This window comes from Macaca nemestrina, chromosome 13 (genome assembly GCF_043159975.1).
Source record: "Macaca nemestrina isolate mMacNem1 chromosome 13, mMacNem.hap1, whole genome shotgun sequence".
Lineage (NCBI taxonomy): Eukaryota > Metazoa > Chordata > Mammalia > Primates > Cercopithecidae > Macaca > Macaca nemestrina.
In genome coordinates, this window is record NC_092137.1 from 12,393,996 (window position 1) to 12,466,084 (window position 72,089).

Sequence of the window (72,089 nt, forward strand, 5' to 3'; positions counted from 1 at the left end):
AAATCAGAAAGGGATTTTAGTTCTGTGGGCCTTTATGCTGGTAACTAATGAAACCACTTAGCATATTTTCTGTTAGTGTTCCTAGAAAAGTGAGAGTTTCGAGAGGGCTGAGAAATATTCTCATCTAGAATGTACTCCCCAAAAATGTAATCCACTGAACATCAATAGGTTTGCTGAGCCTTTAACACAAAAAAGGTACAGGGTGAATCTTAAGGAAGAGAACGTAGTTTTAAGACTTACTTAATCATGGGACACTTTTCAAAAACAAAACTTACGTGTTATAAAATTTTTAGATGTGCTAGTGTAATTTGCTACCTCATATTTCAGAGGACAATAAGGTCTAGAGAGGTTAAGTAACGTTTCCAACTCCACCCAGTACACCAAAGATATGCTTCACTTCATCAATGAGTCTTTCTACTAATTTATTTTACAAGTAATTTATAATAAAGAGAAAATGTTTTTTATTCTAGGGAAAAATAATTTACTTGAGTTAAAAATTTGCCCCCAGCCCCAGTCTGAAAAATGGAGAGCAAGTTTTGTTTTTTGTTTTTTTTTTTTTGTTTTTTTTAATACTTTAAGTACTGGAGTACACATGTAGAATGTGCAGGTTTGTTACATAGGTATACACATGCCATGGTGGTTTGCTGCATCCTTCAACCTGTCATCTACATTAGGTATTTCTCCTAATGCTATCCCTCCCCTAGACCCCCACCCAGTTTTGATTGCCTTGATATAAACATGCCCTCATTGCTCAGTGACTGTAAAGGCATGGCAATGCTATGACTTCCCTCTCTGCGTAGACAGAACATGAAAGAGAGCTGAGATGTGCTACTGACAAGCTGTCATCCCTATTAGTGGGAATGGTGACATGTGGAGATGGGGCTTGTACAAAATCCTTGTGATAAACCAAATTGATCTGGTTGAAATTTCAAGACTTGAATGAAAATGTAAACTACGAGTCTAAGAGTTGACTCGTTCACTGTAATTTTTTCCCTATTTTCGTTATCTTTATTTTTTTAAATATTAATAGTCCTGTGTTCTTAGTGCATTACTTACCTGTTTAGAGACACTGTTTAAAAACAACTATTGCCACTGGTTGTTTTTTTTTTTGACACTTTAGAGGTAAGTCTTTTTTCTCAGAGCAATCCTTGAGTCAGGTCAAATGAAGGCAAGTCCTGAAAATTGAGCTGTTCAAGCATATGTGGATAGGACAAATAGTGACAATTCTCTGGCGCATGAGGCTTTTGGAGCATTTCAAACCAGTTGTGCTCATTCTAGTCACTGCTAGCCTGCTGATTTCCGTAGCTAACCCAGTTGTGAAGCTATTGGCTTTCAAGACTACTGAAAAGCATTGGAGAAGGGGATGGAAATAGGGATAGTTAAAATGTCAAAATCAGTCTTCTTTACTGAGATCCAGCCTTTTTTCTTTTTTTTCCTGAAATACTCTGCAGGATTGCTGCAAACCTTTGAGTTATCTTCAGAGTTCTGAAAATGTTAATTTTAATGGAAGAAAAAACCACGCTGATTTTTGCCAGTGTTCACATTGATTTTATGGAGGTCCACAGACCACCATTGCTGCTGACATGCTATAGGCTTATTCTGGCACATTGCACACTGTATTATTAATCTAATCATTTGTTTACCAATCTTTCTTTCCACCTGACATTTAACCCAAGGTTAGTGTGTGTGTATATAATGCTTTTCACATTATAGGTGTTTAGAAAACATTTTTCAAATTAACCTGAGCAGTTAACTATAAATCTAAATGAAGAGGTAGAAAATTATTGATCATAGCAGTGAAGTCAGGCACACATATTATTTGAGGTCCAACCAAGCCCTTAGATATTATCCAGTGAAGTTTAACTCTCCTGTTATTACAGACAAAGATAATAAAACCGAAACTGGAAAAGCGACTAGCCTAGTTTCTTATGCGAGGTAGGTCTTTGAGAACAGAGAGATTTATTTTATCTCAATGGCCTAGGCAAATGTAATCCCTAAGAGATTAAAGAACACAATAGTAAACTTCAGCAGGTTCTTTTGGATAAGATTTAGGATTGGCAACTTTTCCATGTAAAATCCTCATGGGAAAAATAATTTAGTCCTCAAAAGGGACATAGGTGATCCTTTTATTTTCTATTTCATTTATTTCTGCTGTTATAGATCTTATCTACTTTCTTTTAATATTTTGTGCTTAATTTAGCTATAAATTTCCCTCTAATAATACCTTTACCAGTCTCTCACAGTAAATAATATGTTGTACATTTGTTATCAGTCAGTTAAAAATAGTTCTCAGTTTCTGTTGTGATTTTCATTTTGACTCATGTATTATTTAGTAGTGTCTTGTTTAATTTCCAAATATTTGGAGGTTTTTAATCATTATCTTTTTTTGTTGTATCTGGCTTAATTTTACTGTTGTAGAGAACATACTCTATATGATTTTTAATCTTTTGAAACTGGCTTATTCTTGCTGTATGGCCCAGCATATGGCAAATTTTGTTAATGTTCTATGTATATGGTTTGAAATTTTTGGAATTTTGGGGTGTATTGTTCTATATATGTCAATTAGGTGAGTTATTAAAATCATATATTGAAATTTGCTGTATCCATTTTGTCTGATTTATTTTTGCTTCGTTTATTATTTCTAAGAGAGGTATATGAAAATCTTTCTTTATGGTTGTGGATTTTTCCATTTTTTCTTTTAAGTTTCTTCATTTTTTTATGGTTATAGTTTTGGTTAATTTAAAATAAAATTATGTATTACTAGTGGGGTCACCCTATTGTAACTACATCTCTGGTATTCTTTTTATCTTATGCTTTGACATCAGCTTGGGCTCAGCTAGAGTTTGTATGGTGTTGATCTTATCCTTTTATTGCCAGTGTTTCTTTACTCTTTTATTATAGATATGCTTCTTATTAGCAAGGTATAGTTTATTTTAATATAACCTGGCATTTGTCTTTTAGTTGCTAAATGCATATTTAATGTGAGTACTGATATATTTAGATTTATAGCCCCCATTTAGTATTTGTTTTCTATTTTTCACATCTCTTCTATTTTCTTCTGTGTCCTTTCTTTCTATTTGTTGGATTAATGAAGTATTTTAAAATAATTCCCCCTAAAGCACACTCCCAAGCTCGTTAGTTGCACATGCTTCCATCATTCTTTTGATGGTTACCCAATGGTTACATAATCCCTTTTTCACACACTGAAGTTAAACATGTTGAGTGCATCATAATCCAGGGGACTAAGGATAGTTTGATATGTTTTGTCCCTTCTCATATTTTGTATTTTTAATTGTCATCTTTTTCTGCAGTCATAATTGCCTATATTTATCTATTTATTAATCTTTTTCGAGTATTCATCACACCACCTTACATCTCTGAATTTTCATTGGGGATTATTTTTCTTCTTCCAACATAATCCCCTCTAGTATTTCCTTAAGTGAGTTTCTGCTAGTGACAAATTAACTCAGCTTTGTTTATCTAAATGATCATTTGTCCTAGTATGTATCTTCATTTTCATTTTTTGAAGACTTTTTATTGTTTTAGAATTCTAGATTGGCAGTTACTTTTTAGTAACATCCTTCTGGTCTTCTGTCTTCCCTACTGCTCTTACTGTTGTTGTATTAAAAGCAACATGCATTTTTTTCTCTCTGGCAGATTTTAGGAATTTTTTTTGTGTTTCTGAAGTCCAACTACAATGGGCTTACATGGAATTTTATTTGTGTTTTTTCTTTCTTGGGATATATTTTATTGGTTTGGAAAATTGGCATACATTGTGTCTTCGGATATTGATTTTTGCCCCTTTTGTTCCTTTCTGGAATTTCAATTACTTGCATGTTAGTTTTTTTTTTTCTTTTTCTGCCATGTCTCATATATTCTTTTTTCTTTTTTGTTATTTTCCATCAATTTCTCTCTGGATTTCATCCTGGATTATCTGTTATAGATTTAGCTTCAAGTTCACCAATTCTCTAAAGCTGTGTGCAAACTTCTCTGAAACACACCCACTAATGGTTTATGTCAGTTGTTTCATTTTAGTTCTATAATTTGCTTATGATTATTTTTATGGTTTCTATTCATTAAAGAAAATGTCTTGTTTTCTGTTTTCTTAAATATATTAGTAAAAGTATTTAAAATTCTGAGGTGAGATGTAGAGCATGAAACTACGATATAAGATGGTATGTATTTTGACATGTCTACGCAGTGTTGGCATAACAGGTGGAAGACATTCCAGGAGAGGGGTCATCTGAGTTGATTCTTACAGGACAAGCATAGTGGCCTTGTCTGGAAAAGGGAGAAAAGCTATTTTAGCTTGGGCTGATGGCAATATAAGGACCCAGAAGTGGTGCATTAAGATGTGGTGTGAAAATCTGTGTGTGTGTGTGTTGGGGGGGTGGGCAGTGGAGGGTGGCTGGGGTGGGAGCTATAAGCAACTTCTTAGAGTTCCTTCTCATGTTGGATCCTCTCCTATACTTTGTGAGAGTCCACTGACAGCAAAAGAAGAGTGACGCTATCAGGTTGGTGGATTAGAAAGTCAGCTCTGGTGAGTGTGAGAAAGTTGGATAAGCAAGGGCAAGAATGGAGGAAAAGAGATCAAGCTGGGGCATCAGATAAGGCTGATCCCACTGGAATCAGAGTATTTCAAATTCTCTAATCCCCTTCTTTTTCACCATTTTGGCTTCTTGGGATGAGTTCTGGCTGTTTTCCTTGCACGTGAATAATGATACTTTCTTTTCTCATATCCAAGACCTTATTCTCTTTAACCCTCATGTGACCCCTCTTTTGTGGATTATTTAGAGTTTGCTATGGTTTGAATGTATGTGTCCTCCTAAATTTATAGTTGGAACTTAAGACCCGATGTAATAGTATTAAGAGGTGGAGCATTTCAGAGTTGATTAAGTCATGTGGGCTCGACCCTCATGAGTGAGATTAATGTCCTTATAAAAGGGCTCCAGGTACTATCTAGGCCCCTTCTGCCCTTCCATCCCTTCTGCCATGTAAAGACACAGCAAGAGGTGTCATCCTGAATGTAGAGAACAGCCCTCACCAGACACCGAATCTGCTGTCACCTTGATCTTGGACTTCCAGCCTCCAGAACTGTGAGAAATAAATCTCTGTTCTTTAGAAATTGACCAGTTTCAGGTATAACAAAACTACATCAGATCACAGGGCATTAATTAAAGAACTTGTGTGTGAGTCTCAGAATAAATAGCAAATTGCATAAAACTGAGCACTGTTTTCCAAACACAGTATTTGCTGTGTTGTGTGTTTTAATGCTTAGGGCAAGTGTTGTGGAGCCTACTCATCATCTCTAAGTCCACAAAAGACATCAAGATTGGAAAAATTATGCCTGATTACACTGCATTTTAAATTGAGGTCTTACCACCAAGACACTATCTCTAAAATTGGTCCCATATGGTCCCGGCTATATGGTACAAGGACAAAAAAATGAGATTTGAGATCAGCTTGTCTTGAGCATTTTTTTTACTTCTTTGCTCTTTATCCTTAGGCAATTTATTTAGCCTCTTATGCCTGTGAAGAGCTTGGCTTAGAGTGGAAGCTCGGGAAGTGGTAATTTCCTTCCAGTTTATCTGACAGTCTTTTCTACAGGGATGATGCACATAGTGACCTGACGGTTCCCATCGGTATCCCACCATATCTCCTCCATTCCTTGCAAAAGGGCAGCTACACCTTGAGTCCTTTTCTGAATGAGGGACTGATGTGAACTGCCCATCTTACTCACCAATAAAGTCTGCAAGAAATAGACTTCCTTGCCTATGTAGACTAAAAGTAAACCGAGGAAAATGGGCAGAAAAGAAATCGCTTGACGTTTATTTGAAATCAACCCACTTGGGTGACCACAGTAATGAACTACTTCTCCCACACATACTGGTTCCTAGTTTCACTGGATTGGCAGCTTTGATCCGGAAATCCCAGGTGTCTGAGTGACGACTGAGCTATGAAAATTCAAACAGGATGACATTTTCCAAGGAGAGTTGGATTAGTGCAGGGGAAAATGCTGCCAAGCTGAAAACGTTTCGGTATGGAGGAACGAGAAACTGCATAAGGAACATCATACCTGCAACATGGTGAAGAGCTGGTGACCTTTGTGTGAAGGAAACTTGGGCTCCGCAGCCGACGTTTTCCTGTGTCTAATGCTAATGTTCCCCTTCTAATGCAAAACCAGCTGCAAAACCCATCTGCACCCTTCTAATGCTTTTCTTCTCTTTCCTGCTCTGGTTATTTTTTTTTCTGGGCACACTTCTTACACTGTCAGAACTTAATATTATTTTACAACCCTGAGCCAAACCTTGGGAGCTTGAAGAATAGCTGAGAGGCAGACACACAAGCATGACCTGACCCCCTTTTAACACACACATGGCTCTTAAGATAGGGGAAAAAGAAACTAGGACTCTGCTGGTGTTGTGGGAAATGGTTTGTCCGTATCTGAACTCAGTTTGTGTTGGTTGGGGGCTTCTTAAGGAACTCCCTTTGCTGAGTCACTCTCTCAAGGACATTCTGAGGGTGATAAACTCAGATCATGTGAGATACAGGATTACAGCAGGGAAAAAAAAGGACTCTGCTAAGGCCATGAAGCCCAGGAACTTTCTCCACATTCTCTAATCTTTACACAATCCTAAAGGGTAAGTAGCATTAATCCCATTTGTATAGATGAGAAAGTGGGTTCAGAAAGTTTTACTGCCCTAGTGTCACAGAATTAGTAATGATAAAGTCCAGGATTTGCATCTAGATTTACTTACCTTCAATATCACGATGGCAACAATGGCCATTTACTGAGCATTGAACATGTCCCACACACTCTAAGGACTTCATGTTTATCACTCTCATTATTCCTTACAATTCTATCATACCCATTTTAAGGTTAAAAAAAATCCTTAGTCGTGGTGAAACCCCGTCGCCACTAAAAATACAAAAAAATGAGCCGGGCATGGTGGCAGGCACCTGTAGTCCCAGCCACTTGGGAGGCTGAGGCAGGAGAATGGTGTGAACCTGGGAGGCGGAGCTTGCAGTGAGCCGAGATCGTGCCACTGCACTCCAGCCTGGGCAACAGAATGAGACTCTGTCTTAAAAAAACAAAAAGTCCTTAGTAAGGTTTTATTACTTGTTCATGTCTATCAGGGATGATACTTTATATGATAAAATAAAAGCACAAAGCAAATGAGAGCTAAATGTTCCTCTTGCCAATGCCCCAGGTGTTCTGATAGCACAATCTTCAATTATTAGCTTTGATCTTGAAGAATTTCATAATAAGATCCTAATAATTAGGATGCAATTGAGGTGCAATTCTAAGCGCTTTCAGATCATCAGCAATCCTTCTGCCAACAAAAGATTGTGGCGTGGGGCTAACGGACACTTTATAGTTATCAAAGGATCACACCCAAGACAGATGGACTTTTCTAATTGTAATTTTCCCTCGTGTCACACCTCACTCACCCAGCTTCAAGGAATGAATGCATGAAAGCTGCTGAGAAGGTGAATATTTACTCCAGGGGACATGTATGCAGTTTCAGTACGTTTGAGTTCAGTTCACATTTATTGAGAGTGAATCACCAAATTACTGGACCATGGGCATTGTGTTTGAATGTTTCCAAAAATAATTATTTTATTTAGTATTCACAGTTATTTATGGTAGGTATTATTGTCCCCCTCTTTTCTGACAAGAAAACCTACTTCAGTGAGGTATAGGCCATAAAAAGATTAAGTGACAGAAGAATTTGAATTTAGGCTCTGATTCTTTTCTTTCTTTTTTTTTTTGAGCTGGAGTTTCGCTCTGTCACCCAGGCTGGAGTGCAGTGGCGTGATCTCAGCTCACTGCAGCCTCCGCCTCCTGGGCTCAAGCAATTCTCCTGCCTCAGCCTCCCGAGTAGCTGGGATTTTGGGCTCCCACCACCATGCCCAGATAATTTTTGTATTTTAGTAGAGACAGGGTTTCACCATGTTGACCAGGTTGGTCTTGAACTCCTGACCTCAGGTGATCTGCCCGCCTTGGCCTCCCAAAGTGCTGGGATTACAGGTGTGAGCCACCACACCCGGTCTAGGCTCTGATTCTACACCGTATGTGATATGGTTTGGCTGTGTCCCTGCCCAAATCTCATCTTGAATTGTAGCTCCCATAATTCCCATGTGTTGTGGGAGGGACCCAGTGGGAGATAATTGAATCTTGGGAGCAATTTCTCCCTATTGTTCTCATGGTAGTGAATGAGTCTCATGAGATCTGATGATTTTATAAGGGGAAACCCCTTTCGCTTGTCTCTGATTCTGTCTTGCCTGCTGCCATTTAAGACGTGCCTTTCGACTTCCACCATGATTGTGAAGCCTCCCCAGCCACATGGAACTGTGAGTCCATTAACCTCTTTTTCTTTAAAATTTACCTGGGTATGCTTTTATTAGCAGTGTGAACGTGGACTAATACAGTATGACTTTATGACAACACCACTATACAAACTCATGTCTTTCTAATTCTCATACTTCGGTTATGACTTGGTTTACTGAGTGTCCGGTTGTGCCCAGGCCTGTGCTCAATCAACCCGTCTATACCTTAGGAAGCTGGAGTCCTTAGACACATAGAATAATTTGATTTGCCTCACCTCCTACATGAACTGGAAGAAAAACAGCCTTTTTAAGCCCGAATTTCAGTTTTCATAGCACTCTGGTGGGGAATGAAGGGGATGAAAAGGATCACACCAACGGGCTTCCCAGGCTTCCAGCTGTGTCCATGAGGTAGTGGGCTGAAAGGAAATCTAGAGAGCTATTATGGTATAATTTTAACAAGAAAAACACCTTTTAAAAGTTCATTTCTGCTGCCCGAAAGCAGTGCTGAGGTTCCTGGAGCCCCATTTGTGATAGGAGCCATTTGGGATCACTTCATTACAGGCATTCATCTCCCCTCTAGTGTGTTTTTATCTTCTCTCAGGATTGCCCATAGAACTTGGACTGAAAATTCATTAGGCAGGGACTGGGGCTGCTCTAAGTCAACATAAAATTCTGTCATATTGTCAGTGCTCATTACGTCTTCTATAAGATATTGTACTTAGGGTCTTTGGGTTTTCAAATATATTACCACGCTATCTTCCAGCAGGCGAACCTGGCAGATATATTCTCCATTGGTCTACAGATAATGCTATTTTCCATTATCTGCCTTGGAAAACGTTGACTCTTCAATAGCCAACATTTGTGAACTAATCGATTACAAATGACTATGAGGTCAATGTTTTCCTGATTCAAAGAGCTATTAGCATTTTATTTGATATAACTTCAAAAAGAGAATCATTTTAGGAGTACCTGTATGTACTACATTGTATGAGAATTGTCTGTTACACACCCTGATTTCCATGAGGATGAGACCAGAGAGGTACTTTTCCCCTACAGTGGTTACAGGAGGTTGAACCACATGAAAATGTTTTAAATGATCTAATGTCAACAATTTCATATGGTTCGATCTAATACCACATGTGGAACATAGCAAGTAATAAATAAATATTTGTTGGTTGGATGAATAGATGGAATATAGACGTCTAGGTATGCCTTTAGCCAATTAAAACTTAAAATGGGGGGTGAAACTATTTACTCAGCAGCAGAAAATCACTCTCTTTATATCGGCATCCGGTGGGCTCTTGTCTTTGGAGACAAAAACAAATCAATGTATTTTTGCTGCTTGAATTCATGCACTTGTTCATTCATTGACCCTTTCAGTAATTATTTAGCATCTTATGTGACAACACTATGCCAGCTGAGAAAATGCAGAGAGCCCACTGACAAATGTTGGAGATGGGGCAGTGTTGGCAGCACACAGAGGAAGTACATGCCATGGTAGAATTAAGTACAGGAACCATGAGAATCTAGAGAACAGGCTCCCCAAACTGCCTGGTGTGAAGGTGACACATAAGCTGAATTCTGAGAGATCAGTTAGGAGGTATCTGTCAAGGAAGTTAGGGAAAATAGAAACCCTCCAGAAAGAAGAAACCGCTTCTTCAAACACCTAGAGGTGCCACTTCCTCAGGATAGGAAGGTGAGCCCAGACTGAAGAAGGAGGCAGGAGCCAGGCCAGGAAACTCTTTTAAGGAGTTTGTATTTTTTCTTGAGGGAAATGGGGAGGCAGTAAAAGGTATTAAACAAGGCAGTGACCTATTCATCTTTATGTATTAGAACAGTTGATCTGAAAAATGATTTGAGGACGTTTTTCGACTAAAAAGTGAACTAGTGGGAGTTTTTGCTGGTATGGAATCAAATTTGTAGCTGATTTTGGTAAGTAGCAATTCTTTGCATCTTTATTATATTGGTCTTTTCATTATGTCAATTATGTCTCTCATCATTTTGGAATGGCTTTGTGTTTCTAAGGATTCTTTCTAATTTGCAGGTTGTCCTGGGTGGAGGAGTTCATTCAAATCACCTATACCAGCATTGCTGAAAATAGACATTCCCTTCACCAGGACTTCAGCAATAGAAGTACGTAATTTTTGTGAAAATTCTTTGTTGTATCTTGTTGTCCTTATGAACCAGACATGAGCACAGGAGCTAGGAAGATGTCATCTTGAGTTGCTTACATATTTGAACTGAAAATTAAAAAAATCTTCCCTTCCCTCCAACAAGAACCCGTTGCCTGAACAATGCTTTAGGAGAGCTATTTTCCAGCACACACCCGTGTCTCTTCTCCAACACTCAAAGATTAAAGTTAAAACAGTCTCTGAAAAGCTTTTAAACTGAAAGACAGAAAATAATACTTTCATTGTATTATTTTAAGCATTTATTTTTTTCTTGTCATATCATTTAATTTTTAATGATCTTTGTTTTTTATGGAAATATTTACATCTGTCTCATTATAAAACTGCAACTGAATTAAATTAGCATATATTTAGTGAATACCTACTAGGTAGACAGAATAATGCAGACATGTTGACAGGATGGCCTGGAGTAGAGAAGTTGGAAGGAAATTTATACATTTTGACTGACTTCAATGACTTACAATAAAATCAGTGTAGTAAGCAGGAAAACAATTCCTTCACTAAGAATTAGCAGATGGGTGGTCAACCATTACTTGCAGGTAAGTAACTACACCGTCTTGTGAATTTATTCTTTCATTTGTTGAACAAGTAATTACTGATCATTTGCCATGTGCAAGGTATTGTGCCATGTGCTGTGGGGGTTAGAAAAGAATCAGAAATGAATACTGATTTCTTTGAGTTAATGGCCTAGTATTATAGATAAATCATACACATAAATGTCTCTGGCAATAGTCTCTAAAGCCTTTTGATCACTCAACACTATTAGGAAAAATATTTGAACATACAGCCCAATATACCATTTATTATAAGTAAGTTTAATTCATTTTGTAAGTATACTTTTAAAAAGTAAGATACATAACAGTAAAATGATTTATTTTTTCAACTCAATAGAATATTTTGATTAACTTTTTAAATTAATACAATTTTTATTGAGAACAATATGATTGACTACGCTTATTTACCAAGCATTATTTTAACTATTTTCACTTAGTAATTGAGAATCTGATTTTAATTTCATGTTATTTAATAGTTTTTTAAAAAAAATATTATAGCTGAAAAGTTTTCTTTATAGGAACACATAAATCTAAATGGAAGAAATGCATCCTTGACTTTTCTTTAAATATTGATATACATATTTTAGTCCCAATTATCAATTACGTAAAATTTTCTTTTTCCATTTTTTGCTTTTGAATTCAGCTCATAAATGTCAGCCTTTCTTGATGTCAATCGTTACTGCAAACTCATCTGAAGATGTAGCATTTTTTATCTATTTTAACAAAGGAGTTTGAAATCCACTAAAACTCTTCATTAGGAAGTACTGCCTAGTCCTGCTAGTCAGTATTATACTGATAGTCCTAGCCAGAAAAATTAGGCAAGAAACAGAAAAAGAAATACAAATAATCCAATTTGGAAAGGAAGTAAAATGATCTCTATTTGCAGATGACATGTTCTCTACATAGAAAATCCCGAAGTACACACACACACACACACACACACACACACACACACACACACACCCTACTAGAACTAATAAGTTTAGCAAAGTTTCAGGATGCAAGGTCAACACACCAAAATCATTTGCATTTCTATATGCCAACAATGAACAATTCAAAAAGGAAATTAAGAAAATAAAATCATTTACACTAATATTGAAAGAATAAAATACCCAGAAATAAATTTTAGAGAAGTGAAAGACTTGTACACTGAAAACTATAAAACATTTCTGAAATAAATTAAAGAGTAAACAAGTAAAAAGATAATCTATATTTATGAATTAGAGTACTTAATGCTGTAAAGAAACTACTCCCTAAAAAGATCTGCAGAATCAATGTAATCCCCATCAATGGCCCTTTTTCCCCTGAAATGACAAAGCAAATTCTCAGATTCATATGGAACTTCAAGGTGCTCCAAATAGCTGAAACAATATTTAAACAAAATACAAACAAAATTGGAGGCTTCACAAATTTTCAGTTTCAAAGCTTACCACAAAGCTGTGATAATCAACACAGCAGAGCACGGACATAAGAATAGGCATATAGGCCAATGTAACAGAATGAGAGTCCAGAAACAAACCCAAACATCTATGGCCAATTTATTTTCAGCAATGTTGCCAAGACCCTTCAACAAGGAAAGAATAGACTCTTAAATAACTGGTGCTAGGACAATTTAAAAAACCATATGCAAAAGAATAAAGTTTTACTCCTTTTTTCACTCCATATACAAAAATTAACTCAAAATTAATCAATGACCTAAGTATAAGAGCTGAAACAACAAAGCTAGTACAAATAACACAGGGGTAAATGTTCATGGCTTTTTCTTTGGCAATGGATTCTTAGATTTGGCATCAAAAGCTTAAGCAACAAAAGAAAACTAGACAAACTGGATTAATAAAAATTAAAAATATTTGTGCATCAAAGTACATTATCAAGAAAGTGAAAAGACATTCTACAGAATCGTGGAAAATGTCTGCAAATCATATATCTGATATAAAGGCCTAGTATCCAGATTATATAAAGAATTCTTATAATTTAACAATAAAAAGTAAAACAATCTCCCACATGGACAAAGACTGGAGTAGATATTTCTCCCAAGAAAATATGCACACGTCCAACCAGTACACGAAAAGAGATTCAACAGCACCAGCCAAAACCACGAGAACCATTTCACGTCCACTAGCATGAGTATTAAAAAAAAAGAAAGAAAGGAAAATCACAAGTATTGGCAGGGATGTGGAGAAATTGGAATCCTTGTACTTTGCTGGTGGGAATGTAAAACGGTGCAGTTACTGTGGAAAACAGTTTGGTGGTTCTTCGAAATTTAAACTTAGAATTATTGTATGATCAGCCATTCTACCCCTAATTATATACCCCAGAGACTTGATAACAGGTATTTAAACAATATCAAAAAACTTTTCCACAGATACTTACAACGGCTGTATTCACAAGGTAGAAACAACCCAAATGTCCATCAATGAATAAAAGCAGAAATAAAATTGTGGTATCTACATACAACTAATCAATCCTAAAAAGGTATGGAGTGCCGATTCATGCTACAACTTGGATAAACCTTGAAAACATTATGCTAAGTGAAAGAAACCAGACCACAAAATGTTACACATTGTATGATTCCTTTTATATGGGTTATCCGGAATAGGAAACTTGATAAAGAAAGCAGATTGATGGTTTCCAAGTTAGAATAGCAGGGAATGAAGAATGATTGCTTAATGGTTATGGAGTGTTTTTCTGTGGTGATCAAAGGTTTTGAAACTAGAGAGAGGTAGTTGTTTTACGACATGGTGAATGCGCCGAATACCACTGAATTGTATAATGTCAAATGATTAATTGTAGGGGATGTGAATTTTACCTCAGTAAAAAAAAAATGTACACATGGACATTGTAATAAAAACATGTAAGACAGCTATTAAAATTCTTCAGAGTTTAGAATCTATGCTTTTGAAAATTGCTTAACATAGCAAAGCAAATACCTACCGGTCTAGAAATAGAGATTAAATTTAAAGATTACTATATTTACCTGAAAAAAACACTATTTTCAAATAAAGCTTCCAATGAACCAGGAACTGATGAGGAAGACAATTTTAAAATTAATTTTCATTGTAATTGGAGCTACAGTGATAGAATGCATGGACAGATATTTTGAATCACCTACAAATCATAAAGTCACTTTAAGTTTCTTGTATGATGACCACAAGTTGTAGGAAGTACCACTGCAAGACCTTATATTTTAAGTTAATTTCAGACTTTCCTGAAACTGATTGTATGAAGAGTTAAATCTTTTTGGAAAAAATGTTCTCTAGGAACCATCAACTCCAGATGTACAATTTATATTTTCAAAAAATGTATCAGAATTGTCACAACCTAAGCATACTCTTAACAGCTTCAAGAACAGTTCCATCAGTAGAAAGATTATTCTGAAAATTAAAAATTATCAAAAATTATTTATCTTGCGTTTTCAAGAGTGACTGATGTTACTTTTAATTATACAGATTGAAAATGAAGTTACAAAAAGTATAAATTCTGATGTCCTAATTTGCAGAAAAGCAAGACATAAAAATGTTATGATCAAGAAAGACATCAAATTAATAAAGTATTTATTGTATTAAATAAAATTGTGACACTGAAATATTATTTTTTGTAATTTTTAAGTTTATATCATTAGTCATGTACTTCTTTTACCCCTATCATGTTTTATAATTAATAAAATATTTCTTAGAGAAAAAAGTTTTGTATTTTATTACCTTTGCCTGATCTTCTTTTATCTTGCTTTTTAAACTGAGGAACCTGTGATAACATTTTACTCTGGGCATCACAAATTATATATTTGGCCCCAAGCATAATGTATGAATTGCAGCTTTTACCACCTCCTTTAGGAGACCCATGCTTCGAGATATATATATTTTTTTCCCTAAGGAAAAATGTTAAGAGGGATGCCCACCTTCCCTGGTTCAGGCTGTTTGTTCTGCATAGGACCAGTCAAAACTCTTTCAGCAAACAGTATTTACCTAGGATTACCTGGACTACTATCTGTACACCAGGTTGACAATCTAAAATATTGAAGATACAGTCTTTGAAAAAGTTAAATCACATCAGTAGCTAACTGTGAAACTGTGCTCTGGACTTGAAGCTGTATCTGATTCAGGGGTCAAAGACAAAGAGAGGGATTTTGTGGCAACCGATTCTTTACATAATAAACATTCGTTACAGTTGTTTTTTCCCGTCTGTTATTGAAGCGCTGTCTTTGTCTGGGGTAAGTAACAGAGGTTCGTTGTCTCACACTAAGAAAATCAAGGATATGGACACACAAGTAGTGAGTTTAAGAGTGGAGGTTTAACAGACAAAAGAAAGAGAACAGAGAGTAGCTCTCTCTCCTGCAGAGAAAGAGGGGAGCCCAAATGGGTCTTCCGTTCTGTGGTGAAGTGCAGGAGGTTTTATAGGCTGGCCTGAGGAGGTGGCGTCTGATTTACATAGGGCCCAAAGATTGGTCGGACCAATTGTGATATTTACATAGTTTACGAAGAAGCTGGCTACCCCGCCCTCATCTTTTATTGTGCCGATGGGTTTTCTATGTGGCCTGCCCCATGTTGTCTGCTCCTCACTGCACAGAGGGCTGACAAACAAAAGGGAAGATGAAGCTGCCGTGTTGAACACACCTAAGCCCCAGGTAGCCTTTTCCTATTGGCACAGCTGCTGGCATTCACCCACGCAAGCTTCCAACTTACTTATCTATGTCTTTAGCTCCATTTTACAGGCTGCTTTGTGTTAGGAAAAAAGAATGATTTTAGGGCTGCTTTTTATTAAAAGGAAAACCTCACTGAGGACTCCCTTATTCTCACTATCTGCATAAATAATTTCTCTTAACTCCTATATCATTATTTTATTTCCTATAGCACAACAATCATATAAGACTATTGTCCCAATATTAAGTTAGAAAATTGATGCTCCAAGACATCAAACTGGACCCTTGACGCAGTCAAATGTTCATGCCGATGCCAGCAATGGGTATGTAGGTGCAGGTCATCAATCCAGAAGGAGTAGGACTTTCCCTTTAAATCACTTGCCAAGTCTGCTAAGTACACCTTAATACATTTGCTCTTTGCCCTTTAAGAAAACTGTTTTCTTGAAACAAGACTATTTATTTTAGCTTTCATAACCCAAAATGAAAGGAAGCACTATGATAAAGTTTTCTATGATAAAGATCTTTCCTGAGATACTCCCTTTTTAAGTACTGAACCTTACCTTCCAGCATTTCCTGTTACTCATCTGTTATACGTCTCTGCCAATTACAGGTTTTTATTCTTTATTCCCTTTTCTTCACTTTTCGCTGTTTATTCCCCATTTGTAAACCATCAAAAGTTTGTTGTGCTTGAAGCCATTCAGCTTTCTTTAACTTTTGACATGATTCAGTTCTATAGCCAATTTCCATGTCATTCCTCATAGAAAACAAACAAACTGAGCCCAGGACATAAATTTCAGAGTCATTCAGCTGGGGTAGAGGATCGGGAAGGTGTCTGGCTCGCAGCTCCAGGCTGGCAAGGCAAGCACCGGCTGCTCCACACCCTCACACCCCTGGGAGAGGAGTCTTTTCAAAACCCAGGAAGCCACTAACCTACCCAAATGGGAATTTGTTTTTGGGTAATCACCAACACTTGACATAAAGAGCATAGACAGCCCTGAATTAGGTAACCCTGAGTTTGAGTCTTGACCTTGAGAAAGTTGTGGGCTTTTGCTTTATTAGCTATAAAATGCACATAACAATAGTCTTGACCTAGTGAAAGGCTGTTGTAAAGATTAAATGAAGAAATGATTAAATGAGATAATGCCTGGCTTGAGTAAAGTACACGTTTGGTAAATGTTACCTGTTTCTATTTGTGAAATGCTTCTATAAGAAATCAATTCTCTATTCTCTTTCAAGTCAATTGACAATTGACTATACTTTAGCCCTCGGGATAAAGCTTACCAAGTCTGAATCAGATAAATTGAACAATGGGTTGCTGGAGATAATTAATGAATCCAGAAAGTGTTTCTGGGGCAGAAGCTTAACAAAGAGCCTCTTCTCACATGGCCATAGACTGGGGGAGTATGCTTATCTGCTGAAGGTGACCTCATCTCAGGCCTCCAAGAACACATTCTCATCCTTTCTCATCTCTGGTGGCAGCACCCACTACAAATGTCTTGAGACCATAGATTGTCTTTCCTCTACCCCATCAACTATGAACAGACAAAGATCCTAAACTTAAACTTCTGAGAAAGTTTAAAGGGTGGCTCCCCTCCCCAGTTCCATGCCTTGAATAGAAGCTCTGTGTCAGGACAATAAACTTCTTATCCTGTTTACATCGGCCTTTCAAGGTTAATGTTGGAGGGAAGGAGGGCTTACTTGAATACCCTCCTGGAATCAGAGCATGTGTATTTGCTTATAAATTAACCAGGCTAGGCAGAATTCATATCAGTAGCAAACAAGACTTTGGGGGACAATAACAGTTAATGGATATTTGTCCAGTGCTTGATACATTCAGATCATTTTCTGAACATGCTTCATTTTGTTTCCCAGCATCATTTTAGGGCATCTTGATGCAGGAGCGGGACCAAGACTTGGCTTCAGAAGTTCAGGTTCATACGTCAGCTCTGTTTAAGCCCCTCTCTGTGCAAGCTCAGGAAAATGGCTTCCTAAATGAAGTCTCAGTTCCTAACCTGGAAAATAGAGGATTTTTGAAAACGTCCTACTTCACAGGGCTTTTAAGAGATTGGATGGAACAGTCATTGATGACCTGTCTTTCCCCAGAAATCTTCAGTTCAGAAAGTTCAGGCATATTAAAAGACGGAGTTGAGACAGAATGGGGTCTTCTGACTGAAGGGTCTTCCAGGGTCCTTGTTCCTGAAACATTAGCCATGCCCCTGGAACTTGGGCACCACCAAGGACTCTCGGTCTGAAAAGAGGTCTCTGGGCACAGAGCTGACAAATTTTGAATCTTGCTAACATAGCTGGTCAGCACAGCCCCATTTTGCCTCCCAGGAGATAATAAGAGAAACCATAACTGCTGACATCTGCATGGGACGGCAAAGAACGACACTTCTGCTGCGAAGAAATGAACCATTGAATGTATTTCAAGACAGCGTGAGGCCAACTGTAATAGTGGTAAAACCTGAGGCCTCACACTAAGATGTCAGTGAAGCAGAACAGATCACCATGAACACAGAGCTTTAGGTGATGAGAATGTTTCTCTCTTTCAGTGAAACATACTTGGCAGAAAACTTGCAGAATTCAGACTCAGTCTTGGCAACTTCAGGGGCCTCCCTAGTTTGGGCTTAATCTAACTTTCTCTTTTTCTTATGTTAAAAGATACATTGTATACATAGAACTATTCATAGAACTTTGTGTTTTGTGTGAGAGACTCTTCTTGAGAATATATCTCTATATTTTAAAAATAGATCTTAATAATTTTTGTATTTCATATTATCACTATAATAAGCTTTATTTCATAGTCTGTTTTTGTCTACACTCTATTTGTCTTGATTTTGAATAACATTTTTTCTTACCTTTTTTGAATAGATTATTTCTTATTTCATTTCAACTTAAGAAATTTGAAAATTAAGCAATCTATATTAATTAGCCTATAAATTATAATAATTAAATTGGCACATTATAAAGTTAATTCATAGCTTTACCTTCCTCCTAAACAATATTAGGCTCTTTATTCCCATCATTTCCCTTCTGAATATAATTATCAAGATTATGTTAGTTTCTCCTCTTTTTTAACCCCATGAATCAGATATTTTTACTATGATTATTGTTTTTGTCATCCATATCTGTTTAGATTTACCCATGTCACTGGTTTTTGTTGTTGTTGTTTTTTTTCTTGAGACAGAGTCTTGCTTTGTCACCCAGGCTGGAGTGCAGTGGCACAATCCTGGGTTTAAGCAATTCTCCTGCCTCAGCCTCCCAAGTGTCTGGGACTACAGGTGCGTGTCACCACTCCTAGAACATTTTTGTATTTTTAATAGAGACGGGATTTCAACATGTTGGCCAGTCTGGTCTCAAACTCCTGACCTCAGATGATCTGACCACCTCAGGCTCCCAAAGTGCTGGGATTACACACATGAGCCACCACACCCGGCCCCCATATCATTGTTTTTGATCACTATTTCTTCTTCCAAGACCTTGCTGCTTGGGTTATTTTCTTTCTTTCGGAAGACTGTATTTTTGAATTTGTTTTCTATGTATCTGTGGATAGTAAACATTATTCGGCTTGCTTATATTAGGTCTTAAAATTTTGCTCTTATTCTTGAAAGATATTTTGCTGACAGTTATTGTCTCTTAACTGTTTGAAGATAGTACTTCCTTGTCTTCTCGTTTCCATTGCTGATGTAGTGAGTTACTATCGGTACAATTATCTTTCCTTAGTAGCGAATCTGCACTTTCCTTCTGATGCTTTTAAGTTCTTTTTGTCTTCAGTGGCTTTTGGTTTCTTGAGACTGTGTCTAGATAATTTAAATGTATTCTATTTGAGGTATGTTGACTTGGGCTGCCTGAATTCAGAAGACTCCATTTTTTATCAGTCTTGAAACATTGGTCACTGTGACTTCAAACTTTGCCTTGTCCCCTTTTCTCAATGCAAACCTCCCCAAACTCTGATTTGCTTTATGTTGCACTTCCCTCATTCTCTGTCTCTTGCTATTTATTTAATAGTTTGCAGCAGTTTGTTTTTCTGTGCTGCATCATAAATACTCAACCTTCAGCTTATTTATATCCAGTGGTCAACTCACTTTGAATGTTTTAGTGTTGATTCTTAGAAAAACTATTAAGTTGTTTTTCAAATCTGCCTGGTCATTTTTTTTTATAATCTCTTAATCCTAAGAGATTCCCTGTTTTATTCTAGCGTATATGTGAATATTTATACTCCTCCTATGAATTTTAGTGTCTGAATACTTCACAGTATTTAATACATTGTTTGCCGCTTTGGCTGGCTGTCATCGTGGTGCCCATTTCCTTGTGCATGTCTGTGTTTTGTTTTTGTAGCTTTAGTGTTCTCTGAAACCCACCATGGACCTGCGTTAGATCCCATTGCTTAATGGGAATGGTTGTTACGAGTGGAATAAGTAAAAAAAAAAAAAACCAAAAAAACCAAAAAACGGCAACATAAAATAGTAGAAAGGCATTCTGTTCTGGGATATGAGCAATATAGTTATGCGTTCTTCTTCTGATTCCAGTTCTCTGTATGATATAATTCTCACTTTGAAAGTAGACTGCCCTTCGAACTGGATTGATGTGAAAGATGCTGGAGAAAGAGACCAAGATGAATTTTAGGTTTCTGGCTTGGCTATTGGACAGGTAGTGGTTCCATTCCCTGAGAAGAGATGGAGATAATGACTAAGATTGGGATATGACAGATATGACTGTGAAATCTACAGGTAGAAATGACTGGTAGATCTAGAGCTCTGTAGTGTGCTCTGGCTGTGAGATTTAAAAATAGAAGGGAGTAAGTTCAAATTTGCTTAACCCATTTTCTTTATGATCCAGGCAACTTCATTCATTATTTTTCAACTTTCAAATAAAACACCCAAAATATTTTTCTATGACCCAATCTGAAGTATATACCCATCACACCTAAATTGTCTGTATCATTTTTACTTTTCTTCTTTGGACAAAAGACATGAGAACAGCCTGGGAAACATGGCAAAATCCCATCTCTCCAAAAAATGCAAAAATTAGACAGCGTGGTGGCATGCACCTGTAATCCCAGCCAACTTCTAAGCCTGAGATGGGAGGATCGATTGAGCCTGGGAGGTTGAGGCTGCAGTGAGCTATGATCATGCCACTGCACTCCAGCCTGAGTGACAGAACAAGACCCTGTCTCAATAAAACAAAACAACAACAACAACAACAACAAAAACCATGAGAAACGACATGAGTTTGCCTCTCTCCATATGGGGCTTCCCCTACCAGCATCACTGTCCCATCTGGGCCATGATATTGCCTGTCTCTGAGCATTAGACTCCTTCATCAGTAAAAGAAGAGATTGGAAAAAATAATCTCTCAGGTACCATTTTCCTGTAAATTTTTCTGATTCTCAGTTTGGTTTGAAGAATTAGGATTGAAACTAGAAGTAGAAATTTTTCTAGAATTCCCCAGCTTTCTTTGTCTCTTGTTTCCTTCTGAAAGTAAAAGAGCTGTCAGCACTGCCCAGCCGTGAGAGCAACTCTTCACTGGCCCAGATCACTAGATCCTAAAAGAGAACCAGCAAATAAAGAATGCAATCCCACCAACAGTGTTGGATTGCATTATTTATTTGCTGGTCTCTTTTAAACTGTTGGTGGGAGTGTAAATTAGTTCAACCTTTATGGAAGACAGTGTGGTGATTCCTCAAGGATCTAGAACTAGAATACCATTTGACCCAGCAATCCCATTATTGGATGTATACCCAAAGGATGATAAATCATTCTACTATAAATACATATGCACACGTATGTTTATTGTGGCACCGTTCGCAATAGCAAAGACTTGCAACCAACCCAAATGCCTATCAGTCAATTTTTTGTTGCCTTATTTTTCCTTTTGTATAATAAATGAACAGCAATAACAATAAAGTCCTCATAGGTTTAAACAAAATGAAATAATTTAATTTGAATGTTCGTAAGACTGGATAAAGAAAATGTGGCATGTATACATCATGGAATACTATGCAGCCATAAAAAAGGGTGAGTTCATGTCCTTTGCAGGGACATGGATGAAGCTGGAAACTATCATTCTCAGCAAACTAACACAAGAGCCGAAAACCAAACACCTCATGTTCTCACTCATAAGTGGGAGTAGGACAATGAGAACATATGAACACAGGGAGGGTAATGTCACACATTGGCGCCTGTCAGGGGGTGGGGGGCTAGGGTAGGGATAGCATTAGGATAAATACCTAATGTAGATGACGGGCCGTTGGGTGCAGCAAACCACCATGGCACATGTATACCTATGTAACAAACCTGCACATTCTGCCCATGTACCCCAGAACTTAAAGTATGACAATAAAAAAAAAAGAAAAGAATAAAAGAAAAATAGAATGCAATCCACAGGTGGGATTCTAGGCCAATTTTTTGTTGCCTTATTTTTCCTTTTGTATAATAAATGAACAGCAATAACAATAAAGTCCTCATAGGTTTAAACAAAATGACTGAAATAATTTAATTTGAATGTTCGTAAGCAAAGTTTCCCTTAGAATGTTTCAGGATCATCAGTTTATGCAATAATTATGTACAAGCAAATAGGTTTCTAGATTATATTAATAGATGTATGTATTGATTTTCTGAGACAACTGTGCTCATCTCATTTTAATGTAGTTTTTTTGTTTGTTTGCTTTTGTTTAAGCCTCTTTCCTCTAGTGGATGCCTCAAGGCCAAGGCCTGAGTCTCACGTTTGTTTTTACCTTTAATTTCTATAACAATACCTAATGCATGTTTGACACTCAGTAGATGTTTGTCAAATGAATAAAGGACAGTCATTATTATATTGCAGTTGTTTTGCAGAAAATATTTTAACTGCAAATGGCTTTAAAAGAAGAAAGAAACATTGAAAAGTCAACTTCTACTGCTTATTACTGAATACATTGTTGGCTGCTTTGGCTGGCTGTCAAGTCATGGGTCTAAATTCCAGGGTAAATCCCTTAAAAGCTACTGTAGTACAGAATGGGTCCTTTGGATCAGAGACCAATAATATTTACAAGCAGATTCAGAAAAATCTTAAATATAGGAGAAGAAAGTTAGTTACCCATATGGTTTCCACATCAGAGCTTTTGGGAAGTAAAGGGCGTCGATTTATTGTCTACAAAACCACCATGCTTTCATGAAATGCACTGTAAACGGAAAGGTTGAGAAAGAGGGTCTTGAACCAAGGAAGAGCTAAAGAGTTGAGAGAAATGATGCAAATATATGCAGTTGAGGCCTAGTTGAAATGTGAGTTAACCAAGAAGCGTGTTTTCTGCTTTGAATCTCTAAATTCAAAATGAAACTTGGGGTAAACATGAGTCATTGTGTGAAAAGAACTCATGTGGTTCCCACAGCTTTTAGGATCCTGAAATTAGGAGATATCTTGATCTGCTGAACCCTGACTTCACAGATAATCTAGGTACAGAATGAGCTGTAAGATCTTGATGGTGTGCAGCGAATATGTGCTCAATTTCCATGTTCATTCATTTATTCCAGGAATGCATCGCTGTAGACGCTGTTTCATGCACTGGACTTCTAACTATGAATGAAATCCACTCTCTGCATATGAAGCTTGGGGAAAAGGCAAGAGGAATAAATGGATCATTAAAAAAGAGTGTGCTAAATAGTAGGTATAAGCATAAGCTGCTATGAGAACACAGAAGAAGAGTACGTAACTGACTCTTGGGGATGGAGAGGACTAAGAATTTTTCCCTGATTAAGTAAGACCTAATGTGGTGGCAGAGTGACTGGAGGTGAGTGGGAAGGTGGCCAGGGTTGACATGGCTCCCAAAGAGCATGACCACCCCTCCCAGACTGCCCTGACTGTCCCATCAATGGAAGCAAGAATGCTTCATTGGACCTCTCTTCTTTTTCTTTCCTAATCAGTTAGTCACTAATACAGTCTCTCCTCCCATGCCTGGTTTTACACCATTGCTACTCCCATGCACAATTAAGAGAAGGGAATCTATCAATTGAAAGTGTGGGTCTGATAACATAGCAGGTTCCTGGTCCTGGGTTTTAATCTTTGCTCTCCGTATGAGCCGTGCTATTTTGATCAGATTTCTTAATTACTCTGGAACTCAGTTTCTTCGTTTGTAAATTGAGGATAATAATACAGAATGCACAGATTTGTTGAGCAAATGACATGAGGAACTATATGAGGAAACACCTGGCATGGTACTTGGGTGAGATCATCTAGTCTGCCTTACCATTTTGGGGAGAAATTTAGGGAAATTAAGGCCCAGAGAAGAGAGCTGACTTGCCCTCACTTCATTCAAAATTTCCAGTGCAGACTTTGAGTTGTGAATGAGAACTTTTATTTGCTTTTTACAGATGAGAAACAGATGTAGGAAGGCTGCATGCCCAAGGTGACACAGGTGATTAGTTGGAGTGCCAGAGCTGGGCACAGGTCTTTCTATTCCAATATCCAGGTTCATGTTTAACATCAGAAGTCTAGGACAAAAGTGGAAACTACCATGCCTTCTCTCTCTCTCTCTATCCTCCCCATACTATGCCAGTTTCTCTAGACCAAAAACAAAAGGCAAGTTGACTTGTAAGTACTTATAAGAATTACCCCCCAGAATCTGGCTTGACATCAGGGTCAAGCTAGAACAAAACTACCTCCCAGGTTATATGTGGCTCCACAAGAAGCTGGTTCGAAGGATCGCTGCCCCATCTGCCTCTCCAAGACAAGCATATGGTGCACTGTCTCCTCCCTCCTCTACTCTGTTGACCTTCTGTGACAAAGCCATGCAGAACTGGTTTAAGATCAAGCTCTACTGCCACATTTGTGACCTTGTATTTGCCTATAACTCCTCTAAGCCTCAATTTCCTTAGCTCCATGTAGTAAACAACTGTGCATTCTAATTCTGTTTCAGAGAGTTGGAGTAAGGTTAAAATGGGAAAATATGTACGTGTGCTACCAACCATCATATAGAAGGTAAATCTGTAATATTATCCTTGAAAAAGGATTATTTTTCTAAATTTCGAAAGTAGGCTTTAAAAAGTCTTTATATTGTTATTGCTTCTGTTGATTTGAGAGAATTTGTGGGCCAGGTTGCTGTCTTTTGACCTTTACGTCTCTGACATCCTTTGTAAACGTCACTTGCAATAGCTTGAAATTCTTCTGCTCCTTCATCTATAAAATGGAGATTAAAATGCCTGCCTTGCGAGTTTGTTGAAAGCCCCAGATGAAATAATAATCCTGGAACTAAATCTCAAAAACAAGTATCTGTATCTGCCCTTCTGTCTTCATTTCCTGGTGCTTAAGAAGACCTGAGCAAAGGAAGCAAGTAAGGTCTTAAAACAAACAAGCCAAAGGCATCATTTTCTACCAAGAAAATGTAAAAGCACCTGGAGCAGCTGAACTACAAAGCTCCTAACTCTGAGTCTGTAGTTAGGATTGACAGAGCTCATTGTCCTCTAGAAAAATTGGTGTCTAAATGTGAGCAAAAGCAGGCAGAGGGATGGAGGAGACCACTGAGAGATTGAGAGCTGGGAATGATCAAGGGTGAGGAATCACCAGAGGCTACAAGCACAGGGACTGCCCTCTCGCGCTGCTGTAGGAAACAGGCCACCTAACTTCAGCTGCCCTGCAGGGTGTGGGACAAAGGCAGCAAGTTCCAGCAGGGACAAGTGAGACAAGTGTAGGTTCCTGTGGTGCCTGCTCACCATCATCCCACAGTCAGAAACCATCACTGAGGCCGATGCCTTCAAGCCCATGAGGTCAATGTGGGCTCCAGACAGATTAGAAGAAATTGAGGCTAGTGTCACCCACGGTGACAACTGGTGTTCACCACATGGAGCTCAGAAGGCCACAGAGGCTGGCTTTGTTCCCGGAGAAAGCCTCATCAAGGCAGGCAGAGAAGCCTAGCAATGCCTCAGCAGACTGTGAACATTAGCATGCAGAAAGAGGAGCTCGGGCAGGGCTGCTTCAGGTGTCTCCAGCTCAGTTTTAGTCTCAGGTCTTGTGTTTGCTGATAACATCCTAGATCACCTCTCTTCTTAGCTCTAAGAATTTTACAAGATGAACCCTTTTCTAATGGTAGCTTCAAGAAAGTACTAATAAGCTAAGTGGCCAACTCCTGTTTTTCTTTCTAAATATAAACTGAAACCTTCCTTAGTTGTAGGAATGTTGTGGGGAAGAAAGAACCATGTGAGAAAAACAGTGGGCTTTATGTATTTGCTTAGCAATTATTTCTACTGCCTATGTGTGCCAAGAATCTGGAGATATAATGAGCACTGTCTTCATGAACATAATCATCTATTGGAAGATTCAGACATCAGTCAAATAGTCATACTTAATGAGCATGTAGTTACACACTGAGATAAGCACTAGGAAGGAGAGGTATCCAGTTTTATGAGAATGTGTAAGAAGGGGACCTGGCTTGGACTGGAGTCAAGTATGATGTCATTCAACTTGACTTGGGTCAAGGAGAAAAGGAGTGGATTGTGGAACAGTTACAGGTGGAGGGACAAGTGCGTGTGGATGGTACTATGGTGGGAGGAGAGGAGCACACCTGAGGAACCTCAAAGATGGCCATGCTGGCGCTTTCCCCACCATTACCAGAGTGCAGAGGATGTGAGGGAGTGAATACTAGAGAGTGGGATGAGTTGAGGCTGAAGGTATGGAGAACAGCCAGACAGCACGAGGTCATGTGCATCTTGTTGAGAACTTGGTGTTGACCCTAAGAGCAATGGAAAGTTTAATCCCTTTACTTATTGGCTTTGTTACCTTATAAATAAATCATTAACACCTTAATGCTATGCTTTCCCATTTGTTAAATGAAGATGGTCATATTAAGCTCACAGGGGATGCAAATATGAATTTGAGAGACATAGCAAATGAAATAATAAAGACGATGATGATAATTGTATCTATAGCTAACCTTTACAGAGCATGTTTTGTATTCTTGGCTCTATTATAAGCAGTTTATCAGCACCTAGCTTTTCAAATGGAGCTTTACAAAGGTAAGGCATCCACTAATAGATAATGAAATAGTTCTGATGAAACTAACGAAATAGTTTTTTAAGGTGGTAGGATATTTTCTTTCAATAAACTCTTAACCAGAATTTCAAATTATAAGGAAAATAAAGAAAATACAAATAGAGATGTTTAGGTCAGTGCTTAGGTCTGTCCAATAATACAGTGTCTTTGAGTTTCAGAATCCTTTTCTCCTTCTATGGGGCCATTAATTACAACTTGAGGACCACAGGACTGGACAGTGATAATTCTCTCTTTCTGAAGTTCCAAAGGGAAAAAGGAAATTTCTCTCAATCTAATATGAATAAAGGATTCAACTTAGAGTATTGGTACATTAACTAGAAAGACCACCAATCTTGGGAAAGTTAGTGAGCTTCTCTATGTTTCAGATTTTATCCAACTCATAGGATTATTTTAAGGTGAAAATGAGGTACTAGTTAGACATTCATAAATCATAGAAGTTTCTGAGCACATAGAGAGTAATCATTAAATGTTAGCTCTTGTTATTAGTTGTTGTTTCTGAATCAGACATCAGTTGTATGTCAGTGCTTATAGCCTACCCTGCATTATTTGGAAGTTTTTCACAAAGTGTCAAGAGTCTCATCAGCCCCCACAAACCTCATGGTTTTCTTGAAGGATGGTCTCTGTGTTTCTTATTCTAGCAATTCACTACTACATATGTGCTCATATGCTCTTTATCTTTGCAGTTAACATAAATTTGCAAACTTCCATGGCAAAAATCATTAGACATTTTCTATTTAAATAGTAATTTCACTATTCCAGCATAGTTTCCCAGCTAGAACAGTGTGTGATCTGCTTTTAAGTCCTGATCATCCACTTCTATGGACTCTAGAGTGATGTTTTTGTTGGACCTATTTTTATATAATAATTAAAACCAGATTGTTCTTAATTTATTCATTTCCTTTTACTGAATTACAAATTAGGTCACATAAAGGACTAGGCCTCTGGAGGGTTAAAAATAATACAAATCCTAGTCTTTGAGGATTCAGGGTCTGTTAGGAAAAATAAGATATGTGCATAGATGAGCATAATCTAAGGCAGAAAGTGATCGTTATCATAAAAGGGTTTCAAATAAGTTCCCTTGAGGAGTCAAAGAGAAGGCTGAGGGAATGCTTTGTAGAAAAAATGGCAACTGTAGTATATGATGAATGGTATTCCTAGTTAAGGAAACAGGGACAAAATGTACAGAAACTAGAGTGAGAATGGTTTGATGGAAAGGGGGTATGAAAATTGGTGGTGGGGAATGAGCCTGACTGACACGATTGAGGACACATATGGAAGAGTCTTGGTGAAGTCAAGAAATGTGGGTTAACTAGGCAAAAGGAAGGCTGGAGTAGTTTTGAGTGGGAGGTCACTGTAATCATAACTGTGCTTAAGTGAAGTATAATCTGTTCGTGACTTTGAGGATGAGCAGTGTCTAGAGCACATAGTGTCAGGGAGATGGCATCCCTGACAAAAGCTATAGTGCTCATTTCCTTTTTTTTGCCCCAGTGGTCTCCATGGCAGCAATGCCAACTTGCAGACCCATCTTCCACATTGCTGCTTTTTAAGCCTGGAGATGATCATGTGTCTGTCCCACTCGAAAACATTCAATGGCTCCCTATTTCCTATTGGATAAAATAATATCTCAGAAGCAGACATCCTAACATTTGCTATAATCAGATGTTCTGCTCTTGCTTCTGCAGAAACTAGGTTGCTCAGTGATTCAGTGCCCATGGTTCAGCTGAAAGGCCTGAGGGTGATGTAGAGTGAACTAGGGTAGTATAACGGAGATGGGGAAGAGAGATGTCTCAGTCTGTTTTGTGTTCCTATAAAAGAATATCTGAGGCTGGCTAATTTATAACAAAAAGAGGTTTATTTGGCTCACAGTTCTGCAGACTACAAGAAGCATGGCACCAGCATCTGCATCTGATGAGGGCCACAGACTGTTTCTATTCATGGTGGAAGAAGGGTAACCAGTATGTACAGACATCACAAAGCAAGAGAAGAGGTCAGACAGAGAGAGAGGCAGGGAGAGAGAGAGAGAGAGAGAGAGAGAGAGAGAGAGGAGGTTCTATGTTTTGTTTATTTTTTTTTAACAACCAGCTCTTGTGGGCATGAATAGAGTAAGCACTCACTCATGACTCCCACCAGGAAGGGCATTAATCTATTAATAAGGGATCCACTCCCATGACCCAAACACCTCCCATTAGGCCTCCTCCAACACTGGGGATCAAGTTTCAACCTGAGAATTGTAGGGGGTCAAACATCCAAACTATGGCAAGGAGATGCAAGAGATATTGCAGATGTTTAATCAATAGATATTTGCAACTGGTTATCAATAGTTAAGAAGTGGGAATGATCAGAGGCTGCTGTGATATTACCTACCTGGATGGCTGGAAGGTTCTTATACGATTCACAGGCAGGTTTGTGCCTACCTCTTCCTAGAGCGTTGATTGCCAGGGAGTCACAATGGATGCTTTGAGCAGTTGCAGAAGAGTACCTGATGTTCATTTCATGTGTACGCCTTCCTTTCTGTTTTCCTCCCCATTTTTTCCCTCAGTCCCCAGGTGTGGTGCATTGGCTGGTCTCCCTGCGTCTGGGTTCTGCTATTATGGGCTACCCTTCACTCTTCATTGCTTGTATACATTTGACCAATGAAGAGCGTTCTTCTGAAATGATTCTTAGGTGTGCTGACTGCCGTCTCTTTCTTACTAAAACACTCAACATTCTTTCAAGTCCTCCATGACAATGTTTACAAAATTTAAAACATTCGTTGAGCATTGACTATTTGCCAAACATTGTTCTGGGTGCTAAAAATAGAGCAGTGAGTAAGTATAATATGCTTCTGCCTTCTTGGAGCATGCATTCTGGTGAGGAATAATATTCCTCCTCAATGTTCCTTCCTCTCCCGCTATACCTCTTCAGCCTTAGTTTAATTCGCCTTCATTTCTTGTTTTGCCTCAGTGGTCTCCTTGGCACCGGTGCCAACTTGCAGACCCATCTTCTACATGGCTGTTTCCTAAATACGGAGATGGTCATGTGCCTGTCCCAGTGAAAAACCTTCAATGGCTCCCTATTTCCTATTGGATACAATTATACCTCAGAAAAGATATTCTAACATTTGTTATAATCAGATGGCCTGCTCTTGCTTCTGGAGAAGCTATATGGCTCAGTGATCAAGGGGGAAACAATAGGTTCAAAATTTTAAACAAAGAAGCTTTAATTCATAAAATTCCAGAACTTTGAAAAATCAGTAGTTCAGCATCTCTCCCATTCATTACCACTTGTTTATATTCACACACACAAAAGCTTTGCCACTGTGGAGATGCCGGGGGAGTTGTGGAGCTGGGGGTGGAGGAAGGTCTTAAAGTTTCCTCTGGACGAGAAATAGTGAAACTTTCCAACTTTACTTATACATGAATGAAGGTGGTTTAATGGGCCAAGTGCTGGCTTTGGAGTTACAAAGGCTTGGATTTAAATCCAGCTGTGGGACTTCTGCAAGTTCCCAACTCACTGTGAACTTTAGCTTCTCAATTGTCATATGAGGGTGACTCTGCCTATTTTACAGTATTAGGAGGCAGACAGCTCAGATGCTGGCCTTGCTGAGGTCAGGCAGGGCTAGGTTGCCCTAGTTGAATGGCAGAATTATCACCTACATCTGGAGGGAAGAACTTGTAGAGGTTTTCCAAAAAGAGGGGATTGAGAGAGTAGGCCAGCAGTGCCAAACAGTGGGCATTCATTCTGGGGTGAAAGAGAGGTGAAGTCACGGCTGGGAATACATAAGGCACTTGGCTAACAGAGTTGATGCTCCCAGCCTCCCATGGGGAGTGGGAGAGCTTGAGTCATGCCCAATATCACTGGCAATCTCTTCCCAGCTGCAATCCCTTAATTCATTTCCTCCCCTAGAGCATATATTTGGATCCCTACTATGAGCTAGCTGCCTGGCTGTAAGATGCCCGGCCTCACAGTGGAGGGACATCTAGGGATGTGAGTGGCTGAGCAGAGTGCCCAATAAAAGGGTGGGAGCAGACAGGCCAGAGAGGTATGACCAAGTCATAGAGGTCCCCATGGACTTACAAAGGACTTTGTTTTTTATTCCAAGTGGAATAGGAATTCTAACAGCCGGGTATGAATGAAGGACACAAGAGTGAAAATTCAGATAATCCAACCCTTGACTTATCAAAGCTATAACATAGATGTTAAATAAACTAAAAAACTCACAATATACAAATGAAGAAGGGACAGCATGTGCCTGTGCATGCATACTTCCTGGGCCTGCCATGTATCAAAGAGTGTAGGACTTTCTGTCTGAGGAACTGTGGACAGTCATATGTGAGCAGAGCATTAAGGTCTGCACTCACCAGGCTTCCCAGGCTTCCACGTGTATGGAGATGCATAGGTCTAGAGTAGGCTGAGTACTCCAGGGTAAGCTTCCAAGGGCACAGGTGTGATTACAGTCATCAAGACACCCCCGCTCCAATGAGTAACTATCATGTATTGATACCTGATAGAGATTTGTGAGATGAATGATGCCACCAGACTGCAAACTCTGACAACCAAACTAAAAGCAATAGATCTGTTTAAAAAAATGGTTAAATTAACCAGTGACAGCAGGACTGTCTTATACAGTCTGGCAGGAAGTTCTCTGCACAAATCCAAGGGAAGCTGTGCACATAAACAACCCACATAGCACGTCACAGGCCTGAGAGTTCGAGGAGTGCACTAAGTTCCGGTGGGTGTGGGCTGTGTCTGGACCTGTGAGCTTCTCAGCCCTCCATCTCTAGCATGAGCTTTTCACAGGGGACTGCCAAGGTCAGGTAGCATGACTGCTGCCCTCTTCTCCATATGTGTGAGGCTTGGGACAGCATGCCTGTGTTCTATTCGTGTCCTGTCACAAACCTGGCATCCTACTGGATGAAATGCTGGGTTCCCTGATCTAAAACTTTTTAACTATAAGATTGTTAATTATCCTATGAATAATAGAACCAAGGTGTTCTCCCTTCTCCATCCTCTTAGCCAACTCCTTTCACCCATTCAGACGTAATTAAGACCCCATGTCTTTTGAAAGGCCTTTGGACACATATCCCTTCTCAAAGCACTGAGATGTGCTGGGTTACTTCTGCCATAGCTCCTACTGTCTCAGTCATTTCTGCTCCCTGAGGCCAGGGGCTGTATTTATTTATTTATATTCCCAAGTCATGCTCTAATAGATGCTCACCTAATAGATGTGCTGGGTTACCTCTGTCATAACTCCTGTCTGTCATTTCTGCTCCCTGAGGCCAGGGGCTGTATGTATGTATGTATGTATGTATGTATGTATGTATGTATTTATTTATATTCCCAGGGACTGCACCTAATAGATGCTCAGTCAACTTTTATCAAAGGAGAGAAAAGTTTTGTATCTTAGGTTCTAATTATGATTTGAATATATATGCATTCAAGAACTCCCATTGACTGCATGCTGACCAGAGTTGTGAAAAACAACCCAATGTAAATTCAGTTGTTCAAACATTTCTTTCCTTATAATAACAGATGCCATCCTGGTGGGGACAGGGCAGCAGGCATATTTGAAATGCTCATATGTATAAGATGAAAATGCAGAGAGATTTTCAAGGTTTCTTCAAGGACTGGTGAGGCATGACCAGCCCAGCAGTTTCTCGTGGCAGAATCTCTGATGAAATCAGAACTTCGAGGTCTTGACCTAACGTTCCATAAATTAGGCGATGCTGAAACCAGAGAACTTTGAAGGGGGGTATTTTTCTTGGGGCAATATCGGGAAACCATGTGTGCCTATGACTAATTCCCCTCCTGCGAACTGTTGGTATTATCTTTGAGGGTTTTCAAGATAAATAAATTGGAGCTGTTGTCAAGTTTTACCAGACAAAAGCAAACAATCCCAGGGTCTTTCATGTGTCTGTACTGCCACAGCATCACCCCCTACTGCCTTCTTGCTTTGTGGTTTGTGGGGAGAGGAGGGAAGCATGCAGAGCAGGGGCATGCACCCTGCAGAAGAGAGGAGACCACAGCCACGACCACGGTCGCCCACAAGGTCGCCCCCGGATTCCCGCAGTCATGTGCAGTTCCATCCGTGCAACAGACAAGTGCCTACTCTGTGCCCAGCCCTGCACCAGGGACTGAGGACACACATACAAACAGGCACTGTGCTTGCATTTGCCCTTGAAAAGTTACTTGTCTTAAAAATATGCAGAACAAAGTTTACCGATTGCACTGCGGCCACATCAAAAAATTACCCACCAACAGAATGCCTGCTCTACCAGGGATTAGAATTGCAAACCAAAAATAAAATTCCAAGCCCTCCAACTGACTGAATGAATCTTCCTCTTGGCCAACGGGACCCAACTAAACCTGAAAAATTAGTTCAGACCATAATGAGAAGGGGAGGAGTGGACCTGTCTCATTATACTCACCTGTCTTTGGAATTCAGGCACAATTGGCCAGGATTAATATTAAAATAGAGATCCCAAGACTGACAGACTCTTTGTAGCAATAAGATACTAAATTCCAACCTGACCCCTAGGATAGCATCACATCCCAGATGGCAGAGCTCTGAAAGAAACCAAAGTATTTTACACCAAAATATATTTGTTTGACATAGTTTGAAATTGTCCCATAAAACTGTCTCCTGTGGGGAATATTTACCTTCTGTAGAGAGCCCTCTTCCCTTTCCAGGTCTTTTTTCTGATGCTGAAGAAATGGACTGAGAGTCTAACACCTTTTAAGGGTCTGAAAAGGAAATATTTGCCATCTTTTGCCTCTGGCCGCCTATGTGGCTTCATCTACTTAATAAGAACCTTGTTCTTCACAACCCCTTATCTTAACCCAAACACTCCTTTCTATTGATCCCAGGTTTTTTGATAATAACTAACTCAACTAATTGCCAATTAGAAAATCTTTGAATCCACCTGTGACCTGTAGGCCTCCCTGCTTCCCACACTTCAACTTGTCTTGCATTTCTGGAGCAAACCAATGTATGCCTCATATGCATTGATTGATGTCTTATGTCTCTTTAAAACAAAAAACCAACCTGTAACTCAACTGCCTTGGACACATGTCCAGGACCTCCCAAGGTTGTGTCACAGGTTATGATCCATAAGCTTGGGAAAATAAACTTCTAAATTGAGATCTGTCTCAGATACTGTTTTTGGTTTGCAGAAGTGACAGCAATGGCCAAGTTTCTTTTCTCTTTGGGCTCCAATTTCCTCACCTACGAAAAGGGACCTCTTAGTCCTTTTGAGCTGGACTCTTGAAGTCTTTCCAGTGTAGCTAATTAGACTTTCAAAGAAGCTAGAGATTGTTGAATAGAAAGAATTTATCTGGTATAGAGAACTGGGAGCCTGTGCTTCTGTCTTCAGGTAATTATGTCATTACATAAGGAAATGAAAATAATTTAAGGTTGCTTTTTATCTTTTAGTATTGGCATGGCTTTGACTCTAACACTGAGGTAAATTTGTGGTCAGTGCCAGATGCAATGTCTCCTTCATGGGTTGTGTCACAAAATCAAAACAGCTGCTTGGAACTAAAAGCGACTTTCACTGAGTGCCAGATGTTGTGCTAGATGGCCTCTACTGAGCTACCTGATTCAGCCCTCCCGGGAATACACAGGCATTTCAAATACTAGAGTGAGTGATCCAAGGAGGTGACCACGCACCTGCCCCTTCAAATATTTCTGCAGTGTTCATATAATATGTTCCTGATATTTTTCCTTTATCTTTTTGTCTTTGAAAATGTAGTCTTATGTAGAGTGTTCTAATGACAGTTATAGACTCTGCTGAGAGCAAACAACTACCCCCACTAAAAGTGACCTCTTGATTGTCAACCCACAGCAGCTGTTTCTTTCCCACCTTTACCCAGCATTCCTGGGAACCCTTTGAATTGGCTGTGGGTTGAGATGGAACCTCAATATCATGCAATTGTTCCATGTAACAAACCTGCATATACACCCCATGTATCTAACATAAAATTAAAAAAAAAAAAAAAAAAGAAAATCATGCATCAGGAAAAGGCAAGACATGATGCTCGGGTGTTTCAGGGTTTAAACCTCTATACTTGCATGTTGTATTTGATTTAGGAATCATCATCCATGACCCACAATACAGGGTGGAGTAAGGAATATGACCACAGTCAGTGGTGGGCTGACCCATCCCAGCTTTCCTGCTGGGAGAGGGGCATTATTACAGTGAACAAATGGTTACACCCACCAGTATCAGGTAGTGAAGCTATCCTCCCATGTCTGGAGTGAGAAACCTGAAAATAGGTGAGCCATTTCTTTCTTCTTTCATCCTCCCCTATCAAGGCTTGCTGGTGTGGACTAGTCTTACACAGAGGCAGGGGACGAATAAGATGACCCTTTAGAAAGCTGAAAGATGGCTAATAAATTCATGTGGGAGCTTTCCCTTTATATTTGTGCATAACAAAAAGTAAACAAGTTTTATCATTCTGGCATATTAGCAAAAAATTAAATCCTTAAGGCTGAGCAGGGTTCATACATTGCTATTAGGAGTAGACATTGGTAGAACTGAAATAAAAATAGTTTAAGTATGGATCAATGATACTGAGAATTTTTTCATATGATTGTTGGCTGTTTGTATGTCTTCTTTTGAAAAATGTCTGTTTTCAAAACCACAGTGAGATACCATCTCACACCAGTCCGAATAGTTAATATTAGAAAGTCAAAAAACAACAGATGATGGCAAGGCTGCAGAGAAAAGGGAACACTTACACATTGTTGGTGGGAGTGTAACTTAGTCCAGCCAACATGGAAAGCAGTTTGGAGATTTCTCCAAGAACTTCAGACAGAGCTACCATTTGACCCAGCAATCCCATTACTGGGTATATGCCCAAAAGGAAAATAGATCATTTTACCAAAAAGAATCACACACACATATGTTCATCACAGCACAATTTGCAATAGCAAAAACATGGAATGCACCCAGGTGCCCATCAATGGTGGATTGGATAAAGAAAATGTGGTACATAATATGACACAGCTATAAAAAAGAATGAGCTCATGTCCTTTGCAGCAACATAGGTGGAGTTGGAGGTCATAATCCTACACAAATTAACACAGAAGCAGAAAACCAAATACTGCATGTTCTCACTTCTAAGTGGGAGCTAAACATTGAACACACATAGACATTAACACGGGAACCACAGACACTGTGGATTACTGGAGGGGGACAGGAGAGATGGGGCATGGTTTGAAAAGCCGCCTATTAGGTACTATGCTCACTAGCTGGGTGACAGGATCTGTACCCCAAACCTCAATATCACACAATTGTTCCATGTAACAAACCTGCATATACACCCCCTATATCTAACATAAAATTAATTAAAAAAAAAAAGAAAATCATGCATCAGGAAAAGGCAAGACACACCAATGGATGTTAGTGTAACAGAATACAGAATATTCATTGGTACAGTTTCAGATTCCATAGTTCAATTTGCCTTTAAGAAAGTGCCACTTGTTTTGGTGCAGTATCAAAAAAGAATGACCCCAATTATTTGAAAAAGGCTACTAAAATACTCTTCCCTTTCCAACTACATATGTATGTAGCTAAATTTTCTTCTTTGTATAACCCAAATAAAATAATAATGCAACTTATTTTATGCAAAAGTGGATACAAAAATAATTGTCTTGTATTAAACGAGGAATTTAACAGACTCGCAAAAATGTAAAATGCTACTTTCCTCAATGAGGTTTTTGGTGTTGAAAAATATAGTTATTCTTTATAAAAAATACGTTATCACACAGTGGGTTTATTATTATGTCTTTAATGAGTTAATAAATCTGCCTTTAGAAAGTATGAATCAAGAGCATCCGAAATGTTAGACATAATTAAACTTTAATGGATTCAAAGTTCACAGCCACTTCTTTCGCTGGATGTGTTATTTACATGTGAATCACTATGTTTGTTTTCTTGAAAAGTAAGATTGCGCCACTGGGTGAGATACAGCTTAAAATAGATTTTTCAAAAAGAATGAATTGTTAAAATTTTTCTTTTATCCTTATGTACCTGAGAATATGACTGAATATAGAATTCTAGGGTCACAAATCATTTTATTCCAAAGTCCACCAGCAATTGTTTTATTATTTTCTATTACCTAATGCTATTGTGGTAGATTCTGAGTCCATTCATTTTCTTTCGGTTTTGTAGGGGAACATTTTTCTAGACACATGTTGGTATATTTCTTCTTCCCCAGGGTTCAGCAGTTTTTGTTAAATATGGCACAGGAGTGGGGCGTGCCCAAGATGGCCAAATAGGAACAACTCCAGCCTCCAGCTCCCAGCATGAGTGACACAGAAGACGGATGATTTCTGCATTTTCAACTGAGGTACCAGGTTTATCTCACTGGGGCATGTCAGACAGTTGGTGCTGGTCCACAGGTGCAGCCCAACCAGCGAGAGCTGAAGCAGGGTGAGGCATCACCTCACCTGGGAAGCACAAGGGGGAAGGGAATTCCTTTTCCTAGCCAAAGGAAATTGAGATACACAACACCTGGAAAATCGGGTAACTCCCACTCTAATACTACGCTTTACCAAGGGTCTTAGCAAAAGCACACCAGGAGATTGTATCCCACACCTGGCCTGGAGGGTCCCATGCCCACGGAGCTTCCCTCATTGCTAGCACAGCAGTCTGAGATCTAACTGCAAGGTGGCAGTGAGGCTGGTGGAGGGGCGCCCGCCATTGCTGAGGCTTAAGTAGGTAAACAAAGCCTCCAGGAAGCTCGAATTGGGTGGAGCCCACCACAGCTCAAGGAGGCCTGCCTGTCTCTGTAGACTCCACCTCTGGGGACAGGGCATAGCTAAATAAAAAGCAGCAGAAACCTCGGCAGAGGTAAATGTCCCTGTCTGACAGCTTTGAAGAGAGCAGTGGATCTCCCAGCACAGAGGTTGAGATCTGAGAATGGACAGACTGCCTGCTCAAGTGGGTCCCTGACCCCTGAGTAGCCTAACTGGGAGACATCCTCCACTAGGTGCAGACCGACACTTCACACCTCACACGGCTGGGTACACCCCTGAGACGAAGCTTCCAGAGCAAGAATCAGACAGCAACACTTGCTGTTCAGCAATATTCTATCTTCTGCAGCCTCCACTGCTGATACCCAGGCAAACAGGGTCTGGGGTGGACCTCAAGCAAACTCCAACAGACCTGCAGCTGAGGGTCCTGACTGTTAGAAGGAAAACTAACAAACAGAAAGGACACCCACATCAAAACCCCATCAGTACGTCACCATCATCAAAGACCAAAGGCAGAAAAAAACCACAAATATGGGTAAAAAGCAGTACATAAAAGCTGGAAATTCAAAAGGTCAGAGCACATCTCCCCCTTCAAAGGAACGCAGCTCATCACCAGCAATGGAACAAATCTAGATGGAGAATGACTTTGATGAGTTGAGAGAAGATGGTTTCAGTCGATCAAACTTCTCAGAGCTAAAGGAGGAACTATGTAACCGGTGCAAAGAAACTAAAAACTTTGAAAAAAGATGTGATGAATGGCTAACTAGAATAACCAATGTAGAGAAGTCCTTAAAAGAACTGGTAGAGATGAAAACCATAACACGAGAACTACGTGACAAATGCACAAGCTTCAGTAACTGACTTGATCAACTGGAAGAAAGAGTATCAGTGATTGAAGATCAAATGAATGAAATGAAGCAAGAAGAGAAGTGTAGAGAAAAAAGAGTAAAAAGAAATGAACAAATCCTCCAAGAAATATGGGATTATGTGAAAAGACCAAATCTATGTCTGATTGGTGTGCCTGAAAGTGACGGGGAAAATGGAATCAAGTTGGAAAACATTCTGCAGGATATCATCCAGGAGAACTTCCCCAACCTGGTAAGGTAGGCCACATATAAATTCAGGAAATACAGAGAACACCACAAAGATGCTCCTTGAGAAGAGCAACTCCAAGACACATAATTGTCAGATTCACCAAAGTTGAAATGCAGGAAAAAATATTAAGGGCAGCCAGAGAGAGAGGTCGGGTTACCCACAAAGGGAAACCATCAGACTAACAGCAGATCTCTCGGCAGAAACTCTCCAAGCCAGAAGAGAGTGGGGGCCAATATTCAACATTCTTAAAGAAAAGAATTTTAAACCCAGAATTTCATATCCAGCCAAACTAAGTTGCATAAGTGAAGGAGAAATAAAATCCTTTACAGACAAGCAAATGCTTAGAGATTTTGTCAGCACCAGGCCTGCCCTACAAGAGATCCTGAAGGAAGCACTAAACATGGAAAGGAACAACAGGAACCAGTCATTGCAAAAACATGCCAAAATGTAAAGTCCATCAATGCTAGGAAGAAACTGCATCAACTAACGAGCAAAATAACCAGTTAATATCATAATGACAGGATCAAGTTCACACATAACAATGTTAACCTTAAATGTAAATGGACTAAATGGTCCAATTAAAAGATTCAGACTGGCAAATTGGATAAAGAGTCAAGACCCATCAGTTTGCTGTATTCAGGAGACCCATCTCACATGTAGAGACACACATAGGCTCAAAATAAAGGGATGGAGGAAGATCTACCAAGCAAATGGAAAACAAAAAAAAGCAGGGGTTGCAATCCTAGTCTCTGATAAAACAGACTTGTAACCATCAAAGATCAAAAGTGACAAAGAAGGCCATTACATAATGGTAAAGGGATCAATTCATCAGGAAGAGCTAACTATCCTAAATATATATGTACCCAATACAGGAGCACCCAGATTCATAAAGCAAGTCCTTAGAGACTTACAAAGAAACTTAGACTCCCATACAATAATAATGGGAGACTTTAACACCCCATTGTCAACATTAGACAGATCAACGAGACAGAAAGTTGACAAGGACATCCAGGAATTGAACGCAACTCTGAACCAAGCAGACCTAAGAGACATCTACACAACTCTTCACCGCAAATCAACAGAATATACATTCTTCTCAGCACCACATCACACTTATTCCAAAATTAACCACATAGTTGGAAGTAAAGCACTACTCAGCAAATGTAAAAGAACAGAAATTATAACAAACGGTCTCTCAGACCACAGTGCAATCAAACTAGAACTCAGGACTAAGAAACTCAATCAAAACCGCTCAACTACATGGAAACTGAACAACCTGCTCCTGAATGACTACTGGGTACATAACGAAATGAAGGCAGAAATAAAGATGTTCTTTGAAACCAGGGGAACAAAGATACAACATACCAGAATCTCTGGGACACATTTAAAGCAATGTGTAGAGGGAAATTTATAGCACTAAATGCCCACAAGAGAAAACAGGAAAGATCTAAAATTGACACCCTAACATCACAATTAAAAGAACTAGAGAAGCAAGAGCAAACACATTCAAAAGCTAGCAGAAGGCAAGAAATAACTAAGATCAGAGCAGAACTGAAGGAGATAGAGACACAAAAAACCCTCCAAAAAATCAATGAATCCAGGAGCTGTTTTTTTGAAAAGATCAACAAAATTGATAGACCGCTAGCAAGACTAATAAAGAAGAAAAGAGAGAAGAATCAAATAGATGCAATAAAAAATGATAAAGGGATATCACCACTGACTCCACAGAAATACAAACTACCATCAGAGAATACTATAAACACCTCTGTGCAAATAAACTAGAAAACCTAGAGGAAATGGAAAATTTTCTGGATACTTACAGTCTCCCAAGACTAAACCAGGAAGAAATTGAATCCCTGAATAGACCAATAACAGGCTCTGAAATTGAGGCAATAGTTAATAGCCTACCAACCAAAAAAAGTCCAGGACCAGATGGATTCACAGCCGAATTCTACCAGAGGTACAAGGAGGAGCTGGTACCATTCCTTCTGAAACGATTCCAATAAATAGAAAAAGAAAAAGAAAACTCATTTCATGAGGCCAGTATCATCCTGATACCAAAGCCTGGCAGAGATACAACAACAAAAAAAGAGAATTTTAGATCAATATCCCTGATGAACATCGTTGCAAAAATCCTCAATAAAATACTGGCAAACCGAATCCAGCAGCACATCAAAAAGCTTATCCACCATGATCAAGTGGGCTTCATCCCTGGGATGCAAGACTGGTTCAACATACACAAATCAATAAACGTAGTCCAGCATATAAACAGAACCAAAGACAAAAACCACATGATTATCTCAACAGATGCAGAAAAGGCCTTTGACAAAATTCAACAGCCCTTCATGCTAAAATCTCTCAATAAATTCGGTATTGATGGAACGTATCTCAAAATAATAAGAGCTATTTATGACAAACTGACAGCCAATATCATACTGAATGGGCAAAAACTGGAAGCATTCCCTTTGAAAACTGGCACAAGACAGGGATGCCCTCTCTCACCACTCCTATTCAACACAGTGATGGAAGTTCTGGCCAGGGAAATCAGGCAAGAGAAAGAAATAAAGGGTATTCAGTTAGGAAAAGAAGAAGTCTAATTGTCCCTCTTTGCAGATGACATGATTATATATTTAGAAAACCCCATTTATCAGCCCAAAATCTCCTCAAGCTGATAAGCAACTTCAGCAAAGTCTCAGGGTACAAAATCAATGTGCAAAAATCACAAGCTTTCTTATACACCAGTAACAGACAAACAGAGAGCCAAATCATGAATGAACTCCCATTCACAATAGCTTCAAAGAGAATAAAATACCTAGGAATCCAATTTACAAGGGATGTGAAGGACCTCTTCAAAGAGAACTAGAAATCACTGCTCAGAGAAATAAAAGAAGACACAAATAAATGGAAAAACATACCGTGCTCATGGATAGGAAGAATCAATATTGTGAAAATGGCCATACTGCCCAAGGTAATTTATAGATTCAATGCCATCCCCATTAAGCTACCAAGGTCTTTCTTCACAGAATTGGAAAAAAACTGCTTTAAAGTTCATATGGAACTAAGAAAGATCCTGCATTGCCAAGACAATCCTAAGCCAAAAGAACAAAGCTGGAGGCATCACGCTACCTGACTTCAAAGTATACTACAAGGCTACAGTAACCAAAACAGCATGGTACTGGTACCAAAACAGAGATATAGATCAATGGAATAGAACAGAGCCCTCAGAAATAATACCACACATATACAGCCATCTGATCTTTGACAAACCTGACAAAAACAGGAAATGCGGAAAGGATTCCCTATTTAATAAATGGTGCTGGGAAAATTGGCTAGCCGTAAGTAGAAAGCTGAGACTGGATCCTTTCCTTACTCCTTATATAAAAATTAATTCAAGATGGACTAGAGACTTAAATGTTAGATCTAAAACCATAAAAACCCTAGAAGAAAACCTAGGTAATACCATTCAGGACATAGGCATGGGCAAGGAGTTCATGTCTAAAACACCAAAAGCAGTGGCAACAAAAGACAAAATTGACAAATGGGATCTAATTAAACTAAAGAGCTTCTGCACATCAAAAGAAACTACTGTCAGAGTGAACAGGCAACCTACAGAATGGGAAAAAAATTTTGCAATCTACTCATCTGACAAAGAGCTAATATCCAGAACCTACAAAGAACTCAATCAAATTTACAAGAAAAAAACAACCCCATCAAAAAGTGGGCAAAGGATATGAACAGACACTTCTCAAAAGAAGACATTCATACAGCCAGCAGACACATGAAAAAATGCTCATTATCACTCGCCGTCAGAGAAATGCAAATCAAAACCACAATGAGGTACCATCTCACACCAGTTAGAATGGCAATCATTAAAAAATCAGGAAAAAACACGTGCTGGAGAGGATGTGGAGAAATAGGAACACTTTTACACTGTTGGTGGGACTGTAAACTAGTTCAGCCATTGTGGAAAACAGTGTAGTGATTCCTCAAGGATCTAGAACTAGAAATACCATTTGGCCCAGCCATCCCGTTACTGGGTATATACCCAAAGGATTATAAGTCATGCTGGTATAAAGACACATGCACACGAATGTTTATTGTGGCACTATTCACAATAGCAAAGACTTGGAATCAACCCAAATGTCCATCAGTGACAGACTGGATTAAGAAAATGTGGCACATATACACCATGGACTACTACGCCGCCATAAAAAAGGATGAGTTTGTGTCCTTTGTAGGGACATGGATGCAGCTGGAAACCATCATTCTTAGCAAACTATCACAAGAACAGAAAACCAAACACTGCATGCTCTCACTCATAGGTGGGAATTGAGCAATGAGATCACTTGGACACAGGAAGGGGAACATCACACACTGGGGCCTATTGTGGGGAGTGGGGAGTGGGGAGAGATAACATTAGGAGATATACCTAATGTAAATGATGAGTTAATGGGTGCAGCACACCAACATGGCACATGTATACATATGTAACAAACCTGCACGTTGGGTACATGTACCATAGAACTTAAAGTATAATAAAAAAAAAAAAAAAAGAAAAAACATGGCATAATGTTAGTCATTCTTTGCGAATTCCTCCTAGAACACACTGAGCCCCTTAGGATTGCAGATCAAGATTTTTATTTCCAGATATTTTTTCACTTACATATTTGAATATGTTTTCTGTTTAGTATATTCTATTCACTACAGTTATCTTACTAATTATTCAAAAGTGATGGCTGCATTGTCTATTACTCAGATGTGCTCTTTTAAAAATTCTTTATCCTTTCTCTCCTCAATCTTTGGAATTTTTCTCATTCCATCCTCTATGTCACTGCCTTAAATTTCCATAGTGTCATATTAGTTCTGTTTATTGATTATTCCGCAGCCATTAAAAAAACTACACTAGTATTATACGTTTGTTCTCATTATTTTCATAATCACTGCTAACACCATTTATCATTCGTCATTTTCTCTCTGATATGATATCCTTAATATTTACATTTTATTTAATTGTCTTGAAAATGAAAAGCAGTAGTCATCTAAAATTTGCTCCCCTTCCCTAGAAAACATTCTTTTTTCCAAAGAGTACTCATAGTCTCTTTTTTTGTCCTTCTTTTTATTTTATCTTTTTGACATAATTTTTGCATTGGTCTCATATGGTCATATGGTCATTACTTTCCTTCTTAACTCTCTGAACAGAGGCTGTTGCAATTAGGATGGCGAATGGTGAAAAACAGTGTGGTTGAGTTGAACATAGGCTGAAGGGCTAGACATGATGGCTTCAATCCTTGTGAAGGGAAGGGAGCTGGGACATCAGACATCAGCAGGTGGCCTAGGCTCTTTTTCCTTCATCTATAGTTTTACTAAAATCCTTTCAGAATGGGAACTGATCACCACTGGGAAATTTAAGGCATAATCTGCCTTTACTCTATGCTCCCATTTTGGGTGGCTAATCCAGCCACTGTAATGTAATGACCTTGTGGTTCATAGCTTTTGGTTTCTGGCATCTATGTATGTTTAATATTCCACCTTTCTGAACTTCTCTTTACTCTCAATCAATGATCTTCTAGAGGACAGAGATTTATCCACGGTTCTTGCACAGTACTTTGCTACATGACAGGTGTTCAGAAAAAAAATTTTTTAAAAAACTATTCCAGTTTAATTGACTGAGAGACTCAAGGTCACAAGTCCAAACATTAGTCAATAACCACATACCATATCCTTGCTGGTTTTCATGACATTAAACTACAATATACAGACATTGGCTGCAACAGGAGAACATGATTTAATGAACCTTCCAATCTGCTATGAAAGGGAACCTGATTTTGCTGTAAATTACAAGCCCAAGGATTGGAACATATTCATCCATTTCCCTAAGAATTAGGGGAGAGTTGGTGAAGATATTTGTCCACATTGGAAAGGGAAATCTTCCCCTTTCTTGAGGTTTTATGCTATGTGCTTACTTATGCCAATGTCTCAAACACCATATGTAGATATGTGTAGATGAGAGGGAGTTTAAAATAAGGAAGAATGTAGCAGATTTCAAACAGTTTTTTTCTATGCCATTACATATACTATAGTATTAAAACATAACAAAAAGGAAAATAAAAAAATCTGTTCTAACAATCTGTTTCATGAATCTTGAAAGATATACAAAACAAATCACTCCAGATGAGATGTATATTTCAGTTCCCACCACCTCAACCCAATAAAGACATTCCCAAGGGCCCATGAATGAAGAAGCCAGAAGAGGTTAGCTCATACATCCTCTTCCTTTAGACAGGACTGTAATGAAATCATCGTTGACCAAGGCTGTTAATGGCTCTGGGTGACCAGAGCACAGCAATCATTTCCATTATTCTCCATAGAATGGCTTGTGAATTGCCACCTCCTGCAAATCCTGTGGCCTATAATCTGGACGAAACCACATCCAAGTGTCTGATCAGTTCTGAGAGTGGTTGTGGATGACCTTAGTACTCCTAGAAGACTGGCTCTGAACGCACAGTAATGCATCCACAATGGGACATCCATGTATAAAAAGGAGTGAGGAGCTGGAATTCTTCGGTGGCCTCCAGCTTTCATTCCATACAGGAATGGTCTCGTTCATATGCCTCTGAGAGAGTCAGCTTGGAGACAGGCAGGGCTGGGTTCAAATCCTGGGTCCATCCCTAGATGGCTGAGTGTGGTTCCTTTATCCTATATACCAGGGCCAATACATTCTTCACTCGGCCTTTGTGAGGACTGGGGGACTGTCCACCTAAGGCAAAATAAAGACAGCATTTATTCACAGTCTTCCTTAGTGATGCACACATGTGGCCTGAGAACTAACATTGATCTTAGCCTTAGGATCCCTTTGTTCTACCACTGACATTAACACCCATGTGATCTTGTGCATGTCAGTTTCCTTCTCTGAGTTTGATTGATCCTTTAGGGAGATTACATTCAATCAAAATTCATCTCCAAGTCACTTTCAGCTTTAAAAAATGCAAAGCTCTACAAATTATTCTGATACTGGCCCCAAGACCACCCCTTGGCACCTGCTTTGCTCTTCTGTGCAGTCTTAGGATCCCCTTATCTGATTTCTCATTCAGCTCTGTGAGATCATATCACCAGTCTAGCAATATCCTGTCCCATACCTTTTTATAATTTCCTGTTTAATTGCCTGTTTTATACCCCTATACTGTGAATTACCTGATGGCAGCAACTGTGTTTAATTTGCCATAGTGTTCCTTGTGTTTTGTCAAGGGTTTAAAACATAGTCATTATTCATTAAATGTTTTTGTGAATTAGGGTGATTAATTCATTTATCACAACACGATTGAACATACCTGTTGGCAACTATATTCTCTTTTCTATGGGCATTGAAAATAGAGGATTTCTTAAGTATTTCTAATGATATGATTTCAGGTAAAGGCATCTTTCGCAGGAAACTTCAACCTTCAATTTCAGTGCAGCAGACAGAGACACGTTCATTCCACCTGTGTAGAAAGAGAAGAAAGATTTTAGCATCTTTATGAAGGTAGAATTTCTAATTTGAAATTTATTCATTTGTTAAACTGTTTGCTAAGTGCCAACTATTTGTCATACACAAGACTAGGCAATGGGGAGACAGATACCAGAGCAGAATAAAAAATACCTGATTGGATTTAGCAGCCATTTGAACCTGGAAAAGTCCCTTGAATTTGGTGAGCATCCCTTTTTTACCTTTGAAGATGAAATTTCCTCTTGTATCTAAAGAGGTTATAATGGATATTCTGTGAGATTTTGGATGTGAACTTTATTGGTAAAGCACAAGTATCAGATTAACTAAAGGCAATGACAAGCCTTCTAGATGTTTTCCTTCTCTCAATAATCATTGTTTAGATTCAATAGCAGCTTAGAACGTAACATATGTATGTTTCCCTCTATTTCAGAGCAATGGAATACTTTCAGAAAACAGACTTGAGAGCAGGTTCTGTAACTTCACTTCTCTTTAGTTTCTGCTTCCTCTACCCTTCTACCCCCAGTTTAGTCTACTCAGACAGATAAAGAATATGCACTACGTTGTTCATATTTGTGGTAAGTGGAAACAGTCCACTAATCACTAATTTAATCACTAATTTTGTGTGTGTGTGCTTGACACTCAAGTTCTTTGCATTTTAATAATGTTTAATCAGCATTTTATGTTTCTTTTGTACCTTTTTTTTTTTTTTTGAGACAGGATCTCACTCTGTCACCCAGGCTAGGGTGCAGTAGCATAATCTCGGCTCGTTGCAACCTCTACCTCCTGGGCTCCAGCCCTCCTCCCACCTCAGCCTCTTGAGTAGCTGAGACTACAGGTATGTATCACCATATCTGGCTAATTTTTTGTATTTTTGGTAGTGATAGAGTTTCTCCATGCTGCCCAGGCTGGTCTCGAACTCCTGAGCTCAGGTGATCCACTCCCGTCCTCCCAAAATACTGGAATTATAAACGTGAGTCACCATGCCTGGCCTCTTTTGTACCTTCCTAGAGAAATATCCATGTCAATTATTGACAATCCTCATATTTAGCTTCTTTTAAAGCTGGAGGAGTTGGAGAGACAGCTTGGTTCTCTCCTCTCACCATTCATTTGGGAAAGCCAGGGCTTGAGAGATGCTCCCTCCAGAGGAGTGTGTAGTAGGAGATGAAATCTGGAGTCAGGCAACCTTGGGAAAGTTACTGACTCTCCCTAATCTCACTGATCCTGTGTTCTTTTAATCTACACAATAGAGGTACTAGTTCCTAGTCACAGAAATATTCTAAGACTGGCATACAGCAGGAACCAACGTCCCTCTGTGCCCTGGGGTCAGGTTCCTCAAAGGGGAAATGGCAGAGCTGGGGCTATGATGAAAGGCTGTGCATGAGGAAGGTATGCCATACAAAGAAGGAATTGTTCTGATAGGTTAGGACCCTGGTTCCCAAGCCTGCCCCTGTTCCTCTGCCTGTGGTCCTTTCCCTCCTCACTCCCACACAGGCCTGCAGATGCTTGGCACTGGTCCAGAATAGCAACCGCCAGAGCATCCTCCCTGCTTTGTCTCCCTTGGTGGGAAGTGCAGTCAATGGGGCCTGGGAACACCTAGATGAGGAGGCACCGTCATTTGCAAACATATTTTGTTTTCACTTTAATTTCTTGCACAGAGATTAAAGAAATATCGTTCAACCAACTTCATAATAAGAGGCAAATACAGTTTCCTAACCCCAAAATCTCCGGATGATGAGTGTGAATTGATGTGCTAGAATTTGAACATGGAAGGGTCTTGACTTTTTATGATGAGTCTGTTTAAATAAATCCCCTTGGCCAGCTCTAAAGCCTCATCTAATTCTGTCTCTGCCTGGGGACACGAGATCTTTTCTTTTCTGAGATGATCTCCTGTGCAGCCTTTCTGATATCTCTAAATTCGCCTACTGTTTTTTTTTTCTTCTGTGCTTTTCCGGGAAGTCTTTTGTGTACAAAATTAACATGGGTCTATTTACATGCAGAAGATTCTTGGGGTGGGGCATTACAATTGCTTGGTTAACCTATCGGAACAATTCTTTCTTTGTATGGTATACCTTCCTCAGGCACAGCCTCTTCGTTTCTGGTTTAGAATATTCATTGTATCAACCTGCTTAGCATGCTGACTTTGCTTAATTAGCATTGAGGGGTTGCAAACCACTTAATTCTCTCACACTGCAGCTCACATTCACTGGCTTCAGTTAATTCCTTAAGGATGATGAAGTGGAAGGCAGGGAATATAGAACTCCCCGCCCCCATCACAAATCTACGCAAACAAGGATGGGACCGGGAGGAAGAGCCCATTTGTGTGGGCCCTCCACAGTTGCTGGTTTATGTATTCTTCTGTGTGCCGCTGCAAGGTATAAATTGTGCATATCATTTTGTAGATGAGGAAGCAGGGCATACAGGAGAGGCAGAATTTGGATCTAAACCTGTACCACGAGGTCTCTCAAACTTGGAATGGGAGGTCAGGAGCCACATTGTTTTCTTCTCTGTATCCTGGGGGCCTATTATCTTATGGTAGGTGGTCAGTAAACCTCTAACTAATGATGAGCATCTGTATTGGTAAAAAGACACAGGTTACTATTGCTCTTCAAGTGGGGTGGGGATCCATAGCCAGTAAACCCCAACCCAAGGCCACTTACTGCTTATGAGACTGAACAGACTTGTGTGTGCAGAGCTCCCTTCTGACCTCATTGTTTATAAAGGATGTCAAGAGGCAGGGCTAGGGTTAGAGTTACCTTAGGAGCCGTGCTCTGGGTAAGAGTCAGATGATCTTTCTGGGCTCCCGGCACTAAGTTTTATATTTGAGCACTGGTTTCTAAACCTCCAGATGAAACCAGCTCTCATTGTGCTGCCAAGCCTGAGACATTAGGGACTGAAGTTCCCTTGTTCCAAGAGGATGAGCTTTGTCAAAGGAGGATGAATAGACTATGCTCATGTTTTGGCTCCAGCAGCCTCCTGCCTATAGAAGTGTTTTCCTTCACTGTGGCTAGGCTGAACTTCATTTCAGAGAGGCATAAAAAGTCTGAGATCCCCAGGGGATCTGGCACAGGAAAATGAAGTCATTTTACATTTGCGGCGTGATTCAAATTGGAATCACACAAGTCAGAACGACAGGATGCTAGAGTACTTTGTTTAGCTCTTCTGTGCTTCAGGAGCTAAGCTTTCTCAGCTTCCTGGAGAGAGGAAGTGGGTATGTATGGAATACCCATTTGCTTTCTATAGTCTTCAAGGTCCTTTTCCCTTACATAAAACACCCAGCCTAAATCTTGCATTCAGCTTTATAGAAGGCAGAACAAGCAGCCATTGAGTTCTTGCTGTGGGACTGACCCCGCCTTCTGCCTGATGTCAGTGGGGATACTGCTTACCTTCCTTCCTGCAAGGCAATCCACACACTCTTATTTCATCTGGACTGGGGAAGAGGGGAAAGAGGAAGTACCTGTGAAATTGTCTTTGCACTTTGGACTCAAGCCTCCAGGTAGGGCAGTAACAGGGATTCTAATCTCTGTAGGTCTCCTTACCTTCCCATTCGGTCTCAGGTGGTTTGTTTTTGACCTAGGTAGCTTTTGGGTTTTCCCTGTTGGGGCTGCTGCCCCCTGGGTCCTTCGCCTCTCTGCCTGCAGCCTTATTGCAGCAACAGCTCCCTGTGCTTTCCCTTCCCTCCTCCTGCTGCTGCATCTCTGCCTTCACCCCTAGCAGGTACTCATTCATCACATCACATATGCTACCACACTGAATAAGCACAACATCCCAATGGGGGTGGGCTTTGCAGAGAGGAGTCTGAAGTGCAGAGACAATGAATGAATCACTCAAGCTTGGAAAGCTGGTGAAACAAGGATCCGTCTCTGGTCGGCTTACAAATATTCTCCATGCTCCTTCCACCAACTCATGATACACTTTAAAGTTTACAGTTTATTCTGTATCAAAACGTTAGCCCAGCTGTCTTAGTCAGCTTGGGCTGCTGTAACAAAATACCATAGATTGGGTGGCTTAAACAGCAGACATTTATTTCTCACATTCTGGAGGCTGGGAAGTCCAAGGTCAAGGTGCTGGCAGATTTGGTTCTGACGAGGGCCCTCTTCCTGGCTTGTAGAGGCAGCCCATCACTATGGGGCATTTCCCCTGTGTGTGTTTGCACAGAGATCTCCCTCTCTCTTTTCTGCTTATAAAGGTACTGATTCCATCAAAAGAACCCCCTTGTGATAACCAACCTAAATTTAATTACCTTCCATAGGTCCCTCCTTCAAATACCAGCACATTAAGGGTTAGGATTTCAACACGGGAATTTTAGGAGGATACATTCAGCCCATAACACCAGCCAGTTTTATTTTTACCATCCTCTGGAAACAAAATAAGGAACTTGACACATGTTCTTCCGGGGCATTAGAAGATTACTAGGATCTGAATGGGTCCCCCTCAAATTCATATGTTGAGACTTGATCCTTAATGTGACAGTATTTTTAAGGGGTGGGGCTCTTAGGTGTGATTAGGTCATGAGGATGGAACAATGGGATTAGTCCTCTTATCAGGGGGATTCATGCAGTGTCCTCCCCTTTTTCTCTTTTGCCCTTCCACTATGTGAAGACATGGTTTCCCTGTGAGGATGCAGCAAGAAAGCACCATCTTGGAAGCAGAGATCCTTTACCAGGCACAGATTCTGCTGGCACCGAGATCTTGGACTTCCAGCCTCCGAACTGTGAGAAATAAATTTCTAGTATTTCTAAAGTACCCAGTCTGTGGTGGTTTTCATGTAGCAGCATAAATGGACTAAGAAAAGGATGTTCCTGGGGGTCACCAAGTATGTCACCTGTGTGGTTCTTCATCGTGATAGTTGGATTCAAAGCTGAAGGTTATCACTGACTTCTGGGTTCTCTACTTGCCTGTCTAGGGCATTAACTCTGGAAATACTTTGTTTCTTTGCTCCCAACCGTCCACCTCAAATCTCTCTCCCCACTTTCTCCAAGGATGTTGTGCAGGTCTTTGTGCAAATAAGAATTTGAACCTATATTGGGTAAGCCATATTTACAGAGGTGAATTTGATTTGTAGATATGACCTTTTCCTTGCCCAATGACAGTACCCTGAAGTTGAAGTCTGCTGCTCAGAGAATTTGGATGCACTAGCTTCTCCAAATACCTGTTCATCCACACAGCAGAGGGATAAAAGGAGACCAGTCTGCTTCTCCCTCTTTTCAATCCCTAAACCTTATAATTTGTGTACAAATGAACTAATTTTGAAGAGCAGAAGGTCAAGGAAGACTAACAAAAATCTATCTTTTTGAAAGAAAGCAGCACTGGATTTATGTAGCCATACAAAGTGTCCCAAGTGGTGTTCTACTCCAAAACAGTGTGTAGACCTTTTTAGCCCTACAGTCAGTTGGTGGCCGACTGTGCTGAGTGCCTGCTTGCAAAGCTTGCCTCCGGAAGGAAGTCCTGGAAGAGCTGAGCAGCGGTGCCCCCACGTCGCCTTTGGAGGCTGAATTGTCACCAGCCACAAAAGCAGATCCTTTTACCTTTTGCATAATCCAGACATGTGGCTTGGAAGAGAAATAATTCATTTAAATCCCTCCTGTCCCTCAATTTTGCACAAAGTAAATTCAATTCCATTCAGTTTGCATAGGTTTACTCAAAATGTACTCAGGGTTGTGCCCAATGTGAGGTGTTGTGGACACAGTGACAAATAAGACACTGTTTCGGCCCTTGAGGAACTCATAGTGCAGAGGGAGAGACAGTCAGGTAAAAAATGACAAGGTACAGAGATGAGTCACTCTGCTGTGGCAGTGACAGTATAACTGCCCAATGGGTTCTTCTTGCCCACTGCACAAATAAAGACCATGACATTGCAATAAAGGAAGAGTTTAATGGACGGATGGCTGGCCATACCACGTGGGAGATAGAGTTACTACTCAAATCAATCTCATCCAAGGCTCGTAGGTTAGGGGTTTTTCAAAGGTAGTCTGTGGGAGAGAGTGGGGGTGGCCAGGTAACGGGTGTTTGCTGCTAAATTTGGGCACAGATGAAATCATAGAGAGTCAAAGCTGTCCACTTGAGCTGAGTTGCTTATGGATGGGGGTCATATGAGCAAGAGTCAGTGGGTCCAAGTAGAGCCATGGGTGTCAGACATGCAAAAAACCTGAAAAGATAGCTGAAATGGCCAATCTTAGGTTCTACAATAGTGGTGTTATTTTCAGGAATGGCTGCCAATCATCTGTGTCTATACCTCACCAAAATTCAGATTCCCCTTCTCCTCCAGCCTGATGCCCTTTCATTCACTTTACAAAGGTAGTTGAGTTTGGGGGAAGGCCTATTATCGTTTAAACTATAAACTAAATGTCTCTCAAAGTTAGCTTAACCCGAAAGCCCAGGAATAATTAAGGGAAAGGCAAGATAAGGATGGGTTTGATCAGATCTTTTACTGCCATAATTTTGTTACTACTATAATTTTTGCAAAGGTGATTTCAACAGGATAGCCTGCGTTGACAGGGGAGGGTGTGTAAAGACCCTGGGGAAACCAACAGAGGTGGCCTGGGGGCAGCCATAATATCTGAGGCTTGGAGAAGACAAATGCGTTAACCCAACAGGCCAGAAGCAGTGTGGGTGTGAAGTCAGATACGTCACAGGCAGAGGGAACACACGTTGTTAGCAAAGGCACAGAATCTGAGAGTCTGGCATGCCAATGGAGCAGAGTGTGATGTGTGGAAAGAGGCGCACAAAGGGAGGCAAAGGCCAGAATCATGGATCGGGGTGATCCATGCCATGACAATAAGGACAACACCTTATTGTCATGCAATGCCGCAGACGATTTTATTGACAGGGGAGAGACACAATCGGAACTGTGTATCAGAAAGATGTCCCCGGAAACTAGGGATAAGAAAGTTTGCAGAGTGAGACTCAGCAGGGAGCCAGGGACTCAGGTGGGATGCTTATCCAGGTATCCAGGAGAGAAATGGGGAGGCTCCCTGGAGAGTATGGGAGTAGAATGAGGCTGGCCTTGAGGAATGTCAAGAGGGCAGGACTGACAGTTACCACCTGGACGTGAGACACTGGGCACGGGAGAAGTGCTGCCAGGCAAATGAGTCTCAGATCAACATACATGCGATGCTAAAGCTGCTGACCAAGGCTCTGGCCAGATTGATGGGCTCCTGGTGGTGACCTTTACTCCTCCCTTTGTACACCTGAGGCAGAGTTACTTACATGAACTTCTGCGTCTCTTCCACTGCCTTTGCAAACTGATCCCTGAGTACTAAGTGAATCAGAGCCTGCATGGTACTTTTCCTCTGACTTCAGACTAGTCATACATTTTGGAATTCTTCCATGGTGAACTTTCACATCCTGCACAGAACACTCGGGTCCTGAGACAGCCCTACGCCATTTGGTGAGACCTTTTGTGAAAAGTCAAGGTCTGGGTTTATGACACAGTATTTTTTCCTGGTCTGTTTATCCCTGGCACAGTTCAGAGCTGGCCTATTGGAACAGGAGGTTCCAGCCTTCTCATTCACATGGGCACTCTCTAACCTCAAAGCAAATTCTACCGTCTCCCAGATTACATTCTGAGTTCCTAAATATGTGGGGAAAAATACTCTCAAATGCCTCCCTAAGAATACACACAGTTATAAAGCTCACGTACATTCAAATTGCTTTTTAAAAACAAAGACCGTGAAAAACCAAAGCTATAAAAGTATGTGAATCATCAACCCAGAAATCATGCCTCAAGGCACGCCTGACAGCGTGTTCCTTCCCGGATGCTTTTCCTTCACAAATTATGGAGGCTGCCGACATCCTTCTGGGGAAAGGATTATCTGATTCCGCAGGCAGTTAAGAATAACATGTAAATGTCATTTAGATGAGCTATTTCTACGTGGATCAAAAGACACACTCAAGTTACCAACTATGATAGCCAAACCCTTTATTTCAATAAAATCACAGCAAACCCACAAAACTCTCCCAACTGAATTAGCACCATTGTGGTGTGGGAGGCATTCAGACATTCCTTCCAGGTTAGTAGACTATTTGCAATTCAGCTCTTTTACTGATGTGCATGTTATATAACTGCCACCAGCCGTGGGGGAAGCTAGAATCCAAGGCGTCTCAAAATTTTCCACTGTGTACTCAAAGCCAACAGGGGGACAGAGTGAATGAATACTCCCTTGCTTTATGGCGACATAGCTAAAACTGCCTTTCCAGTAAATACCAGAGTGAGAGGCAATGTAACATAGTGGTTATATTTATGGGTTCTTGGGTATGGTGTCTTGTATTTGAATCCCTATACGTTTGCGAGCCGTGTGTCTTGGATAACTTCCGTTGCCTCTCTCAGTTTGGATTCTTGTCAGTTTCAACGATTTTATTTCCTTATTGAGTTACTCCGAAGGTTAAGTGAGTTAATAGATCTTAATCCTTAATATATGTTAAGTTCCTATATTTAAGGGCTCAATGAATATAAGCTATTGTTTTAAAACAAAACTGTAAGCTCTATGCCTTGTTTTAATTCAGGCAATGTTGCATTGTGCTCTCTCTGTGTTTCTAATGCAAACTAATGTTTCCCTCCAAATTTCCAGTAGAATTGACTCTCCCAGGAGAGGTACCATATTTGTGCCTGGATTTGCATAAACCCTGGTTCACTGCCACAAATTCCAAGACTGACCTCACCCTAATTTGAGAAGCACAGTCAGACTGAAGAGAAGGCAGGGATGCTTCCCTACCAAGGCTCCTTGGAGATTTATTGTTGTTTATTTTCTAGATAATCGAGTAAAAACCAATTTTTGTAGGTAATGTTACCATGGAATGGACTACCTAATTGGTGTAGTTTAATGGGTAATGTCTAGAAAAATATATAGGTCTCAAAGCTTTGTCGTTTCTAAGGAACTTCACTGGTGACTTTACTTAGTAAGTCAGCACTATGTAGTACAATGGCCACTGTCCAGATCTGGAGATTAAGAAGGTGGAGGGAATTGTGGTGAATGTCGCTTGTTACTGCCAAAGAACACTGGCCTCTGAGTCAGGAAACCCAGGGTCTAGGCCTACCTTTCTCTTGACTTGTTCTGTAGTTTTGCACAAGCCTCTTCTCTGCTTTGGCTTGTTTCTCCATATATAGGAGGAATGGCTGGGGACAAAGCTGGATAACTTCTTGCATCTCTTCAAGCTCCAAAATTCCAGTTACCTGCACACTGCCCTAGGGCTTCTCTGATTAAGGAAAGTTTATTCCTTTTCTTATGGGGAATATAAAATGGAAGTCATTGTTTTTTGTGTGGCAGTTATTTGTCTCCAAAATTAGACTTGCTATTTTTTATTTTTTTAAATACATACCTATTTTGTTCAGGTATTATTCTCAGGATTATCTTTTTGTTTTCAAAAATAGCAAAACATTGTACATTTTTCATTTGCATCTCACTACAATTCTATGCAGTCATTTCATCTCTTGTTATAGATCAGAAACTGAAACTCAGAGGAGTCCTACGATGCACCTATGCTCACACAACCAGTAGCTGACTTAGGATTCAAATTCAGGTGCGTTGATTCTAGAGCTCATAACCTTGGTTATTTCCTTATATATCTGATTAAAAGGCTATGACTACACTGCACATGTCTTTTCTGAGCCTGTGATAGACCTGCTTATCTCTGCTGGGTTTTACTTTTAAGAAGCCACTGGATTGTTATACAATCAGTAAACATTCATGCTCTCCGTAAACCAATCTGCATCTGCATCTGATCTTTTTCCCAATCACTGGTCACGCATTTCTGACTGTGTTTTAGAAACTCAGTTCCCCATTTGACCTTGTGTTTTCCCGCCAGTGGTCACATCTCATGAATGTGACTTCCCCAGTGACTGGCACCTGGCAGGGCCATGGTAAAGCTGGTTTATTACCTGAATGCGTGAAATCATAAGTCTCTGTACCACTTAAATGAAATGACAATTCTAAATACAAATTTAATTCATTTGTACTCAAGGAACAATGCCATTTCTATGAACCAGACTAAAAATAAACTGTGAAATGATCTTTATCAGTCAAGAATAAACAAAACAAAACATTGACTACAATCACATCACTCACCAGCGTCACCAGCGTCATCATTTCTACATCTATTTGGTTTCTTTGCTTCTAGTGACTGTGTGGCTACAATTTATGGTTGCAAATATAGATGACAGAAAGCATGAAGAGTTTAGAATATAATTGAATTTAAAATGTTCCTTCTGAAAAGGTCTGGACCAAGGACTTAGGATCCAACCTGAGTTCTTTGCTTAGGAGATTTGGGGGAATTTGCAAAATGAACAAACGAACGAACGAACGAAGGAAACAAAGAAAGAAAGAAAGAAAGAAAGAAGGAAGGAAGGAAGGAAGGAGGGAGGGAAGGAAGGAAGGAAAGAAAAAAAGTACTGATTCTTGACTCAAGGAAAATTGATGACTCAATTTTTTTCCTGAAATCAAACTTCTCTTACAAGATGGCATTTGAGTACATTAAAGGTAAAAAGCGTGGAAACATATGGTTTGAATTTCCCATGAAATGTGCAACTTTTGATATTAAGGGAGCACATACTTCAGAAAGATAATTTGGCCTCTGCTAAAACCAGAACATTTAAGAAATCCTTCTAGAGACTTTGCCAAAACCCAGGGCCACTGGACTGTTCTTTGCCTAGCAGCTTCCACTTCAGCCAGTACCCCTAGTGACCTGGCCAAGTGAAACAGAGAACTCAGCATCTTCTGAGGGGGATGTCTGCCAATCTCAACCCTGGTGATATGTTCAAGGGCTTCCAGCTCATCCTCTGAGCCAAGAGAACAATTTGAAAACGCTGGAGTCTCTTAGCATATCTGCTTCGGGTTACTTTGAGAGACAGTGTGTGGGAGCTGCCAGGCTGAGAACAGGATCCATGCTGGAAACTATTTGCAAAAGCCCCACTTCCTTCTGCCAGGCCAGCTTCTCCGCAACCCAGACAGTCTGTGCGAGAACAAAAAAACAAGGACTATTGTCAAATTAATAGCACTTCCTAAAAAAGTATGGCAGGTGGTGAGATTCTTGGCCATTGAGTTCCAGCCAAAACATTTCACATTTTTTTCTCCTGAGGGAGGCACTGGGAGCTTGCTGTGAGTCAGAAGTGTGGGGGCTGCAGCAGAGAGTAGCCGCTTGAGCATCTTGCCTGATCCTGATGAGAATTAGTCAATTCTTGGAAAGAGGGAAGAGCTTGCCTTGCTCTGCTACCCAATTCCAGATTCTCTGCTCAGCCTTGGGTTGGAGAGTGAGTAATCTAATGTGATTCAGTTTATTCCACTCAATACATATACATTGACTGAGTTATTTACTCAGCACCAGGCCCAATGCTAGGTCCTGGGAAGACAGAAATATATTGGACTCACTATTTTCCCTCAGAGGACTTATGAAACAGTGCAAAATTCTCTTGAATGTGTTACAGAACGTTCATACTTGGAGATGAACCATCAAAACTATGCCATGTGTGAAAGTTTTAGAAAATGTTGAGTTTTCTCTCATTCTTCGTGGAGATACACAATGGATAGTCACCACACTGAAAAGCTCTGTCTGTCAGAAAAGCAACTAGCTTAACTTTAACAGCTTTCTCAAATTTTTAATGAATAATACCTTCCCCTAACACACACACACACACACACACACACACACACACACACACACACACACACACATATTTTTCTGACATGGCAACTTTAAGAAATAACAGCCCGGTACAAAGAGCCAAACTTATCTTTTGGGAGACAAAGACAATATTTAAAGACAACCACCAAGTATGGAGTTAGCACAGAGGACAGTGGTAGAGAATCAGAAGACTCTATTGAAGAGATGGGATTCTAAGTAGGTTTTGATAGAAGAATGGAAGTTTTTCAGATACAAAACACAGGGATGACCCTTCCGGGCTAAGAGAAAGTCATGTGCAAGGACATGTTGTTTGTCCGAGTGAAGCTCTCTCCCACTTGTAGGAAAGTGGGTGGGAGAACAGCAGAGGGAATGCCGAGAAAGGCTAGAACCAGATCTTGAGCTTGTTAGCTGCCATACCACTGTTTTCAGCTGTAGGTAAATATTAAAATATAGAAAGACAGCTTTCTCCTAGCTCAAGTACCTGGTGTTTAACACAGTGTACCTTCTTCATGCATTGTGTGATGTGCTCTCTTCTACTGCACTCATTCAAAGCCATCAAGCCCAATTTTCTATAAAATGAAGGCCTCTGAAGAAAGTGAAGCATGGCTCTGCTGTTCGGGAGCACTCACCCAGGAGGTACCTAGGTGCCTGGGACTGTGCAAACAAACTTGAGAGATGTATTTAAGCAGGGAAAAGTTGAGGTAACTCAATGGCCTATGTTATAATGGGAATGTTGAGGAACGAGGCAGATTGGGGTTGAGATTCCAACAGATGAGCTGGAAATTGTCTGAGAAGGAATGAAACCCATGTGGTAATCCTGAACTAAGCAAAATTTGGCAGCTCTGTGCCCTATCAGGCACAAGGTCCTCTAGAAAGAGCAGGAGTCAGGGAGACTGGAGTCTTGTTCCAGCTGAACACAACTTGCTATGCAAATCACGGGTAGACGGTTTTCCCTATAAAGTGAAATGGATTAGACCATGAAACTCAAAGAACATTTCAGCTCCAATATACTATAATCTCTCCATTGTCAGCAAGTGCCCAACATTAAGTTAAAAATTAAAACAAATTATGTTAAAATGTATACCTTCAAAAGATCACTGTAAAAGGGAATATTAGACAGCGACAATGTGCTAGACACCATGTTACGTTCTTAATTCACCCATATGTCAACTGTGTAAAAGTTTCTTTCATTCCTATTTTGCATATGAGTGAATGAAGGCTCAGAAAAGTTTTCCCAAGTTCTCTCAACTCCTAAATGACAGAGGCAGGGTTGTTAGCAAGTCAGTGTGGGTGCAAAGCCCCTGCTCCTTTTTTATTCCATTACACTGTCCATCATCCTGAAACAAAGTTTATTGAGTGCTTTGGAGTGGACTGAGGAACAGAGTGGTCTGCCCTCCAAAGTCAAGAAGATGCTGTTAATGGAACAGGGGACAAATGGAAAATGCCAAGGCTAAGTGTTTCCTAATGGAGTTTCTTGGCATAGAAGTGTGGCATCATACAGAGGCTGCTCTGCACAAAGTAGCTTGTGGAGTCCAGCCACTGGGGCAAACAGTTTTACCAATACAGGGGTAACCAGGCACACTGGATCCCACTCACTGGAAACAGCTGCCTCTCCCCGTCCCCCACCTCTTTTATCCAGGTCAGGCAGGGCTAGCTTCACTTCAACATGGCCAATAAAACCTCACCCCAGAAACCTTTTCCAATGTAACTCCAATTTGGAGAAAAGCCATGTGAAACGAAGCCCATTGACCAATTCAGATTCATTCTGAGCAAGGTCATGAAAACACTGGATTGCTGGCTGATCTGAGCAACCTGCAGATGTCACTTAGACAGGGAGTGCATTGGTCTGCTAGGCCTCCTGTAACCAAATAACCACAGACCTTGTGGTTTAAACAACAGAAACTGATTTCTCACAAATATGAAAAAGTTACTTCTCACATGTGGAAGCTACACATCTAAGATCAAGGCATCAGTAGGCTGAGGTTGTCTTGAGGCCTCTGCCCTTGGCTTGCAGATCGCCACCTTCTTCTCATGTGGCCTTTTCTCTGTGCACACACACTCCTGGTATCTCCCTGTCTTCTTCTAAGGGCACCAATTACATGGACTAGGGCCCATCCTGTGACTTCATTTAACCTTAGTCGTCTCCTCCAAGGCCTTATCTCCAAATACAGTCACACTGGGGAGTGAAGACGCCAACATACACATTTTGAGAGTGCACAGGTCAGTTTGTAACTGGAAGGAAGGTGTTTTAGTGAAATTTTCATTGCAATTATATTCAAATGGAAAAACCATGAGGGCAGTTAGCAATGGGATGCCATTTAGAAACATTTAGAACAGTAGTTCTCAACTCTGGCTGCACGTGAAATCACGTGGGGAACTTTCTAAAACTGCCAATGTCTGGGTTCTAATCTCAAACATAAGGACCCCAGGGATTGGTGTATTAGTCAGGGTTCTCCAGAGAAACAAAACCAATGGTGTGTGTGTGTATGTGTGTGTGTGTGTGTGTGTGTGTGTGTGTAGAGAGAGAGAGAGAGAGAGAGAGAGAAAGAGACACAGAGAGATTTTAAGATATTGGCTCATGTGATTATAGAGGCTGGCAAGTACACAGTCTGAAGAGTTGGCCAGCAGGCTGAAGACCTAGGGAACAGCTGATGCTGTAGCTTCATTCTGGAGGTAGAATTTCCTCTTCCCTGGGATAGAGCTGCCTTTTCTTCAACTGATTGAACAAGGCCTACCCACATTATGGAAGTTAATCTGCTTTATCCAAAGTCTACTTCTTTAAATGTTAATCTCATCTAAAAAATACTTTCACAAATAAATCCACACTGAGGTTTGGCCAATATACCAATATCTGGGTACCCTGTCATAGCCAAGTTGACACATAAAATTAACCATCCAGCTGGTAGTTTTTTTTTTTTTTAGATGGAGTCTCACTCTGTCACCCAGGCTGGAGTGCAGTGGTGCTATCTCAACTCACTGCAACCTCTGCCTCCTAGGTTCCAGTGATTCTCTTGCCTCAGCCTCCAGAGTATCTGGGATTACAGGCATGCACCATGTCGCCTGGCTAAGTTTTGTATTTTTGGTAGAAACGGGGTTTCAGCATGTTGGCCAGGGTGGTCTCAAACTCATGACCTCAGGTGATCTGCCCACATCGGCCTCCCTAAGGGCTGTGATTACAGACATGAGCCACCATGCCTGGTCCCAGCTGTTAGTCTTTAACAGCTCTTCTGGTGATTCCAACATGCCATCAGGGTTGAGGGCTATTGACCTAGGACCAGGGCTTTCAGAGCCAAGAAATGTGATTCTGCCTCACATACCAGGCTCTTTCCACCCTGACTCAGTCAGATGAGTCAGTTTCTTCACTGGTTCCTTAGTCTCTTCTGCTCAGGTACTGGTTCTCCTTGACTGCTCTTCTGCTGATGTTGGTGGGGGAGCTTAAATAATACTAATGCCCAGGTTCCAATGCAAAAGATTTTGGTTTGCTTGGTAGGAGGTAATCAAAATTGCAAATGCAGAGTACAGCCTGGGCATCAAGGATTATCTTCCCCAGGAGATTCTAAACAACCATTCAAGGAGTCCCATGTACTTATTCAAGCCTTCAACTTACGTTAGGCTCATGAGAAACTTACCTTCTAAGCTGCAGTTTATTTGTAAATCTTGCCTCATGGGGGAATATGGTGTTGCCAACATACTTGTATTTCGTTGATAGGGAAATAAATGTGTGCCACAAAGTCTTCCTTAATAAAGGGAACCACTTAGACCCTTATGCTTGGATATTTATTCCGGCCAAAAATGTGTATTGACTGGCTTCCATCCCATGCCACGTGAGCAACCCATGCAGTCCCACAGGAGAGACAAGGGTGAGAAGACACTGTCTCTGCTTAAGGAAGTTACTATCGAATAGAGAAAGCAGATAGTAATGTCACTGTCATACAAACATGGTGATTGCTGGAGGCGGGTGGGGGGGGAACAAGAGCTGTGTGAGCCCAGAATATTTCTCAAGGTGGAAAAAGGAGTGGGGAAAGGCATGCGAGCAGAGACAAGAGCTGCACTAAGGCCCAGTTGTGTGACGGTTGGTGAGGCCCTCAGGAAATGGCAGCCTCTGGTGCTGGTGAGTCACTGAGTTCGTGGGAGGAGTGGCTAGAAAGCTGGTTTGAGATTAGATTGTAGAGAGCCTTGTAAGCTAAACTAAGGAGTTGCAAGTTTTTAAAATAAGCTCTAAGGTTTTTATGAGAGACAGAATTTACCAATGTTTTAACAACCATTATATGAAAGCAAGCAAAGGGTAGCATTGGGAAGAGGGAGGGCAGACTCAAAGGAAGGTTCTAGAAACATCCAGGGACACAATTAGAAAGACCTGAACTAAGGAATTGACAATGGAAATTAACAGGATGGAAAAGATGGAAAGCAGGCAATAGAGGAGCCTAAGTAAGTGGCAGAGCCAGCACTTGAATCAGGGTCTTGGCTCTCATTTAACATACATATGTGCATGTGCACCCAAACAGAAACATGCAGACACACACACAGACACACGCACACATAGACACACGAACACCTGCTCACACAGACACACATGCATACATGCATGCAGAGACACAGACACAGACACACACACACATACATATACACAGGCATACAGGCACACATAGAGACATAGACACAGGCACTTGCACAGACACACACACACACACACACACACCAAGGACAGAATATGTGCCACTCACGGGCCACATCCTGGGGACATAGAGATAGGTGTGGTTGCTGGCCTCATGGTGCTCACATTTGAGAGGGGGAAACTGATAGATAGAAAGCCAGAGAACATTACTGAAATAAACAAAGGAGAAAGGCAGGTGGACCAGACTGAGAGGGGATAAAGCTTTTGGGATAAAGCTTCTTGAATGAAAAAAAATCTAAGAGGGTATCGGAAAAGTCAGTGGGAGTAAAAGGCTAAAGGGGCAGACAGGGAAGGGAGGTTGGGCTCCAGGCAGAGGGAATGGCAGGTGGGAAGCCCAGAAGTGACAGAGCGAGAGTACACATGAGTGCATCTAACTCCACTGAATGAGCTTGGTATGGCATCACCAAGCGGTAGCAAAGACGGTGGTGGGAAAGGAACCTGGAGAGGTGAGTAGGGCAAATTCGGCAGTGCCTATCCCCCTCCTGGAGCTGACTCTCTGGGGAGCTCTGAACAATGGCAAAGGCGTGCACCCCTCTTCTCCCCAGCAGGCTGCTCACAGCTATGCCTAGAATAGAGCACATGGTCTGTTCAGCAGACAAAAGAGTGAACTGTTCAAAGAATATTTCAGTGATAAAGGAGGAGGTGTTTTTCTGTACGAAAACACTGTAGAAAAAAAGTGGGTCACTTCAACCTGGCGAAATATGAATATGGGATTAGGTGTGTAAATCCATGGCAGATTTAAAGTGAGGGTACAAATTCTCAATAGACATTCAAAATCTTAAAGAAAAATATCCGGCCAGGCGCAGTGGCTCACGCCTGTAATCCCAGCACTTTGGGAGGTCAAGGCCAGTGGATCAGCTGAGGTCAGGAGTTTGAGACCAGCCTGGCCAACATGGTAAAACTCTGTCTCTACTAAAAATACAAAAATTAGCTGGGTATGGTGGTGAGTGCCTGTAATCCCAGCTACTTGGGAGGCTGAGGCAGGAGAATTGCTTGAACCCGGGAGGCAGAGGCTTCAGTGAGCTGAGATTGCACGATTGCACTCCAGCCTGGGCAACACAGCAAGACTGTATCAAAAAAAAAAAAAAAAATCCAAGCTCCTTAAAATGGGAAGGATCATGACAGCAACAATGTCAGGTCTGTGTCTGACCTCATTGGTCACCTTCCTCTGCTGCAGGTCTACTGAACCACTTGTGCTTATCAGGTTGTGCCAAATTATTTCCCTCTTCTTCCATTCACATTCCCATCTTGCCTACCTGGTAAACCCCCACTTGCTCTTCTAGTCTCAACTCAAGTGCTGACTTCTCTAAGAAACAGTCTTAGACTCCGCGTAAGACTAAGTCAGATAACCCCTTCTTCAAGTTAAAATGGTATATTCCTATTTGACTATGTGCCATGTTGGATTCTGAACACCCGCCTAGAGGTCTGGGTGCCCCATCACCTGGAAACCCATGTTGTATCCATTTCTAAACTTTTAGGGGCTGAAGCTACCACAATCGATAAGGATAGGCACTCTGTTTACCCACGTGCAATATTTTTCTCATTCATTGTAATACACAATGATACAGTCTTTTTTTGTAGTAAAACTAAATGCAAAGAAATAAGTGGTAAAACCGAGCCATGAGTCCAAAGCTCCGGCTCTTCATCACCGGCCAGTCCAGAGTCCAGGATGCTGTGGTTGGAATATGGTTTGTTTGGCCCTGCCAAATCTCATAGTAAAATTTGACCTCCATTGTTGGAGGTAAGGTTGCATAGGGTGGGAGGCATTTGGATCCTGGGAGGGAGGTCGGGTCCCTCATGAACGTCATGGTGCCATTCTCACGGGAGTGTGAGTTCTTACTTTTGGTTTCCCTGAAAACTGGTTGCTAAAAAGAGCCTGGCGCCTCCTCCTCTCCCTCTTGCTTCCTCTCCTGCGGTCTGACTTCTGCATAGGCTGGCTCCTCCTCAACTACTGCCATGATTGGAAGCAGTCTGAAACCTCATCAGAAGCAAATGCGGGCACCATGCTTTTTGTACAGTCTGCAGAACCAAATAAACCTCTTTTATTTGTAAGTTACCCAGCCTCAGGTATTGCTTTACAGAAACACAGACTGACACAGGACCAGAACAATTTCAATGAATAAATAAATTTGAATCTTATAACTAAATCATAGAAGTGGCAGCTCCCTTTTAAAACTTAAGGTGTTCATTTCAAAACATTCCTAACATAGCACAATAACTACTTGTTTGATAAATCCATGCAACTTGAGGTTATCTAGTACAGGGCCAAGGTGTGCATAATTTAATTTTCCACTCTTCTGGTACTGGGGCTGCAGCTGAGGCAGGTTTCTAGGTAAATGGGCACTGTCCATGTTAATACACTCTTGGGGGATACAGATGGCACGTTGGATATTGACCACAGTTAATTTTACTGAATGTTTCCCAGGCCATAATCGTTTCTCTGCTGTTTTCAGGAAGCTGGGATTCTTGAAGCTGGGATTCTTGAAGCAGGGATAATTGCTTCCCAAGCTGAATGTTTGACATCTGCTTGTCATCAAACATGATTATTCAAACTAAACTAAGGCAGGTCACTGTGGCTCATACCTGTAATCCCAACACTTTGGAAGTCTGAGGCAAGAGGATTGCTTGAGGCCAGGAGCCAAGACCAGCCTGGACAACATAGTGAGGCCACATCTCTACAAAAAAAAAAAAATAATAATAATAATAATTAGCTAAGCATGATAGTGCATGGGTGTAGTCCCAGTTACTCAGGAGGCTGAGGTGGGAGGATTGCTTGAGCCCAGGAGGTTGCGGCTGCAATGAACTATGATTGCACCACTGCACTCCAGACCCGGTGACAGAGCAAGACCTTGTCTCAAAACAAAACAAACAAGCAGACTAAGCTGGTACCTAGAATACCTGTCCTCTTTCCAAAATAACAATGATAACAACAGCTACTACTACTTATTAGTAGCTTATACAATGTGGCAAGCAGTGTTATGAATCAAGAAGTTTATCATCCCCATTCACATAGCTACACTACAAAAACTGTAATTCATCCCAATTCGCACAGCTACTAAATAATGAAGGCAATATTTAAATGCTTAAATTGGATGTTTCTAGAACACAGGCTGTCCGTAGCAGCATCCAAAGAATACCTAGCTACTTTTGTTTCAAATGTCCTATACTTGTGCTTTCTTTCTCTTCACTCTTCAGAGAGGCAGGGTTCTAAAAAAATGGCTCGTGGTTCCCTCGTAGGTGCAGCATAAATCAGTAAAGCCACCATGACTTTGCCTAGGTCACCCTTCCAGTCTCCTCTCCTGCAATGCCTCCATGCCCTGCGCCAGACCAACCCCACTCAGGCCAGGTACTGCTCTCTCAGGCCTCCCATGCTTTATCCATGACAGCCCGTTGGCTTTGTGTATCCTCTCCCTTCTTTTCTCCAGGCAAAACCCTGCTCACTTTTCTATCCCAGATCCTTTGTTACTCGCTCTATGCAGGAGAGAGCTCTAATCCACTAGCACCTGTGAGGCACACAACACATATGGCACTTTATACAATTCTCTGTTCACTTTTATGTCTTCCTCACCTGACCTTGATAACTTTTAGGAGAAAACACTTTGTTTTAATGCATCTCTTTCTACTTAATCCTCACACACGGGCTGATGTGTAGGAGGCTTTCTGCAAATTCCATTCATTCATTAATTCAACAAATATTTATTGATTATCTTTTTATGTTTTAGCCACGGTAATTATTGCTGAAGACAAATATAACATAACCCCTGCCCTTTAGTTATTAATTTTTCAATGTCAAGTAACTGGAAATGTTGACCCAACTGAACTAAATGAAAAGGAAAATTGGAAAGGATTTTCTGGCCTCTAGGGTCAGTTTAGCTGCTTAATGGCATCATCAAGACCCAGGTTCTTTCCACATTTCTTCTACCAACTCAAGCATGTAGGCTAAGAACCACTCTTAAGTCATACGGCAGCTACAACAGTTCCAAGAAGCACATCGAAGCACAATTATATATAGGGGATAATTACCTGTCTTTCTTTTAATCAGCAAAGAAAACACTTCTATGCTCCCAGCAAGACTCACCTGACCATGCCTAAGTCAATGCCCTCAAGTGGCAGTAGGCGAGTGAACACGTAAGTGCTGTCAGCCTCCAGGGATGGGTTAGGCTGGCTTCCTCTGAAGTGCATGTCTGCCTGGAAAATGGGAGGACAGTGAGTTTTAGGCGGACAACCAAAATTGTTATCTACAAGAAGTTTACAGACATGGAGGTTCACAAACAAGAAGCTCATACCCAGTCTTGGCATATAAAAAGAGGTGGGAATAAGTGTTATTATCATGACGAAATCAACGTGCTGCTGAGAGGGCGACTGATTCAGGCCAAGGTCCAGGTGACATCTGAGCTGCAGATTTCATATTAAAGGTGACATCTGAGTTGCACCTTAATTTAAAAAGAATATGATTTTGACTGCCGGATAAAGGGGAAAAGACCGGGGAAGGCAAATAGATGACCACATTGCTCATGGAGAAAAGTGATTCTTTTTAAGCGATTCATTCAAAACGGCTACTGCATAGCACGTGATGAAAAATGCCTGTGAGAGAGGAGGCAGAAGAAATGACCTCTTTAGCATGATGGTTACTTGAACCCAGGAGAACCAGGAACACCTTTGTTGGTGGAAAACTTTATCTTGAAATCTTTGGCCTTAGCAGCTTACAGATGCTGAGTGATGGTTAAATGGACAAGTGTATTTGCAGGGAAATTCAATTCTTGTTTTAAAATTACTTATTTCTCCCATCTGACAAGGGATTCGTAACCAGAATGTATAAGGAGCTCAAACAACTCTCTAGGGAGAAAGTCTAATAATCTGATCAAAAATGGGCAAAAGTTTTGGATAGACATTTCTTAAAAGAAGAAATACAAGTGGCATATGAAAACATTCTCAACATCGTGTATCACCAGAGAAATGCAAATATAAACTGCAATGAGATATTATCTCATTCTGGTTAAAATGGCCGGTATCTAAAAGACACGCAATAGCAAATGCTGGCGAGGATGTGAAAAAAAGGGAACGCATGTACACTGTTGGTGGAAATGTAAATTAGTACAACCACTATGGAGATCAGTTTGTAGGTTCCTCAAAAAAACTAAAAATTGAGCTACCATATGATCCAGCAATTCCACTGTGGGGCATACACCCAAAAGAAAGGAAATCAGTATATCAAAGAGATATCTGCACTTCTATGTTTGTTGCAACACTGCTTATAGTAACTAAGATTTAGAAGCAATGTAAGTGTTCATCCACCAATGAATGGGTAAAGAAAATGTGGTACAGATACACAATGGAGTACTATTCAGCCATAAAAAAAAAATAATGAGATCCTGTCATTTGCAACAACATGGATGGAACTGGAGATCACTATGTTAAGTAAAATAAGCCGGGAACAGAAAGACAAACATCACATGTTCTCACTTATTTGTGGGATCTAAAAATCAAAACAATTGAACTCATGGACATAGAGAGTAGAAGGATGGTTACCAGAGGCTGGGAAGAGTGGTCAGGGGCTGGAGGAGAGGCGGGGATGGTTAATGGGTACAAAAAAGTAAAAAGAATGAATAAGACCTACTATTTGATAGCACAACACAGTGACTATTCAATAACAGCTTAATTGTACATTTTAAATTAACTTAAAGTGTAATTGGATTGTTTATAACTCAAAGGATGGATGCTTGAGGGGATAGATACCTCATTCTCCATGATGTGCTCATTTCACATTGCATGCATGTATCAAAACATCTCATGTGTGCCATAAATACACCTATGATGTACCCACCAAAATTAAAAAAAAGAATACATTAAAAATAAAATTATTTACTCCTTAAGCTTTTCCAAAGGTTTTGTCAATGAATGTGACACCTAAAAGCCCTTTGATGTCTTAGATTCAGGAAGCTGAGTGTGCACCAGAATTCGCAATCTTCAACATCCAGAAACATTGGCAAAGCATCTTTCAAAGCCTCTGCCCATTGTTAACCCCCACCCTGGGAGATCTCTTCTTTTTGTGTAAAAAAAACCTGGAGAACCATACTCTGGGTGACGGAGCTGAGGGACCTCCAGCCTTTCTTGCTGAGGTTGTGGGGTCCTCGGCATTCTTCCCTTATCAGTCCAGTCCCACTTGCTGAAGGGGCCGGTGCCTGCGTTCTCAAGGTTCTTCCCAACATGAGGCTCCTGACACCTGTTATCCTGTCTCTGGCGATCCTAGCTCCCGAAATCCCAGCTTTCTGCTCACTGGAATGATTCACCAAGGACCATAGAAAGTCGCACTGGAAAAGATCTTTGAAAACACTCATTTCAGGCCGGATGTGCTGGCTCACGCCTGTAATCCCAGCACTTTGGGAGGCCGAGGTGGGTGGATCACGAGGTCAGGAGATCGAGACCATCCTGGCTAACACGGTGAAACCCTGTCTCTACTAAAAATACAAAAAATTAGCTGGGCGTGGTGGCGGGCGCCTGTAGTCCCAGCTACTCGGGAGGCTGAGGCAGCAGAATGGCGTGAACCCAGGAGGCTGAGCTTGCACTGAGCCGAGATCGCGCCACTGCACTCCAGTCTGGGAGACACAGCAAGACTCCGTCTCAAAAAGAAAACACTCATTTCAACCCCTTCATTGATCAAATAAGCAAATAAGACCCTATTTTAGGATAATCAGCAATTTAGAACTGGAACCCAGGCCTCCTGATTGTCATCCAATGCCTTTTGAATATACCACATGTGCTTCTTACACCTGAGTTTAATATCAAGGGCACTCTGTGTATAAACCTCCTTGCTAAGTGTTCTTTTTTTTTCACCACATGCTCATTTATAATTCTTACACTTTCAGCATTGTAGTAAACCGAATCTCTGTTCCCTGAATTCACTGTGCACTTTGCAATGAGCCTGTTCATCTTGTTCTTTCAGGACTTACCATTCATACTCTCATCTTCTCAAGTGTTATTATTCTCTTCTCCTAGGGCACAAATCAACTCAAGCATTGAATTGTTTTATCATTCCAGATACTAAAGGTTTAATTTCAGAAGTTTCTTTTTTTTTTTTTTTTTTTTTCTTGAGATGGAGTCTTACTCTGCCGCCTAGGCTGGAGTGCAGTGGCACAATCTCAGCTCACTGCAACCTCCGCCTCCCAGGTTCAAGTGATTCTCCTACCTCAGCCTCCCAAGTAGCTGGGACTACAGGCACCCTCCATTACGCCAGGCTATATTTTTTTTTCTGTGTATTTTTTTTAGTAGAGATGGGGTTTTGCTATGTTGGCCAGGCTGGTCTAAAACTCCTGACCTCACGTGATCCACCTGCCTTGGCCTCCCAAAGTGCTAAACTTCTAGGTGTGAGCCACCGCGTGTGGCCTAATTTCAGAAGTTTTCAGGGCATGGGCATTTCCTTCACTTCTGGCAGCATCTGGGTTGCATCATTCCTTTCCCATCATTCCTTTCCTCTCACCCTTCAGCATTCCTTTTGTGTCTCAACTTAGAGCCACACTCAACTAAAAATTATCAAGCAGATTCCATGTCAGATGCTTCATATGTGTGAGGTCATTTCATTCTGACAATAATTCAGGGTAAACATTATTATCCCCACTTTTCAAGGGAGAAAACTGAGGCTCAGGAGGGTGGAGAACTGGGACCAAGTGTCAGTGAAGAAATAGGTGGTCCACAGTGTGAACAAAGGCATCTTTCCTCCTGGCTCACTGGGCTTTTCTGGCTCCTAAGGCTACCTTGTTACTTAGGTTTGATGGGAGAAGTTCTACTTGATGGTGAAAATCAGGTGAAATTATCGTTGTATTCCGTTTTTCTGGCTATAGATGTGGCTGTGACGTGCTGTCTGCCAGCATTATGCATCGAGTTACATCTCTTCCCAGTTCCACATCCTGTGGATAACTCAAGCGCCAGCCAGCCGTTAAAATCATTTCTTCCAAATGAGGATGGTGGGACCTGACATGTGGATGTTTCCTGTTTCCAAATCCAAGAAATGAAGGTAACTGACTCCCGGCTAAAAGAGAATCATCCTCATCTGTGGCAATCACTTAGCAGTGTCTCTAGCTGTGGCTCTGCAGTGCGTCTGACAAGTCAGCTTATCAGCAAGGGTAAGAAAGCCTGTGGGGTCAGAGCTGATGGAAGGAGGGGAGCTTGAACGGTGAAATGGGGAGGAGGTAGGAGCACCCTGCCTGGAGATGCAGCCCAGAGGAATAATATGTGAATCTCACATGACTCAGCCCTCTGTGCAGGTAATAAAATTTCAATGAGACATGAGCTTATTTAAGAAAACATGCAGGAATAATTCATCATTGATGTGGCTATTTTGGGAGATGAAAGGGAGCTTGAAACAGAGGAACATGTGAAAAGCATTCAAGCTGAGTGAGTATGATAGCAAACTAAGATTTCCCTTCATAATTGAACAGTAAAAATCAAATGTGTCCCCATCTTTCAAGTCTCAGGACTGGAAGAGTGAGGTGTTGGGTGCAGATGTTGGCAGTTCTTTACTCCCTGGATAAACAGATTGTGGTTTTGAGATTGAAGGATTTTGGAAGGGATTGCTTTTTTATTTTTTTATTGTTGCTAAGAGAAACCAGGTCTCAAATGCAATCTCTTGGGCTTGGGAATGGAGACTCCCCATGCCAGTCCCTGAATGTGCCAAAGAAAAGCATCCCCTGTGAAAAGAGGCACTGCTGTTAGATGTCTGCTATTACCTCATAGTGCAGGGAGAGCAGAAATCCTTTTTCTAATCACTTGCAGGAGACTCTCAGTTAAATGTGATCAGCTACGAAGATGATGGGACACAGGGGAGAGTCTTCTGCCTTTGATGCAGATGTGCCAGATGTGGGCTGACACATGTTCTTTCAACTTCAGTAAAGTCCCAAAGGACAGAAGAATGAGACAAGTTTAAGAAGTGGAAATCTGAGGCCTGCTAAAATCTGAATCCCAGCTACTCTATTCTCTCCTGGGTTCTCACAGGAGCCTTGTTTATCTTCCAGACATCCATGTCCAGCCTTATATCCCAAGTAGAAAAGGGGTCTCCAACACCTTCATTTTACCTTTCATTGTTTTTCCTAGATCTCTGATTCTGTGTCTTCCTAACTCTCCTGATTTCTGACATCACCAGTGTTCATTCAGTCCCACATATATATGAAGTCCTTACAAGGTCTCTGTTCTCCCATCTAAGCCCCCTCCCTTCACTTTCCTCCTTTTCTGATGCTCAGTCCATGGAAACACTTCTTGTTCATCATTTGGATTTTCTGCCTGGTTAAGCCACCCAGGGCAAACATCCCTCAAACGCTACTGCCCTGAGACTCTTGACTCTGGCATCCTCCATAAGAAGTACTCCTCCCTTCCCACCTCCATCTCAATCAGGGTTGCCAGACCCCTTTAGAAAACCTACACATTCACCCTGCAGTCTACCTTACAAATGCTACAGTTGCTCTGATATTGTCTCTTTTGGCCTAGAAAACATCAGTGACTTTCTACTGGTCCAAACCAGCTATCCCTAAAGTGTCTCCTGAGGATAGAATCAGTGTCTGGTTGAGAGTGATTCTAATACAAGTTTCAAAGCAGTGTCTTTCTGCTCTTTGTAAATATTTATTGAATCCATCTTAGTTGTGAGACTCTAATAGAGTCTGTGGATACAGTGATGACAAATTAGATGTGTCCAGTGCCCTCGTGATACTAACCATGTGTCGTGGAAGACATCAAACAACTAACACTGTGAAGATTATTTTC

At 40.6% G+C, this 72,089-nt stretch overlaps 2 long non-coding RNA genes across 2 annotated transcripts; both read left to right on the forward strand.

The window, feature by feature from the left end:
• The first annotated feature begins 9,798 nt into the window (after positions 1-9,798).
• On the forward strand, positions 9,799-27,434 carry LOC112427510 (uncharacterized). The gene is made up of 3 exons (XR_003019098.2): positions 9,799-10,263; positions 10,376-10,464; positions 23,225-27,434. It is a non-coding gene; the product is annotated as an uncharacterized lncRNA (long non-coding RNA).
• Positions 27,435-36,401: 8,967 nt separating this feature from the next.
• Positions 36,402-46,880, forward strand: LOC139357769 (uncharacterized). Its single transcript, XR_011611460.1, has 4 exons — positions 36,402-37,067; positions 45,976-46,087; positions 46,482-46,626; positions 46,769-46,880. It is a non-coding gene; the product is annotated as an uncharacterized lncRNA (long non-coding RNA).
• The last annotated feature ends 25,209 nt before the right edge of the window (positions 46,881-72,089 follow it).